Raw genomic sequence first — 72,089 nt, 5'->3', positions numbered from 1 at the left:
GAGAGGGGAAAAAGGGAAGAAGGGAAAGTAGATTCAGTTACTCACAACCCAGGTTATGAAGCAACAGGGAAAGGTAAACAGGGAGGGCAGCAAGGATGGAGGCATGGTTGTCAGAGGGAAGCCAAAGATATTCTACTGTAAGTACTGTGCCAGCTTCAAACCAAAGAGTATGCATACAGAAGTAAAGAGGTATATAGTATAAAGATAAACACAGCTATGTAGGATGAAAAAATGCGTGAATGGCTAAAGAGGAAAGGGAAAGAGGAGAAAACTGAAGAGTAAATGGGAGTGAGGTTGGTTAACGGGATGGCAGGATGAAAGGATGTGTTGGAGTGCAAGTTCCCATCTCCGCAGTTCTGAGGGACTGGTGTTGGGTGGGAGAAGCCAAATGGCACATACGGTGTAGCAGGCTCCTAGGTCTCTAGAATTATGCTGGAGGGCATGCTCTGCTACTGGGTATTGGACATCTCCTAGGTGGACAGTTCGTCTGTATCCGTTCATGCGCTCAGCCAGTTTCGTTGTCGTCATACCGATGAAAAAGGCTGTGCAGTGCAGGCATGTCAGCTGATAAATGACATGTGTTGTTTCACATGTGGCTCTGCCTTGAATTGTATATGTTTTACCAGTAGCGGGGCTGGAGTAGGTGGTTGTGGGGGTATGCATGGGGCAGGTTTTGCAGCGGGGTCGGTTACAGGGGTAGGAACCGCTGGGTAGAGAAGGTGGTCTGGGAATATTGTAGGGTTTAACAAGGATGTTACAGAGGTTACAGGGATGATGAAAGGCAACTCTGGGTGCTGTGGGAAGAATTTTGTCAAGGGATGATCTCATTTCAGTAACTGAGTCCACTTTCCCTTCTTCCCTTTTTTCCACTCTCTCCTGCCTGACGAAGGAACAAAGTTCTGAAAGCTAGGAACGTAAATTTTCTGTTCTGTTTTGTGTATCTATCGGCTGTACTGAGCTGAGGTAAGTACTGGCCAGCCCCTCTATCTCTTTGTTAGTAAATAACCTGAATTATCGCTTTTGCCTGCGAGAGCACAACATTGTAAATAACATTGCTTGCTTGTTAGTGTTTCGTGATTTTTAACAAACTTGTGTATTCCATGACTTAACTAATTAGTTTTTTTTCTGATAGTAGACTTGAGTAAGGAAGGACATATTTTCAAATGAGGTGTACTTCTACTGTTAAAAAAAGAAAGGACAACCACCATTGCTGTGAGATATCAGAAAATATTAATTTTTGTCAATATATGCTCTTGTAAGAAGCTGAATATATACTGTAATAGCTGAGCACTGAGAAGAATGTTTTTATGAAATAATAATTGTTATCTTCAAAGGTAAATTTTTTCTCATTCCTGAAGTGAATATTATGCTCATGTTTTCTCTCCTAGTAATTATGATACAAAGTGCAAGCAAGCAGAAGACTTAGGAGTTTGAATGTTAGGTAGTACTGTGTGATCCCTGTTTAATAACAAGGTCTTTAGGAATGAACAGATTCTCTTTTATGAAAAGCGAAAAATTTGTGGAACTTGCCCTACCAACACAGACTATCATAGTTATTCAGAATCGTATCTGTCTGACTTGCTGTTCAATAAAAGCATCAAGAATTTTTCAGAGCTACATTACAATGCAGATCTTGAAAAGTTGTTTCTTACGCTGGCTGCTAAGAAGAACTTTAACCTTGGGTGTGCTTGATTGCACTCCGGAGAGGCCACATATTACTGCAAAATTAATAATTTACTATTTTCAGCCAAGAAGACAGTAATTAAGATCCACAGCACTAAATATTTTATTTTTGATGAAAAAGTCAGTTTCAGTTTTCATATTCAAAAGTAACACCAAAGGACAGATTTATTTAAATCATTTAATACTAAAAAGGAAAGAGGACCTGCTAAGAGTAGGGAACAGTAGTTACAATCATATCTGCAGTGGAAATTTTTGCGGCTGCCTGTCTCTGTTTCTTTTTGCTCTTATCAGGAATGCTTAATAATTTTTCTAGTGGCCAAGGGAAGGTCATCAGAACAAATAAACTGGTTTACAAGGTGCTTGTTCGACCAATTCTTGAGAACTGTTCATCAATCTGGGACCATTATCCTGGGATGGATAGAAGAGACAGAGAAGGCCCAACAAGAGCAGTGTGTTTCATCATGGAATCATTTGGTTAGTGCAAAATCATTACAGAGATGTTCAATCAACTCCACTGGTAGACACTACAAGAGAAGCATTGTGCATCACGGAATGGTTTACTACTGAAATTTTGAGAGATTTATTGCTGGGAAGAGTCAAGCAATGTATCATTTCCCCTTAATAATTATATCATTAATAATTAATATATTAATTTTTCATCAATGTTAGGCCAGAATGTCTAACCAAAATTTTGTAATAGAGAGCACTAACCCTCATCCACAGAAAAGTGTGCTGAAACATCGCAAGTATGTTGAAAATTAATACAAACAGTTTTTCTGATAAGAAATTAAATGATTGTGTTCACCTCGTTCCTGTAATCTATTTTCGTCAGCTGAAGCTGAGGAGTTTGGATTATTAGGCTGGAGGAGGAGCAGAACATAGTGAAATCATCCACAAAAAGCTAACATTGAAATGGACTTCATACTGCGAATGATATTCTCTCAATAGCTACTGTGGATGCAGGTACACTTAATACAGTTTTGGAAAACCGATATTTTGTTCAAAATGATTAGTCAGAAAGTAACCAAACTGGTATTGTAAAGAAATGTTTGTACGGGAAAGACTATAAGAAAATAAGAATTCATCATCAGAAGTCCCCTTTGCAGAAGTGTCTTAGGATGATGCCTCTTCAATATGCATCATATGGTTTTACCTTGTCAAATAAAACAACTGTCAGGTGTTATCTGCATAGAGAAACATTTTATGTAGCTATTTCCAGTTAGATCACATTATTAACAATGGAATGGTATCTCTTGCACCCACACTGGCTGTGACTAACAATTGTATTGTTTTCAAGAACAACAGTTAGTCTATAGTTCACTATGTGACTTTGTGAAGAATCGGAATATTGTCCATTGTACCAAAGTATATAAAATTAATTGAGAAAGGCTTCCTCTATCCATCTGTTAATTCCCTACTTTGGCCCAAATAAAGAGGTATTCATCAGCATTCAGATTCTTCTTTCTTCTTGTAGACAAAGTAAATGGCTTGTCTGGAACCAATATACCATGGGGAACCGTAGCTAGTAGGCCTTTACTCTCCACTATACTCCATGTCTCCAAGCCAAAATGTTTGCATCAGTGAAAGCTTCAAGGCCACTATAATCTGCATGGTCCTGCACTCATAGGCAGCACGCCACACCTAGCACATGCGGCACTCGGGAACCCCAGCACAGCTATGACACCTGAGGATGGGCTTACAACAGTCTGAAACCTGTCGTGTGAAAATAAAATAACTTACAACTAATGCATTACTTTCATACTCTGCTATAATGCTCAGGTGTGGATGTTCTTCCAACGGGATTGTTTGTGTTAGTAAGGAATAATACCATTTACTATACCTGGTTGTTACCAATGGAAATTTCTAAGGCCACTGATAAAGCAGACTCAAACTTTCAAATGGAGAAAAGGGAGATTTATTATTCTTTGTTGTTGAAAACAAAATCTCTACAGCTCCTCCCTTTGGTGACAAAACACTGAGTCTTAGTTAGCTGTAGAAGCAGTGCTAGTGTAACACTCAGCCGTGGCTCTAGCAATGTCTCCAAAAGTTGTTAGGGGTTTACCATTAATAATATACGTTGGAAACTTCCTTGGATATTGAAAATTCTGATAATGGTTTCCCATATCAGGAACTTCAGTTGCGATCTTTCACTCTCTCTTATTATACATGTAACTTTTACCATTCAAACACTTATGTGGTTCTTTGCAATTGGTCAACATTTGTACTGCTACAAAACTGCACACCTGTTCCTGATTGAGAAGCAGCGCTTCTCACTCCACCAGAGAACGGCTGGTCTTCTTAGGTGGAATGAAGGCTTTGAAATAGATTATCAGCAATGTTGTGACCCACATTTTAATGTGAGCCATTCATTTTTAGATGCTGTCACAATCTTAAAAAAAGACAATTAACTCTTCTGAGTCCACTCAGTTCTGCGGCTTCCTTTTGGATACTAATCAATCTGTCAAGTGCATCTAGATAGGAAAGAGATCAGCTGTGTGGCAATTATTGATTACTTCCCACCTAGTACCATCTTTGAGGCCATAGTGAAAGATCAGTGGTTCCTCCTCATGATCCTGAACCTATTAATGATCTTCTGTTGTACAGGAGTCACACCAGCAATCATGTTTACCTGTGTGTATTCCCCTTTCTCAATGGCAAAAGTGGATAGCCCTCCATAGTGTACATGCACAAGGAATTTTCTGTTGTCTTAATCAAATATTCATCTCTCTGCTAAGTATATTGTCATGCATGTATCTGTGTGTGTTCAAATGCTCCACGTCCCATAGTTTAGTTTGTATGGCAAGTTTGTTCCATTCACGGGATTCTGTTCTCTGGTAGTTACTGAGTAATCATCGACCTGTGAAGTACCCGCATCAATCCTGTTGAGTAGCAGCATCATCACGCCTCCTTCAGATACTAAAGTGGCGACAAGGATGGGATGTTCCTACACGTGTGATGTCCTTATTTTTTCCTTTCCCATTTTCTTAGTCTTCATTTTAGCCTACCATGGATCTTGCATTTCCACAGTGTTGGCATGAATAGTTGTGCCTACAGAAGCATCACCAGCAGCTGCTGCAGCAGCAGCAGCAGCAACAGCAACAGGAGCAGATGCAGGTGCTGATGATCTTGCCTCACCGGCAGGGGGCCATCTACCCATGGGACAGTTTTCTTCTCTGTCTCCACTGTTTTTTGGCAGTTTTGATGAGTCTACGGAAAGATGGGAGAATTATCTGCTCAGGTTCTCCCTGCACTGTCAGGTAAGGCCTATCATCGACCCATTTGATAAGGTCATCATGTTGTTGTCCAGCAGCATGGGTTTATAGGAAGTTGTCCAAAATTTGAAGCCCTCCACTGAGCTCAAGAAGCTTCCCTTTGATGAGCTTTGTTTCTTGCTTACACAGTATTTCAACCGCCAATTGCAGTTTAACTAGCACCACAAGTGCCCTGGGCAGTCATATGCAGCCTGGATTGCCAATTTGCAAGGCCTCTTGCGCAAGGGTCATTTTGAGTTTCCCAAATGTGATACCGCTAATACAGACTCACTAATTTTGGATGTGATTGTCTGGTCAGGTCTTGATCCTGAGGTTGAGACTAGGGCATTGACCTTGTCCAACCCTTCTTTAGCAGATATTGCCTAAATTGCTGAGTCATATGAGGTTACGGCAGCTTGTGGCATCCTTTGTGATAATTGTCATGTGGCACAATTAGGCGTGCATGGTCAACAGCCCCCAGTGCCCTGCAGGGTAGCCCAAGCAGCCTTGCCTCCTGCCGAGTTACAGTGTGCTGTTGCCATTTATGATTCTGGTGCTCAGCATCTCGGCGCTGTCAGTCTTTGCCTGCACCCAGCTCGGGGGTTCACATCACTCACAGTATTGTAATCCCCCTCCCCCAGGCAATTTTTTAAAGTCCTGGAGATTGTTCTCCTTCCACTCATTTAGTAAGCCAGCAGTCCTACCCTGATTGTCATTTGTTGCATTGTCTGCCAAGACTGCTCACACATGGAGGCCATTTGTGGGATATGCTGTCAGATTGGATAACTGTTTGTGACAATTGGCGAGCCATGAGTCTGTCATCAGATGGCTCGGTGTTTTCCATGGACGCATATTTTGCTGACGCTGATTACAGATGGGTAGTCAGTCCAATTTTAAGAAGACCCAGGAGAGTCAGTCAGCCTCGTGAATTTGGATACATACAGGATCTTGGGATGCCCTGAGTTGCAATGGCACTCCATAAAGTTGTCTCTTACAGTAAACAGTGCATTATTTTGTGAGGTCAATTCCCCATCTTCATGCATTACAATGGAATGTGGAATGGCAATTTACATTGAAAGCGGTCAGCTCACCATTGGCGCAAAATATCTTTGAGCTCGACACCTACTGCAGTCCTACAGCCTGCTGATTGAGAATACCTTTGGCTGACGAGAAAATTTTGGGGAATGTTTCTCTTAAGGTGTCAGTGGTTCCTGAAATTTTATCACCTCTGTCCCATTCTCTTTGCCAGAGCATGATTTTTCGGGTGCGGATCCAGCATGGCATGCATTTTTTCTCCTACTTGCTCAACTCATTGTTATCTTGGTAGTTTGGTACAGAGGAGCAAGGAGCATTGCTGTCAAGTGGTTCGCCCCCCCCCCCCCCCCCCCCCCAGTGTTGCATCCCAGCATTATCCAGTTGCTGCATGTGTTGCACTGGGGTATGAATTGGATGAAGGCAAAGGTGTGACATCATGTCCACTAGCTGGTGATTGATTGTGACATCAGGCATCTGGTGCAGAGAACCATGCCAGTTCTCTCCTTGGCCAGTTCCAGTGCACCCTTAGGACAGAGTGCACGTTGATTTTGTGGGTCCATTTTAGGGCAGCAAATGGTTGTTGGTGGTCGGTGTGTTATTGAATTTCCTGTACGTAGCCAAGCTGTTGTTAATGTCATCAACAACCATTGTTTGCATGTTGTTGGTTTTTTTTTGCTATTGAGAGATCCTCCAGAACCCTAATGTCTGATAATGGTAGGCATTTTATGTTGCAGGAATTTGAAGACTTTTCCATCTGCAATGGTATTCAGCATGTGACTGCTGCCCCATTTCACCCAGCTTCTAGCTCGGTGGTGAAGCACTTTGTTCATACATTCAAGACCCGTATGAAGAAGTCCATATCTGCCCCTTTCTGCGATGACACATTGTCGATTTTTCTGACTAGGGAGCAGTAGCAGGCGATGCCAGTCAACATGTACAGTCCAGTAAAATGTTTGCATGGGCACCAGCCACGAGTTCTCTTAATTTTGAAGCACTGACTCACAAGCCTCATGCCCTGCTGGAATGTTGCCATTGCAGCCTTACAGTCAGCTGAGTGGCAGGATTCATTACGGTGTTGTTCCCAAAGTAGGCTCCTACTTGCAGCAGCGTGCCTTAACACTGCCACACTTTCCACTGTCCTCCAATTGCCTGCAGCCTCAGGCCCCAGTGCAGCTCGTGCCTCCACCTGCCACGGTGGAGCCCGTGGATTTTGAGCTGCCCCCTCCCTTTCCATCTCCTCTCCACCTTCATTGATGGGGTAGTCTTGTCCCCGCTGCCACCCGTGGACCTGCTGTTGCTGCAGCCTCTGAGTCCTTCCACTCTTCTGGTGGAGCTCACAGCATAACTGTTTCCTCTTTTGATAGGCAGTCTACTGTCAGGTTCTCCAGCACTCTCTTCGGTTCTGTGCCAGAGGTCACAGTCCAAGCCTGGTCATTTTTGGCCCTACATGGCCTTTCCACAGGGAGGAATTTAGTATCACCACCAGTGGATGTCATGATGGGAGCTGATGAGCTAGCTTGGGTAGAACAGCAGATTAGTTCAGAAACTTGACATGGAGGGTACATGCATCAAGTCATATGGGCAGACCTGCTGACAGAAGTTTACTTGAGAGGGGCAGTAAGTGGAGCACATCAGTGCTCCTGCAGAGTTAAACCACCTCAGACATAGCTATGCACTTTGTGCCGAGTTGTGCACTCAGCTGTTAGCCACCTGCTGCGTGTACTGTGGTGCGTGTATTTAAGTGAATGGGGCTCTGTCCCATGGTTGTTAGTGAGCCATCATTGGCCTGTGAAGTACCCGCGCCAACTGTGTTGTGTAGCGATCTTGTCACGCCTTCTGCACATACTAAATCTCCATAGATGAAATGGATGGTTATCACCTGATCCCTCTGGCAGAATCAATTTAACATGATATGGGACTCTACTGAAGGATGGATGGGACTGCTCAGTATTAATATTATTCACTTCTCCTTATTCCACAAATTTATTTCTGTGTTCTTGACTATCTTATATTCAAATGTGATTTGATTTACTGATGATGGAATTTAGTGACTCTGAAATTGCTGTGATAAGAGATAAATTTTGGGAATAAAGATAAGTAAACAATGTGTCTTGGTGTGATGGTTTTTGAGTATTTTTTGTTTTATTGATTTTTGTCTTAAGTTCGCATTTAGGGGGAGATGTAGGATTAATTACAGTGAAGTGTGAACTACTTACGTTTTCTTTGATCAACTCTGTAAATAGTACATTATTTTTTACAACATTCTGACCGACACTTTCATTTGATTACTTTACAGATGAGTTAATGTAAGAGTATCGTCTGAATATTTGTGCTTTGTTTTAAGTGAAAACTAGTTTTTAATACATCTCAATGTTTATGACATTGTGTCTCCTGTAGTGTGTCACACACAATGAAAATAATTTTGCAGTTATATTCATGGGTGTATGTGAATTCTATTTGCAAAATGAGTTGCAAACAGAGTTAGTGGTAAAGAACTAATAAATTAAAATATCATGCCTGACACTGAAGTTTTATTTGCAAGAACAATGAATACACAGTGTCTAACTGTAATGGTAGTCTTATTGTGTTAAACCATTAATGTAAGATTATGCCTCTTAATGAGTAGATTCTGAAAGCAATTTAAATTGGCCAATAATTATACAAAATACTGAATATCAAATCTTTCTTGTCGCTGGATGCTGTTAGGTAGACATTCTGCATGTGGAACAGTTCACCAAGAACAAAGATGGCCATTTAGCAATGTAGATGTCCCAGTGATGACAAGGTCATTAGGGACTGAGGTCAGTTTAGGAAAGGATACTGACCATGTCCCTTTCAAAGGAACCATCTCACTTAAATGGGTTAAGTAAAATCATGGAAAACCTAAATAAGGATGGCCGGACAGGAATTTGAACTGCTGCCCTTCCAAATGTGAGTGTAGTGCTTTACCACTGTACTGAGGCTTCTGGTGATCCATTGAAGATGCCCAGTTTGTAAGTGTTTTTCGTTTGCATGTACATATATAACTGCTGGCGCTCGTGTCAGCCTCATTTGCATGTGTTTCTTTTGAAGTTAGTTTTCCTTCACCCACAGTGAAAGAAATTGTGACAGTCAACAGCTGTTTTGCTTTGAAGGCTTAAACACATGGGAATCATCTATAATTCCTGTATTTTAAATGCTTCTAATTAAATATGGAACTTTTGACGTGTAACATGTCATTCGTAGAATGAGATGTTCCATATCCTTGATATCCACTGGCCGATGAAAGATGTTAATGGGTTAAGTTAGTCAATAAGCAGGGAACACCCATCTTTTGGAAGGTTTTTTATGGCTTGTGCAGATCAGAATTGTACCGATCCTGTGCTATTGGCAATGCAGATCATGAACTGGCACTTCTACCTGGTGGGTGGAGTTGTTTGCTCCACAGGACTGTGAGGGAAAGGCATGAAGCACATGTGACCTCCATGATATCAAAGAAATCATCATGGCATTGATGTTCCAATTTTATTGTACTATTGTTCTGAGTCTTGTGGGGAGATGGATGCATGACAACATCTAGTTGGAATGCAATGCATGTCATGGTTTAGGGATACTGAATAACAGGACCATTGCAGCATTGGTACTATACAGTGACCACAAGAAACCTAGCAAGATACGGAAGTTACGGATTGATTACTGGACTGTTTCAATGGCCTATTCCTAACACACCATTAACAAAATGAAGACCAAGGAAACATTCCATTTGGCTACACTGATGAAGGAAGTGAAGAGAAGGTGGAAAAAAAAGGTCATGAAAATACCCAAGAATACATGGCGTTGTCAGGACAGTGGGAGTCAACAAAGGAACATCTAACAGTAAACATGTTTTATAGCTGCATTTGAATTATCCATCTATTAAAGAAGAAGATATCTATGTGTGCCTGAGAGAGAAAAAGGAAGAAAATTTTGGAGAATTGGAGGATATAAATTGTGACTATCTTTATTAACGGAATCAACCAGTAATTATTGTGCTTGTTTATGAAAGTTGGACACAAGTCACGCACATATAATTCAACTTGCAACATGGAAGAGTTTACATTGGTCTCAGAGAAGAAGGTTAATGATGGCATAGCAGTTGACGGAAGTTACGGGAGTAATTCAACTCAACAAGAGGTTTAAAGTGTCATGCAGTTATGCATTACTGACCACAACATAGCAGTTCCAGCGGCAGCCTGCTACAGCTGAATGATGCAACATGTCCACAGTGAGCCAGCAGTCCGATCCCAGTTCACTGCAGCATGCAGTTAAGACATATGAGGAGCTGTGGGAGTTACAAATTTGCGACAAAACTCTGTGATTTGTATGTTCATGGTGGACATTGTTAAACAGTGACACAGATGAACTGCAGAGTTGTGGCAAACTCTGAATTACAATTTTAGTAACATCCCATGCCTGCAACCACTCCTGTGATGACAACTGAGGCACAGGAAGTGGATATAACAGCTTTATTGGCTAAATTTCAAGAGAATATGTTTAAAAAAATCCCAGGAAACTTTTAAAGCTCAAGGGATGATGTTATGGCAGAAGTAGCTAATATTAATACTGAACAAGAGGAAACTCTTGAGGCAGAACTAGTTAATGTTAATAGTGAACTAGAGGAAGCTCTTCAAACTGAAGGGAATAGAATAAATATGAAACAAGAAGAAGTACTACATGTAATATCAACACAGGAAATATAATTCCTGCCTTGGAAAATATAACCATTAATTTATCTCAGGTGTTATGAAAGAAATAAATGATCACTGCAATTTAGTTCACAATGAAGTTGATGAACATTTTAAAGGTATGCATAATATGTGTGTACAGTAAAAAAGGAAATCTGTAATACAAAAGAAAGGGTAGACACACTGGAGCACGGTATTGGCATTCAATGTAATTTTGAGTCATCATACCACCTTATCTGCCTTGTAGATACAACTGCAAGAGTTTGTAGAAAAAAATTTACGGAAATAACTGATTCCTTTTTTACACCTACTTCTAATGGCAAGTCAGCAAGAGTTGCACAAGATCTGGAAGACGAAACGAGGTAAGTCACTGTGGAGGCTATGTATCTTACAAACAGTAGAAAGAGATCTAATACAGTTTATCCACATTCTATGAGGTTTCAGGATTACAACCAGATGACGTTGGACACCTTGCCACAATATTTCAGCTGGACGATTGCCACCCGAATATTGCGGCAAGAAGTCAACATGATATGGTTTCAACCCCGAAACCTCATAGAATATGGTTTATCCATAAATGCTATGGCCATTATGGCATATGAAAATGTATACAACACATGTTGTTTTAAGAATACAAGTAGAAAAATTAGGGAAGTCCTACAATGCTGTGAATTGTGTCAGAGGGCGAAGGAAATAGCTATTTCTTAAGAAATTGTATCCCATAATGCCTAAAGCAGTACACGACTTAACTGCCACTGATTTTTTTGGTCAACTACCTCGTAGTCCTGGTGGTGTCATACATATCTTTGTGCTTATAGTGTGTCGGTCAAAATATGTTAAGCTTTATACAATTAAGCATGCCATTACACCCACTGTGATACAATGTATACAGGAATATTTTAAGGATGTAGGGGAACAGTGACAATTATTAAACTAGAGTAGCCCACAATTTATTAGTACTAATTTTAAAGAGAGTTTTGCTTGGGAAGGAGTGAGACATGTAGCTGTCTCAAGGTACCACTTGCAAACCAACCCTTATGACAGAGAAATGAAAGAATGAGACGATTATGAAGAACATACTGTTCAGAAAAACATACTAAGTAAGCACAATTGATTCCTGAGCTTCAGGTGATAATAAATGAGTTACGACACATGGCTACTGAATTATCTCCAGTAGAAATCATGGATAAAACCTTTGTGGGAGAACGGGTGCAGAAATTATTTACGTGGCCATCTACACCCACAGAAAATGTGGAAGACATACATACAACACGGATTACATATACATGCAGATATGAGGGTACACAAGTTTAGTAGGGAAGCATAGACTTCAATTTTCATTGTTGATGAATTTGGGCTTGTTCAAGATCATTGCCACAGTTCCCATACAAAGAACGAAAATAGTAACTTTTTCCTAATGTACTGTGGATCCTACAAGAATGTGGTATAACACACCCTAAATCTGTATATCTTACACCCCAAAACAAGCCTAGATAAAGGTCTATATAATATTGATATAATAAAATGACTTAAGTTCTCCGGGGAAACTGCATTCTAAGCAAGTTTGGCGGGGTGACGTCTATCAGGTCCAAAGTTAACTGTTCTTTTATTTACACTTCCATTTTCAGTAGAAAAGTTTCTTCACTCTTTTTCTATCCTATAATCTTTTGAAAGATATTATCTCTAACTATCATATCCTACAATTGGATATATGAAACAGCTAAGACAGACCAGAGTATATATGTGGTGTATGAGAATACACATAATCACTCCTAAAATGTTATATCATACATAAAGGAATAACATTTATGCTGGTTAAAACTTGCAAATCATTTCAAATCTTTTTTTTTTTTTACATATTTTGCATGAATACTATGTGTGTGTGTGTGTGTGTGTTTTACTTACATGTAGTAACTTAAGTATATTGAGAAGGTATATCAGCTAACGGTGAAATGTATGAAAGGTAGTGTGCTAAGCACCTTCAGATTTACCAATTAGCAGTTCAGTTTACTAACATTACAGAATATTGCTGACAGTGTGTTGGTAACGCATCGCACAAATAGGAGTGATTGTAATGAACACAAGACGGGGAGGGGGGATATAGACACATGGATAAGTGTCAACAATGAATTTCTGTTTAAGATTTTATATGGACGATTTGTGTTAACATTTGCTAATAAAATCTTACACAATGGTAGTGTTTATGAAGATTTTCCAGGGGAGGTATCAGTGTGGACACAGGACATCGATGATATATATTTTTTCACCATGTGGTGTTCATTTTTTCTCTATTTGCTTACAATCGGGGTTTGTTGGGATCACTTTTTAAAGTCTGCAACAGTGAAGTTGTGGCAAGACCATTCTGAAGGGAATGTCAACCAACCTTACAATGAAGGACTTTAGCAGAAGGGGTTTCCATGGGGTGTGGCATGGTATAGGACACAATGTTTTGGGGCTATCTTCTTTCTTTTTTCAATCTTAAAGAACTCATCTTTCTTTTCCTTTCTTACATCTTCAAAAGGAGGGCCAACTCTGTTGTTCCTGCTATTTCATATTCATGAGTTTCTATCACTGAAACCCTTCCTTCTTACAGATTGTCTTAGTACAGCTTGTCTTCACAGGTTAGCTGAGGAAAACGGCACACATGGGACACTATGATGATAACACTTCGACAAAATTTTATGACTAATAATTATGTGTCACTTGCTAGTCGCGTCACATGCTGTGAGAGAGACGATGTGCATAGCAAACTGGCGGGGAAGGAGATGGACAAACATGCACACATTGCACATCAATTATGATAATAATGGAGATATGGAAGAATTGCAACAGAATTCTCATGGTATAAAGGGAGTGTTCTGATGTGGAAATAAAGTCACAAATGTGGATAACTGAACGACATTTAGTAAAGGAAAAAAATTAAAAAATTAATTCACTTGAAAGTTGATGGGTAATCAAGTAAATATATTTTATAATATAAGTATTATAAAAAAGAGCAGATATTTACATTTACCACTTAGTATTTATCCCAATAATTACCTATAACATGTGAGATTACAAATAAGTTCACAATTAAGGTAACATATCAGCATAAAACTGTTAAGAGATGTAAGTATTAATGTAAGGTAAGACCTGAGGAGGGGGAGAATGACACAAGGTAATGATCACTAGAGTCAAACAAAGCAGGAATAGTCTTCTACTTATGAGAGAATAAGATGGGTAGGATACTTCATTCAGGAATTGAAAAGTGATGCTGTGGTATGCTTGAAGGCAGTACATTAGGAGGAAATGATGGCTTATGCCGTAGGTAACATGGAGGAACATTAGGAGGAAATGATGGCTTATGCCGTAGGTAACATGGATCCAAAAAAGGAAGGACCCATATTGCTTTTGTGGAGGGAGAGTTGAAAGGGCACTGGCATCTCAAATGGAAAGATAATTGAGAAGTATCGCGCACCGGGAGAATGCTGACATTATAGATGTATTCTCCAGACAAATGTAATGCAGTAGGGACCAAGTTGACCAAACTTCATAAATCTGAGTACATTTCTACCACAGTTTAAGGAAGCAAGTACCTGAGGATAGCAACAGTTAAATGGATTGTTGATTTCAATCCAGGATGTAACTCTTTGGAGAAATGAATGGATTAAATGAAGTAATTTAAAACTGTGAATAAGCATTACATAAATACCTCTGGCAAGACCTGGTGGTTAGAGAACATGACAGTAAACTAGTGTCACCTATGTACAGAAAAGAAAGCAAAATGATTAGTTATGTGTAATATCTTGAGAAACCTACAGAAACGTTTGTCCATGTCAGAATATGTGTAGCTAAGGGAAGCAGAGATCATGTAGCTCAGGTAATAAGGATGAAAGAAGAATTCTAAAGTTAATCGCAAGATTAAAATGTCAAAGTGATGGAATGGAGGTGAAATTATACTGCAACAAACAAAAACTGCAATGAAGAAGGAAACCGTAGGTGAGTCCCATAGGAACTGGATCTGAACATATCTTGGTGTTGGGTACAGTTCTGACAGGAAGTAATCACTGATATATGACCTGAGATAAGGGAAATGTTATGCAAAGTCCCAGAGGGAAATGAACTGCATACAATCTTAGTATTTTGTAAACTTATAAAATGACACAATTATTTGAAGACTTTTAGAATTAAGTTTATGAGAGTGACAACTTTCATCTCTGTGTGTGTTATTCCACTGGAACAAGAAAAGTATCTTTCAGCATCTTCAATGCAATGGATTAAAGTTAAGGGGGGAGAAGCTGTGTCACGGTTCAAGGGTACTGAGTAGCATGACACTTGCAGCATGGATACTGTATGACAACTGTGAGAAAAAGTAAGAGAAGCAAGAAACCTAGCAAGATGTAAAAGTTATGAATTGACTACTGGACTGTTTCAACAGCCTGTTCCTAACACCCCATTAGGAAAATAAGGTCCAAGGAAGCATTCAACTTGGCCGGTTCACACAGTTGCCTAGTGATGAACACTGTACCTCTCACATGTGACTTCTGACAACATTTGCCACAAACTGGTTTGTCATGGGATATTTGTAACTGAAAAATGTGTCATAAGAACAGTATGTATCATGAACTGCTTCATATAGGCTGAAAATATTTTTGTGGTAAGTTCCTATAAGGTACAGAGTCCTCACAGCTATGTACTTCCCTTCACGGTAATGTATGTCTGATTTGTAAAGCCTTTTTAAAATTAAAGAGTTATTAATTGGACAAAGTAGTAGTACTGCTGTATCATCAAACTTCTGTAAATTTTCTGAGTGCAGTTGATTCCAGTAGCCCCATGTAACCAGAATGATGAGCTAAACAATAAATAAATAAATAACATGGATCAATTTGAAAAGTTCAAAATAGCTCTATTCTTTCCTACTTCATAATATAACATGCAGAATTTCATTACCCCTTGGATGAGGAAATATATTCATGTTTGTCTGACAAGCTTGGAAATTAACATTTTTGTCTAATACTATACAAAAATACCTACACGACTAAAGTGACATGTACTTCAGCCATCCATTTTTTTCTATTCCAGTTGTAATGCATAAAGCCACAGAAAAAATTATTTTACTTTTTAATGGGGTAGACCAAAGCAGAAATTTTTAATGAGCCTAATTTTTTATTGGCTTAAAATGTTCCTTAAAGAGTGCCATCAATGTTAAAATTGCGGTTTACTGCAGGGGGTCTGGCGCATCCAGACACTCGATTGTAACCATTCAAATACTATGATAGTTACTAATTGAATAGGGGTCCTGTTAGTTTTGGATACTATCACAGAGGGCATTAGTACCAATTAAAATACTATTCTCAACAAGAGTCCTCTCCATAACATGATTTGTTTATGATAAACAGTTTGAAAGCACATGCTTGGTTAGTGACTGTTTAACTTGTCATTTCACTAGTTTTTGTATGGAATAAAACCTGAGTGCTTGAAAATGACAAACATATTTATATGCACAGAAAAGGTTCAAAAAGCAATCCTAGTTATGTAAAAAACACTTTGATTGGTAAGCAGAAGCCAGTTAATCAATATAATTTTGTCAAAATGAGCGAGAAAAAGGCCAACTGTATGGTGCCGACATTGCTGAGTAAAAATTTGTTCAATTTCAATGTCAAAAAACACAAGTTGAAACTTTAAAAGCTTTTTTCCGCTTCAAAACAACAATTTTTCAAGTTTGTGGGAGCTATATCTCTGAAGTATGCATCCAATTACGTTATATATTTTGTAACTTGTGAGTCAGCATTTATTCCACTATAATGAGTTTTTTGTCAAAAAATTGACTTTTATTTCAGAGTGCCGCCATGTTGTCAAAAACCATTTTCCTTTTTTTAAATATTGTTAGACAATATCATCAGTTGCAATCCAGTTTTTGAAATTTTGTTCTAAGTTGAAACTGCGGTGTTCAGAGCTCCCAACAACTGCCCCAGCACTTCACAAAGGCCTTTCATCAATGTCATCTAGAATCATCTGGGTGAAAATTTTGTACTTTTTTTTTTTTTTAAAAAAAAAAAGAGTATTGGTTCCAAAATTGAGTGTCACCCTGATCTACGTCGTTTCAGGTCTACTATGTCTTGAGTGACTCTTTCTGCTTTGTTGATCCTAAAAAATTATCATGCTGTAAATATATCTTTATTTCAGGTTTCCTTACAATATGTGGTTTCTCTCAGCATACCTGGGCTTTGGAGGAAATATTGTATTAAAGGGGTTGGACTTAATCTGGTTATCTTTCTAGAATAATTGGATAACTTTAACCCGCTATTCTGTGTAAAACTGAAACTGACTCTAGTGGGTGTAAGTTAAATCACTATTTATAACACACAAAACTTTAAAGAAGCAATCCAAGGAGGCTGGAGTAATTTTACTCCATTATTTTCAGTCACATGATAACTCTGTATTGTTAATTATGGGCATCAACCATTAATGATCCTCCTGTCTACTACGTGAAAGTCTCTCAAACCTGCTTGAAATGATTTCAGGTCACACATTATACCAAAACTATTCTAACAATGCCTGTAAAATTAATAGGTGATTACTCTTGTAATTCAACGAAGCTTAGAATAGAGAAAGAATATCTAAACTTAACATTGTCAGGTATAAGCTAAGCAGTGAATTCTTTAACATTTAAATACAAAATAAAAACTTCTTGAACACACTTGGTTTAGCAACATGTGCACTAACTCTTTATGAGAATATTCACATAATAGTTAAATACACACAAGCTCAGGTACAGAACATACATATATTTGCAACTACCTATAGTACAAGATTTTTTTTACAATCTTCCTTATAACTGAGACACACAACAATAAATAACAAGCTTTGGAGCCACTTATGTTAAAATGTCTGCTCTGTCAGACTTCAGTCATCATGCAACACTACCTTGCTATTCTTCTCTTTTTCAGTGAGCACTTACTGTATCCAGACTGTAAGGGAAGTAATAAATTTCAAACGGCACCACAGTAAAATTTCAAAAAATACAGCAACAAAAGTATTTCAATTAAATTCAAGAAGCTAAATTTGCATTTCAGATGGCTTTCTGCACTAATCAGCATGAGACTACACAGGTTTCAAGTAACAATAAAACACAGCATGGTCAGAAATAAAATAAGGTCAACAGCGATGTTTTATAGTAACTTGCATCGATTAATTTGCCATATTTGTCACTTAAGCTTTGTATAATCATGAAAATCAATCATTATTATGACATTTCCTACTTGGTACTACTGCAGTTTTTTATTCTTGTATTCAAGAAAGTTCTATTTCAACTAATTATTTTATTTTGTAATTCATTTACCACATAATTATTTCCTGATGCAAAGTTAATAAGATAAAAATTTAGTCATTCCACTTGTGATAAGTACTAAATATTTAACACAAACAATGTTACAGCTTCCTTTCTATAAATGTGCAAATCTGACTGATGCATAACAAGATCAACTTCTACTGCTGATAAAAATATTTTATGACAGTAATAAATTTAAGAACATTGCCTTCCTTTAGGGAATAAACTAGAATAAATGTTTTCTGACACTACAGGATCATTTTACACATTAGTAAAAACGTGAAACTTAATTTATAATGTGTTTTATAACTAGCATTTGTAATGATTTTGTTGTTTAAATTTTGACATGTTATATGTTTTGAAAAAACACACACATTAATTGTAAGTTAATAACAATTAAGCTATAAGGTCCAGTTCTTGAAATGTAATTTGATTAAATAAAAGTAATCAATGATTAGTCTCATGGAAAGGCTACAAACAGGAGTTCTAATACCAAAAGATATATAATCTCTTCAAAAATCAACAGTATATACAGAAAAGTAAGCATTAAGCTTAAATTTTGAGCTAGTATTCCATCTGGTATCCAAATACTTCCTCAATTTAGGTGACATATGTTTCCTGTGTCAAGCAGGCATTTCAACTGATGTACGACAAGAATAGGGCAGAAAGTGTTCGTGGTGCTAAATTTTACAGTTTTATTTATGTCTGAAACAGCTGTCGCCCTGAAAACATTCAGTTTCCATTACTTTGATTACTGAAGTGCAGTTGTCCTGCCATATTGTTTCATAAAGAGGTCTAGATAGTAAGGTGTGCTATGCAGTCTTAGCAAAAGTAATTACTTGTAGTCACAGCACAAGAAGAAGGTGTGTACCTGCATGGTTTACTGTCAGTCAGCCAATGACAGATTTCAAACAGTATGAACTACTGTGATGGCACAAGGGGAAAACACCACCATTATCTCACTTTTCTTCCAAGAACTTACGTCTAAAGCTGCAGCAGCAGTATGTCTATTATTTGCATTGTGGCTGAAGAGTCACCTGCAGCACTTGTTACTAAATGAAATGAAAGCCAGTACGAAGATCTAAGATCAGTCCAGCACTAATGTACTACTGTATACCTCACACGTGTTCTTTCTTGACAGCAAAATTTCTCACAATCACAAAACTCTAGTTCATTCTTCAATACAGATCAACTCAATATACTTATGATCATTTATTAAAGAAAGGTATTGTTTCAGAATTAATCTGAAAAATCAATAAATTTAAATGATCACTATTACATTATCTGAAGACAATAGTGTATTGCTTTGAATTGTGCGAATCTTTCCCCTATGCTCAACTTCGATGGATGCCAATTAACAGCACACACAAAATCATCTCCTGTTACTTAATCTCTTATATGGTCTTGTGTCATGTCGTCCTCTGCCCTTGTTGTGCGTGTTATTTTGCTGCAAGAGTGAGGCCCGTGTTGTAGGTGCACTGCCACAAGGACTGTTGTTGATCTTAAATTCATCAGAATTATTATGTTCCATCATCTTCAGCTTTGCTTCAATGGCCTGTATTGTTATTTCACGGCTAAAACAAAAGCAAAAATGATATTATTTATCCCAAAGCACCAGTACACATCAATTATACTAATCTTGTTACCACTACTATATAGGCATTGAAGAGAGAATAGAGTTACCTCAATTTTTTCTCACTCTTGGCTCCGGCGAGTGCTGGTATTTCCAGTTTAGGCTTTGGTTTATCCATATCTTCCTACAAAAGACATGGTTGGAATTTATAAGCAATACACAAACTGCAGAAGGAAAAGCAATTAGTATGTGATAGAAAATACTGCAAACTACTGAGTATTTGGCCAATTACACTTAGAATTGCTAGACACCACATTGAAAACAGGAAGATTAAAAGGGTATACTGATAATTCGGTTCACAGCAGGGAGAAAACTCTCAGGCCCTAAAGCATACATAAAAAATCTTGTAGACAAGAGCCCAAACTGAATGACACTATGTATAGAGAGCTTACTGAAAATTTAGAAAAACCTACAAAAAGGCAAACTGACATTACTCATTAAACTTGCCTGTGATAAGCACACAACAGGGCTCCCAAAAAATGCAAAGTATCATGGAATACTATGAAATAAGAAAATCCCCACACCCACATACAAGGCATAATTCTGGACCTAATAGAAGTGAATAATTACTTTTTAACCTCAGTGAGTGAGCTGAAAAACAAAATCAAATAAAACTGACCATGTGCATCAGACCCGCCAGGTGCTGAGCTACGAGGATGGATGCTTTGCGCTGGATATTATCACCTCCAAGGATATTATAAGAACTGTGTTGAAGTTTTCTAACTCCAGAAGCATGAACTGTTAATGGTTATCAAATTGTGTAATTAAAAAAAATTTATCTGACAACGATTTAATTTCACGTATAACACATGATCAGGACCTTGAGCTTTCCCTGATGTGCTCAAAGGTGCTAAAACTATACTGATCTTCAGAAAGCAGGATAAGTAATTGCCCCAAAACTACCAACCATTTTCACTATTTCAGTTTATCCTAATTTTTGGACTGTCTTGTGTACAACCAGCTAAAAAAACTATTTCAAGAAGTATGATTTCCTCTCCGACAGACAGTATGGATTCCTACAAGATAAAAAAAAAGCTAATGCTGTCAATATAGTTGTTAACCAGGAGATAACTTCATTTTAAAATATGGATCTGATATCTGTTATACTTTGTGATCACTATAAAGCTTTTGATTGTAAACCCTGTAACACCTTTCTTTCAAACCTGAAATTTTGTAGCATAAACAATCTGTATTTAGCTGTAATCAAGTCCTATCTAAGTAAATGGAGAAAATTTGTCTCAATTAAAAATAGATGCTCTTCAGATAAGGAAGTTTGGACTGGTGTGCTGCACGGCTTGGTCCTTGATTCATTTCTTTTCAACAATGCAGTTAATGATTTACTTTATATATCTAAAAAGAAAGATGATGAAACTTACCAGACAAAAGCGCTGGCAGGTCGATAGACACACAAACAAACACAAACATACACACAAAATTCTAGCTTTCGCAACCAATGGTTGCCTCGTCAGGAAAGAGGGAAGGAGAAGGAAAGACAAAAGGATATGGGTTTTAAGGGAGAGGGTAAGGAGTCATTCCAATCCCGGGAGCGGAAAGACTTACCTTAGGGGGAAAAAAGGACAGGTATACACTCGCACACACACACATATCCATCCACACATACACAGACATAAGCAGACATTTGTAAAGGCAAAGAGTTTGGGCAGAGATGTCAGTCGGGGCGGATGTACAGAGGCAAAGATGAAGTTGAAAGACAGGTGAGGTATGAGCGGCGGCAAATTGAAATTAGAAATTAGCGGAGATTGAGGCCTGGCGGATAGCGAGAAGAAAGGATATGCTGAAGGGCAAGTTCCCATCTCCGGAGTTCTGACAGGTTGGTGTTAGTGGGAAGTATCCAGATAACCCGGACGGTGTAACACTGTGCCAAGATGTGCTGGCTGTGCACCAAGGCATGTTTAGCCACAGGGTGATCCTCATTACCAACAAACACTGTCTGCCTGTGTCCATTCATGCGAATGGACAGTTTGTTGCTGGTCATTCCCACATAGAACGCTTCACAGTGTAGGCAGGTCAGTTGGTAAATCACGTGGGTGCTTTCACACGTGGCTCTGCCTTTGATCTTGTACACCTTCCGGGTTACAGGACTGGAATAGGTGGTGGTGGGAGGGTGCATGGGACAGGTTTTACACCGGGGGCGGTTACAGGGGTAGGAGCCAGAGGGTAGGGAGGGTGGTTTGGGGATTTCATAGGGATGAACTAAGAGGTTGCGAAGGTTAGGTGGACGGCGGAAAGACACTCTTGGTGGAGTGGGGAGGATTTCATGAAGGATGGATCTCATTTCAGGGCAGGATTTGAGGAAGTCGTATCCCTGCTGGAGAGCCACATTCAGAATCTGATCCAGTCCCGGAAAGTATCCTGTCACAAGTGGGGCACTTTTGGGGTTCTTCTGTGGAAGGTTCCGGGTTTGAGGAGATGAGGATGTGGCTCTGGTTATTTGCTTCTGTACCAGGTCGGGAGGGTAGTTACGGGATGCAAAAGCTGTTTTCAGGTTGTTGGTGTAATGGTTCAAGGATTCCGGACTGGAGCAGATTCGTTTGCCACGAAGACCTAGGCTGTAGGGAAGGGACCGTTTGATGTGGAATGGGTGGCAGCTGTCATAATGGAGGTACTGTTGCTTGTTGGTGGGTTTAATGTGGACGGACGTGTGAAGCTGGCCATTGGACAGGTGGAGGTCAACGTCAAGGAAAGTGGCATGGGATTTGGAGTAGGACCAGGTGAATCTGATGGAACCAAAGGAGTTGAGGTTGGAGAGGAAATTCTGGAGTTCTTCTTCACTGTGAGTCCAGATCACGAAAATGTCATCAATAAATCTGTACCAAACTTCGGGTTGGCAGGCCTGGGTAACCAGGAAGGCTTCCTCTAAGCGACCCATGAATAGGTTGGCATACGAGGGGGCCATCCTGGTACCCATGGCTGTTCCCTTTAATTGTTGGTATGTCTGGCCTTCAAAAGTGAAGAAGTTGTGGGTCAGGATGAAGCTGGCTAAGGTAATGAGGAAAGAGGTTTTAGGTAGGGCGGCAGGTGATCGGCGTGTAAGGAAGTGCTCCATCGCAGCGAGGCCCTGGACATGCGGAATATTTGTGTATAAGGAAGTGGCATCAATGGTTACAAGGATGGTTTCCGGGGGTAACAGACTGGGTAGGGATTCCAGGCGTTTGAGAAAGTGGTTGGTGTCTTTGATGAAGGATGGGAGACTGCATGTAATGGGTTGAAGGTGTTGATCTACGTAGGCAGAGATGCATTCGGTGGGGGCTTGGTAACCAGCTACAATGGGACGGCCGGGATGATTGGGTTTGTGAATTTTGGGAAGAAGGTAGAAGGTAGGGGTGCGGGGTGTTGGTGGGGTCAGGAGGTTGATGGAGTCGGGTGAAAGGTTTTGTAGGGGGCCTAAGGTTCTGAGGATTCCTTGAAGCTCCGCCTGGACATCAGGAATGGGATTGCCTTGGCAAACTTTGTAAGTAGTGTTGTCTGAAAGCTGACGCAGTCCCTCAGCCACATAGGAAGCCTTCCTGGTTACCCAGGCCTGCCAACCCGAAGTTTGGTACAGATTTATTGATGACATTTTCGTGATCTGGACTCACAGTGAAGAAGAACTCCAGAATTTCCTCTCCAACCTCAACTCCTTTGGTTCCATCAGATTCACCTGGTCCTACTCCAAATCCCATGCCACTTTCCTTGACGTTGACCTCCACCTGTCCAATGGCCAGCTTCACACATCCGTCCACATTAAACCCACCAACAAGCAACAGTACCTCCATTATGACAGCTGCCACCCATTCCACATCAAACGGTCCCTTCCCTACAGCCTAGGTCTTCGTGGCAAACGAATCTGCTCCAGTCCGGAATCCTTGAACCATTACACCAACAACCTGAAAACAGCTTTTGCATCCCGTAACTACCCTCCCGACCTGGTACAGAAGCAAATAACCAGAGCCACATCCTCATCTCCTCAAACCCGGAACCTTCCACAGAAGAACCCCAAAAGTGCCCCACTTGTGACAGGATACTTTCCGGGACTGGATCAGATTCTGAATGTGGCTCTCCAGCAGGGATACGACTTCCTCAAATCCTGCCCTGAAATGAGATCCATCCTTCATGAAATCCTCCCCACTCCACCAAGAGTGTCTTTCCGCCGTCCACCTAACCTTCGCAACCTCTTAGTTCATCCCTATGAAATCCCCAAACCACCCTCCCTACCCTCTGGCTCCTACCCCTGTAACCGCCCCCGGTGTAAAACCTGTCCCATGCACCCTCCCACCACCACCTATTCCAGTCCTGTAACCCGGAAGGTGTACACGATCAAAGGCAGAGCCACGTGTGAAAGCACCCACGTGATTTACCAACTGACCTGCCTACACTGTGAAGCGTTCTATGTGGGAATGACCAGCAACAAACTGTCCATTCGCATGAATGGACACAGGCAGACAGTGTTTGTTGGTAATGAGGATCACCCTGTGGCTAAACATGCCTTGGTGCACAGCCAGCACATCTTGGCACAGTGTTACACCGTCCGGGTTATCTGGATACTTCCCACTAACACCAACCTGTCAGAACTCCGGAGATGGAAACTTGCCCTTCAGCATATCCTTTCTTCTCGCTATCCGCCAGGCCTCAATCTCCGCTAATTTCTAATTTCAATTTGCCGCCGCTCATACCTCACCTGTCTTTCAACTTCATCTTTGCCTCTGTACATCCGCCCCGACTGACATCTCTGCCCAAACTCTTTGCCTTTACAAATGTCTGCTTATGTCTGTGTATGTGTGGATGGATATGTGTGTGTGTGCGAGTGTATACCTGTCCTTTTTTCCCCCTAAGGTAAGTCTTTCCGCTCCCGGGATTGGAATGACTCCTTACCCTCTCCCTTAAAACCCATATCCTTTTGTCTTTCCTTCTCCTTCCCTCTTTCCTGACGAGGCAACCATTGGTTGCGAAAGCTAGAATTTTGTGTGTATGTTTGTGTTTGTTTGTGTGTCTATCGACCTGCCAGCGCTTTTGTCTGGTAAGTTTCATCATCTTTCTTTTTAGATATATTTTTCCCACGTGGAATGTTTCTCTCTATTATATTCATAATGATTTACTTTCTTATGTAGGAGCTAATTTAGTGGTTGTTGTTGTTGTTGTTGTTGTGGTCTTCAGTCCTGAGACTGGTTTGATGCAGCTCTCCATGCTACTCTATCCTGTGCAATCTTTTTCATCTCCCAGTACCTACTGCAACCTACATCCTTCTGGATCTGCTTAGTGTATTCATCTCTTGGTCTCCCTCTACGATTTTTACCCTCCACGCTGCCCTCCAATACTAAATTGGTGATCCCTTGATGCCTCAGAACATGTCCTACCAGCCGATCCCTTCTTCTGGTCAAGTTGTGCCACAAACTTCTCTCCTCCCCAATCCTATTCAATACCTCCTCATTAGTTATGTGATCTACCCATCTAATCTTCAGCATTCTTCTGTAGCACCACATTTCAAAAGCTTCTATTCTCTTCTTGTCCAAACTATTTATCGTCCATGTTTCACTTCCATACATGGCTACACTCCATACGAATACTTTCATAAATGACTTCCTGACACTTAAATCAATACTGGATGTTAACAAATTTCTCTTCTTCAGAAACGCTTTCCTTGCCATTGCCAGCCTACATTTTATATCCTCTCTACTTCGACCATCATCAGTTATTTTGCTCCCCAAATAGCAAAACTCCTTTACTACTTTAAGTGTCTCATTTCCTAATCTAATTCCCTCAGCATCGCCCAACTTAATTCGACTACATTCCATTATCCTTGTTTTGCTTTTGTTGATGTTCATCTTATATCCTCCTTTCAAGACACTGTCCATTCCATTCAACTGCTCTTCCAAGTCCTTTGCTGTCTCTGACAGAATTACAATGTCATCGGCGAACCTCAAAGTTTTTATTTCTTCTCCATGAATTTTAATACCTACCCCGAATTTTTCTTTTGTTTCCTTTACTGCTTGCTCAATATACAGATTGAACAACATCGGGGAGAGGCTACAACCCTGTCTTACTCCCTTCCCAACCACTGCTTCCCTTTCATGTCCCTCGACTCTTATAACTGCCATCTGGTTTCTGTACAAATTGTAAATAGCCCTTCGCTCCCTGTATTTTACCCCTGCCACCTTTAGAATTTGAAAGAGAGTATTCCAGTCAACATTGTCAAAAGCTTTCTCTAAGTCTACAAATGCTAGAAACGTAGGTTTGCCTTTCCTTAATCTTTCTTCTAAGATAAGTCGTAAGGTCAGTATTGCCTCACGTGTTCCAGTGTTTCTACGGAATCCAAACTGATCTTCCCCGAGGTTGGCTTCTACTAGTTTTTCCATTCGTCTGTAAAGAATTCGTGTTAGTATTTGGCAGCTGTGACTTATTAAGCTGATAGTTCGGTAATTTTCACATCTGTCAACACCTGCTTTCTTTGGGATTGGAATTATTATATTCTTCTTGAAGTCTGAGGGTATTTCGCCTGTTTCATACATCTTGCTCACCAGATGGTAGAGTTTTGTCAGGACTGGCTCTCCCACGGCCGTCAGTAGTTCCAATGGAATATTGTCTACTCCAGGGGCCTTGTTTCGACTCAGGTCTTTCAGTGCTCTGTCAAACTCTTCACGCAGTATCATATCTCCCATTTCATCTTCATCTACATCCTCCTCCTTTTCCATAATATTGTCCTCAAGTACATCACCCTTGTATAGACCCTCTATATACTCCTTCCACCTTTCTGCTTTCCCTTCTTTGCTTAGAACTGGGTTTCCATCTGAGCTCTTGATATTCATACAAGTCGTTCTCTTATCTCCAAAGGTCTCTTTAATTTTCCTGTAGGCGGTATCTATCTTACCCCTAGTGAGATAGGCCTCTACATCCTAATTTAGTGGTATGTTATGCAAATGGCATGACATTATAGAACTGTATTAGGCAATTCAGGGAAAACTGGAACTAGTAGTGAATTAGTTTTCTTGTGAGAAGCTCCTTTGTATTCCCGATAAAACACAGTTACTAAGTCTAAGTAAATGAGTAAAACTATTAGGCTTTGAGGCACTGAGGTAGGTTTCACAATAAATGGGAAGAACATAACAGCCATATCTGCTAGCAAACAACTTGAATGAGTTAGCTTATGTAGAATCTGACAAATGCAATCACTAATGAGTATCTGAAGATGGCAGACCATGGACTTTTCCAGTTACATAGCTCCTACAGCATGTAGATATGGGGACATCCCTGCTGTATCTGTGAAACTGGAAAATTAAAACAAGTAAGCAGTGTAATGAGCAAAGGGAAGCCTTAGGAATACTGATGTCTCTTCCTTATCAAGCTGAAAGATATTGACTGCTGCAAATCTCCTGAAATACACTGATCAGCCAGAACATTGTAATCACTAACCTAATAGCTGGTATGTCCATCTTTAGCACAGATAACTGTGGTTATGTATTGTGGCATGGAAGCAATGAGGCCTCGGCAGGCTACTGGATGGAGCTGGCACCACATCTGCACACACAAGTCAACTAACTCCCGTAAATTCCGGGATTTTGGGAAGTGTTTGATCGAGTTCAGATCTGGTGAGTTGGAGGGGCCTGCACATCAATTGGAACTTGCTACTGTGTTCCTCACACCCCTCCATCACACTCCTGGCCTTGTGACAAGGCACATTTTCTTGCTGAAAAATGCAATTGCCATCGGGAAACATGATTGTCATTAAGGGGTTACGTAGTCTGCAACCAGAGTATGATATTCCTTGGCTATCCTGGTGTCTTGCAAGAGCTCCACTGGACCCATGGATGTTCTTCTGAATGTTCCCCAGAGCATAATAGAGCTGCCACCAGCTTGTTTCTGTCCCACAGTACAGGGTCAAGGAGCTCTTCCCTTGGAACTCGATGGGTTCGTGCTGTCCCAGTGGCATTATGAAGAAAGTATAAGGATTCATCAGACCATGCAATGCTCTGCCACTGTGCCAATGGTCACGTACACATTTCAGACGTAGTTGCCGAAGTCATGGCACATGAGTCATCAGCTGCAAAGGCCCATGCTTAGGAGTGTTCAGTGCACTGTGCATTCAGAGACACTTGTAACCTTCCCAGCACTAAAGTCTGATGTTAGATTTGCCACAGTTCGCCGCCTTTTCTGTTTTGCCGGTTTGCCCAGCCTACAACATCTAACATCTGTAATGAGCAGTGGCCGCCCCACCCCATGACATCTGGATGTGGTTTCACCACGTGTTGAAGACACTCACCACACCACTGCTCGAACACCGGACAAGTTTTGCAGTTACTGAAACGCTCATGCTGAGTCTCAGGACAATCACAATGTGTCCTCGGTCAAACTAAGAGAGAGCACGCGCCTTCCCCATTCTACACACAGACAGCACTCTCACTCATACTACTAGCATCGTGCGTATGTGACTAGTAGTCATTCCTCGCCAGGTGATGCTGCTACTGCCTGGACTGGTTTACATCAATAGTAGGTCTGCGGTCATAATGTTCTGACTGGTCAGTGTATATCTACATATCATTACTTTATATTAAAAGCAACTTCAGTGAATTTGGCACTAGAGAGACCATAACCACCACAAATCTACGAGCAAACTGGACTTCGACATATTGATACATAAACTGGCAAAGACCAGAAACTCACTCAAAATAACATCTTTAATTTTTTGCAATAAAGTTTGAAAATGTACTCATTCCTTGCCCTACATATTTTTCAAGTTACAATTTATGATTGATTGCTGACAATCTCATTCAACAAGATAACATAACCTTCCAAAGCAAACAGTATCAACATTATTTTTAAGAATGTCGATAAAGAAGTGGAATTAAACTGTACGAACGTTTCTATAAAAATACCTGTGTTGTCAACTGTATATTTAACGGCTAAAACTATTCCACTGAAAGTGATCAATGGTACATGAAAAACTGTATAATTCAGACACTTTCTGTAGATTTAATATTGAAATCAAAGATCTGATATAAATTAAATGCTCAATTAGTGCCATAGTACAGATTCAATAACACTTTACAAGTGGTCACAATTATAAAACTGCCTGTAACAATATTCAAAACTATGGCAGTATTTATTTAGAAAATTGTGTGATCATATAGTCTCCCAAAGGATTCTTTTGACACTGACTCCAGCTGTGAACGCTTATGTTTTCCTAGTACAGAAATATAAGGGAACTGACATATACAGAGCCACGGAAAGAGCACTAGGACCCCAGCAAGGCTGCTGCAGGTTGATGTTCCTGCCAGTACAACAGCTCAGCAAAAGCAGCTGTTTCTGTGTCATCAGACTTCTGCATGTCAACAGCCTGGGATGTCGGGGAGCTTGTGCAGTTCAACACACTGCCATGTGAAAATAGAAGAATACTGGTCACCAACCCTGTCCCAGACATTTCTGTGGTGACACAAAAATGCAATCCCTTCTGGGAAGTCAGTGCTGAGCAGCTGCATTCAAACCCCAGCCCAACCAATTATGGCACGACCAGTGCAGCAGGGCCATTCCTGGTGCTTGCCGTGTGTCAGTTTTTGCTGTGAATTCTACTGAAACAGTGTCGGCATTTACTCTCACTGGGCCGCAATCCATGGACCACTGCCTGACTGCCAAAGCCCTGACAACCAACATACTGCCATCACCTCTACAGGACCACTCGGCATCATATCTGCCTCTGGAGTCCATCAGCTGCTTACCACTGCTCTTCAGACTTTGTTCCAGAGTTGGATCTGCGCAGTACTGAGAACAGCCGCAAGTGAGAAGAGGCCACTGACTTTTCCCAGTGCTGCAGCAGGGCCATACCTACTGCTTAGTTGCCCTGCTGACTCAGCTCCCCAAGTGCAGGCTATGTCAACTCAGTATACCTCCTTCTCAGCCTTGCGTGCACATCGCACACTGCACTGCCTCATCCGCCGAGCGCAACGGAAATATTACGAGCCTACTCCAAACCACAGTGGAGACGAGGGCGCACTCGAATGGCTGTCCAAGTTTAGTGAATTAATAAAGAACTGTTTATGGCCACCATTTGATTCTCTACAGCTGCACACATCTCCACTCCCATCTCCCAAGCCATGAAAAGGACCCAAGATACCAAAGGGGTCGATCCCATCCTAACTAATGAGAAGACGGCTCCCACTGCCCACTAGCAGTGATTCTCACCCAGAACCTACTACATTAAAGTTTTCAGGTTACACTGTTAGTTTAAATTTAATGTATTTAAATGTCTTCATTTTTAAACAAATAAGAGGATTTCTGCAGGCTCTTATTCATTTTTAAGAAGTACAACATTTTTAAGTGGCTAATAGCCTCTACTCTTCTGCAACCAAGTACTATACGAAGCGATATCAGCGCAGCTAATATTTTGGCTGGTAACCATGTAGCAATCTTGACATGAATTACAGAACTGGTGTTGTAGCCACTTGGTTTGGTTTAGTTTAGTTTAGTTACGTCATGTTCCATAGATCATTTTCATGATTATTTTATCGATATGATGTGGAACAAGTCAGATTACAAGATATATATAGACACATGTGAATAGTGCTAATATTAATATTACTAAAATTTTTAGTTCTACACATGCAACTACATTTAGCGGTACAATATTTTTTTGTGAAGTGATATGTTGCTGGCACCTTCAGAACTGACAAATGATGACTGCCATCATAAAAGCTTTTTTAAGTAATGAGCTAGTGCAGTATGTTGTTCAGAAGTTTTTTTCGTTACGAGCAAGTATTCTAGAGTAGATGTACGGAGTGTATCTGTGAACTGGGATGATGACAGCACTCTCACAATGTTTTGTGGTACCTGCTATTTGGGTGGTTTATTCCGTGTCATCAGCATATTGTCTTGGACATGTGGTGCATTCCACAGCAGAAAAGCCATCATTCACAGTGACATCATGGTAACATGAGAGAAACTGTTAAATGTCTAATTAAATCTCATTCTGTTATTCAGAACTGCTAGTTTTTGACATTGTCCATATTGATGTATTTGTGGTGTTCTAAGTAACGGTCATTGTAAACGGAGAATGGATTATACTCTTGCCTTCCAATGATAACTACAGCACTTTGAGAAACAAAGTCCAGGCAAAAAATATTGGCGAATGTGAAGAAATAACAATGTAAGCAAATCAATGACTGGGAATTGTAGCTCCTGAGCAAACTTTACATTGCCAACCAGTAACATTACAGAACACTGCAGTGTTTACTAATGTGTGTCATCATATTTATAGTGAAAAATGGTGTATGCATACATATCTAAGATTGTGTCAAATTTCACACCAATTGTGGTGTACCGTGCATTCACACAGGTGCCTGCTATTGAACTGCACTCTTGTGGATATGATGTGTCAATGGTTACAAATACTAATTAAAACCAGTAACAGAGCTCAACTAAGGATGGCTGATCAGTTGTCAGCTGTATTATTAATGCAAGACAGTGACATACTCCAACTGCAATCTTGAAACATCATAGAATAATCACTATACACATTAAAATTTGGCAGTAGTCAAAAATCACAGTCCTGCAAAGCCAAATTTCATGTCTTATTCCATTTTCATCCTATTTCACTACTGCTTTCCTTTTCTCTTTGAGTCTCATTCTTTACAAGCTTTTGCTTTTGTCTTTTATTTGCACACTTCCTTGATTTATTTGTTTTTTATTTATTTATTGAAATCTTTTATCTGTCTTTTTGCCAGGCTGCAATATCTGAAAAAATAGCATGATTTACGTTTTCTGTAATTCCTTAAATTACATCAGATGAATGCTGGGACGTTCTTTTGAACAAATTGCACTTAATTTCCTTCCACGTACCTGCCCAACTGAGTTAGTACTCCTGTTCTAATGACCTTGATGTTGACAAGATGTGGAGTTATAATCTACCTTCCTCTAATCCTTTACTGTGCTTGTTAATTTATTCCTTTATTTTTCATTTCTGTTTATATAATGTGGATTACTGCTGTGCTCTTGGTTTTAGGACTTGTAGCTGACCAACTGATCAGCTGCAGTTCATTGTAAATCTCACTTGGCATGTGAATCATACAGTGACAGCTCATACAAAATTTTACAAATGTGCTACAATGTGCTGGCCTACAGCCTTTTGACTTACAAGAGTAGTAATCATAACTAAATTGAATATATTAATGTTACATACATAAATTGATAAAACTGAAGAAACTGCAAAAAGGTGGGAAATTGAGGAGATGGGACCTGGATAAACTGAAAGAACCAGATGTTGTAGAGAGCTTCAGGGAGTGCATTAGAGAACGATTGACAAGAATGGGGGAAAGAAATACAGTAGAAGAAGAATGTATAGCTTTGAGAGACGAAATAGTGAAGGTAGCAGAGGATCAAGTAGATAAAAAGACGAGGGCTAATAGAAATCCTTGGGTAACAGAAGAGATATTGAATTTAATTGATGAAAGGAGAAAATACAAAAATGCAATAAATGAAGGAGGCAAAAAGGAATACAAACGTCTCAAAAATGAGATCGACAGGAAGTGCAAAATGGCTAAGCAGGGATGGCTAGAAGACAAATATAAGGATGAAGGGGCGCATATCACTAGGGGTAACATAGGTGGTGCCTACAGGAAAATTAATGAGAACTTTGGAGAAAAGAGAAAGACTTGCACGAATATCAAGAGCTCAGATGGAAATCCAGTACTAAGCAAAGAAGGGAAAGCAGAAAAGTGGAAGGAGTATATAGAGGGTCTATACGAGGGCGATGTTCTTGACGACAATGTCGTAAAAACGGAAGAGAATGTAGATGAAGATGAAGTAGCAGATATGATACTGCGTGAAGAGTTTGAAAGAGCACTGAAAGACCTAACTTGAAACAAGGCCCTGGGAGTAGACAACATCCCATTAGAACTACTGATAGCCTTGGGAGAACCAGGCCTAACAAAACTCTACCATCTAGTGAGCAAGATGTATGAGACAGATGAAATACCCTCAGACTTCACGAAAAATATCATAATTCCAATCCCAAAGCAAGCAGGCGTTGACAGATGTGAAAATTAACAAACCATTAGTTTAATAAGCCACAGCTGCAAAATACTAACACAAATTCTTTACAGATGAATGTAAAAACTGGTAGAAGCCGGTCTCAGGGAAGATCAGTTTGGATTCCATAGAAATATTGGAACATGTGAGGCAATATTGACCATATGACTTATCTTAGAAAATAGATTAAGGAAAGACAAACCTAAGTTTCTAGCATTTGTAGACTTAGAGAAAGCTTTTGACAATGTTGACTGGAATACTCTCTTTCAAATTCTGAGGGTGGCAGAGGTAAAATACAGGGAGTGAAAGGCTATTTACAATATGTACAGAAACCAGATGGAAGTTATAAGAGTCGAGGGGCATGAAAGGGAAGCAGTGGTTGGGAAGGGAGTGAGACAGGGTTGTAGCCTGTCCCCGATGTTATTCAATCTGTATATTGAGCAAGCAGTAAAGGAAACAAAAGAAAAATTCAAAGTAGGAAATAAAATCCATGGAGGAAAAATAAAAACTTTGAGGTTCGCCGACGACATTGTAATTCTGTCAGAGACAGCAAAGGTCCTGGAAGAGCAGTTGAATGGAATGGACAGTGTCTTGAAAGTAGGATATAAGATGAACATCAACAAAAGCAAAACGAGGATAATGGAATGTAGTTGAATTAAATGCGGAATTAAATTAGGAAATGAGACACTTGAAGTAGTAAAGGAGTTTTGCTATTTGGGGAGCAAAATAACTGATGATGGTCGAAGTAGAGAGGATAAAAAATGTTGACTGGCAATGGCAAGGAAAGCGTTTCTGAAGAAGAGAAATTTCTTAACAACGAGTATAGATTTAAGAGTCAGGAAGTCGTTTCTGAAAGTATTTGTATGGAGTGTAGCCATGTATGGAAGTGAAATGTGGACGAAAAATAGTTTACACAAGAAGAGAATAGAAGCTTTCGAAATGTGGTGCTACAGAAGAATGCTGAAGATTAGATGGGTAGATCACATAACTAATGAAGAGGTATTGAATAGAATTGGAGAGAAGAGAAATTTGTGGGACAACTTGACTAGAAGAAGGGATCAGCTGGTAGGGCATATTTTGAGGCAACAAGGGATCACCAATTTAGTACTGGAGGGCGGCGTGGAGGGTAAAAATCGTAGAGGGAGACCAAGAGATGAATACACTAAACAGATTTAGAGGAATGTAGGTTGCGGTACATACTGGGAGATGAAGAAGCTTGCACAGCATGGAGAGCTGCATCAAACCAGTCTCTGGACTGAAGACCACAACAACAACAACATAAATTGATCTATTTATAATAGTTTAACATTTTGACGGCATGGGGGGGAAATAGCAGCAGGAGTCGAACCTGAGCCGATCAACTGCCAGTCAGTGCACTTTATTACTGCGCCACAGAACCATTACGTCAACTGCTCCTCAAAAATTCCTCATAGCCTATGCTTGCACAATACATTCACACATTAGCAATGTAGCACTGTAGTGCTAGAAGCAATGATGTCATATCAGAGCATGTGCAGTCATAAACAGACAGGTGTATCTCTTCTTTGAGGTAATCTAGCTCGGGTCAGTATCATTTTAATACTCGACACTGGTTTCTAGTTTTCGTGGTGAGTGTGCTACAAAACACATTTTAGTCTGTTTTATTTGCATACGAGCAAACACATTCAAAGTGAAACAATGTGATTTTTGGCTCGTATTCGAAGAGAAATGACGTAATTTTAGTGCGACTTCCGGCTCGCATTCAAAGAGAAATGGTTTAATTTTAGTGCGATATTTACAGTGTGCTGTAGCACATTAGCATATAACTAGACTTCACTGGAATCACAGCAATAGTTTTCCCCAATTCTATTACTACTGGAGATGGGCACTCTGCTCCTGAACTAGTTCAAAGAGCCAGGTCTTTCTAAAGAGTGGATAATGGATGATTCAGAAAAAAATGAATGGTAGCTCATTTGATTTCAAAATGCGTTTCTGGTGGCTGTAATGAGTGGGAAGAAAATTTTGCGCTAGGTTCCTGCAATGGCGCCCCACATCACATCCTTAAGAAAACATTTCCTGAACTACAAAAAATGTGTTACAGACCATGTGCACATGTTGATTTGCAAACCTTATTAGTACATGAAGCTTTTCTCATCCATTTTTTTCCAGTTTATTGGTTGTCGGGCAGTATCCATTCAGCCATTTCAATAATGGTGCTAATTATGACAATATGAAAATAAGTACAACACAGCACAAAGTCTGTGAGTGGAAAAAAAAAAACATTTCGACTTTGCTGGGAATCAAACCTGGGAACCCTCACTTTGCAATCTGCCGTGCTGACCATGCAGCTACTGAGACAAACGAAAGTCAACATCTTCAGAATGATACAGTAATGCAGAAAACACTTCCAGCATGTTTCCGTTCTTGATTTCAAAAGAATATCTCAAATTTCAGAAGCTCGATAAATGTTTACATGCTTTTGAGCGAGTAGTTACATTTTATCCTTTGACTTAGCATCACATTCGTAATGTGTTGCCAGTTATCATAAAGGCTGCAGTCTTGGGCCACCACACATCGGAGCACATGGCAATGCGATCCAGGCATCACTTCCCTCCCAATAGCTCAGTACTCTCCACCACTCTCACTGAATGGACCACAGGCTCTCACTATCTCACTGTTCCCCACCACTCTTGAGGATTGGATTGCAAACTAACTCACTGCTCCCCACGAGGGCAACTAGCTCTCGTGCACAAAATCACACAGAGCAGACCACATGACGACTTGAGGCGTCACTCTGTTCTCTGCTCTCTCGGCACAGCGAAACAGCTTGCATTTCGGTTTCATGACTGAGCACGTCTCCATCTGAGTTCAGCTCTTTATTCTTTGTATACTTAGTTGATCTTTTCTAATTGTCATCTTCTTGTGTCGTTGCTCTTCTGTTTTCATGTTGTGTGAGTGTTCTTGATAGGTGTACTATTATGCCTTCTTCTATAGTTGTACCAGTTATAGTTGCTTTCGTTGGTGTGTCGGTAGCCTTTATGCAGGTTTTAATTACTTTGGGCAGATAGGATACTAAATGGAACGGTTATTTTAACATACATGATAGTCCATGCGTACAGATTGTCTTAGGAGGAATGGTCAATATTCAGTGATATGACAGGAATTATCATTTGAAGCGAAAGCTAAATATGGACATGTGCCCTATTCCTAATGGCTTCTGAGACAAAACATATTTAAAGTTACTATTGTATGTTTTTCTTGAATAACACGATATCTGCGGCCTCTAGCGAAAACTTGTTGCATTACAACATTAAACGACATTAAATTTCCTTTAAAAGGATCCTATTCATTTTTTCTCAAGGACTTTAAGATTGTATGAAGAGAGCGAGAGAATATGGAAATTCTTGCGCAACGCGCATCCATAGAGGTGTGGGTACGTCAGTTTGAGGTAGTTTCTCGACTTGATAGACCACATGTCCCATATCACATTATTCATCTTGAATTTGTCTACACTACTGTGGTACATTGTAAACAATGACAATGTACTGAATAATAAAGAAAATAAGTAACAATGTAGGCCTAATATTGAATAAGTTCTATATTGAAAACCATTCAGAAGCGTGCAGATGTCCACATGAAGTTTTTTGATTCAAATAATCATTCCTGTCATATCCCTGAATACTGACCATTCATCCTGGGACGACCTGTATATTATGTTTCATTTTTTATGTATCCATTTAACCTGAACAGATGAATGCCCTCAGGAGTCCTCTTACATCAGACCAGAGTTTTATATGTAATTACAATCATGGTTACTTAGAAAAACATATTATTTTTAATATAATATCTCTTCTTCTCTCTGCATGTAATAGGCATTTGCCTGTTACATCCTCTTGGGTGAAATTGTTAATTTTCCTCAGGCTTCCTAAATGTCTTCTCCCCACCAGGTAATAATTATCACCAATTTTGGTAATCTGTCATCTTCCATTCTTCTGACATAATCCATCCAGTTGTTTCTGTATTCTTTAATTTGCTCATTTATGTTTTTCACTCTCAGTTCTTTTCTGATGCCTAAATTCACTCTCCCCACAGACAGAATGTACCCAACTACTCTTCTTAGCAATCGGATCTCTAGTGCTTGTATTCTGATGGGAATGCGTGTTGCTACTGTGTTGTCCAGGAAAGATCTTCAAGGTGTAGGGAGCAGTAGTTATTATGAGCAGTAGTGGATCAACAAGAAGCTTGAGTATCTGGACTGCGATGCCATCCTGTACAGTAAATGCTGAGCTGAAGGATTTTTCAACAGCGTTGTCAACTAAAGAAAGAATTTTTCATAACTACTGTCATTTACTTCTGTGAAGTAATCAGTAAGTCTATGTTTTGTTTACAGTTCAATGAAGGTTATTGCTAAAGTCAAATACTGGTTTAGTTCCTTGGTTTCAACAATGGGACCAGCTGCAGCTTTCACTTTGCCTACTTTTCCCTAGATCACACAAGCTTTTCCATAGAGCATCTGGTCTTTATGTCTTAGTTATCGTTTCTCTCAGTTTGATTGATTCTGTTTGCTTTCTGCGTGTAATCAGTTTTATTTTCAAGGGTAGGAGGTCGTCTGTGAGTCTGCTGTGCAATGTCTCTGACATTCACTGACTGTTTTAGCTCTTCCGTTAGCCAAGGTACAGTTTTTCCCTTCAGGTTTCCAGTCTTTGGGGGAGCATATTTATTATGTAACAGAGTTAGTTAGGTAATGATGTTGTGAGCTGATATTCCAGGTATGAATTTTTTTGCTTGTGGATTTCGTGACAAATATGTGCATGGGGGCCTGACTATAGGCTATATTATGGATAGATGCAAGCTGAAATATTGTTGCATTTGAAGAAGGAACTACACACTTGAATTTCACAGTGAAGGGGCTAGCATTATATGTATGATCCTAAGTCAAATCAAATTTTAAAAGGTCAGTTTTGAAACAGGCAATCCTACCTACTTTCAAAGGTCTGTAGAAGATGTTTTGCTACTACTGCACCTCCTCATCTATTACTTCAGTGACACCGTAGGACAGTGGAGCCTATATTTAGGTAAATGGAGAGCATGCTTGGCTTGAGCAAAGTGTCCATGTTCGTTAGAAGAAAGACATGGATGTCGATATTCTGAAATATATGTCGGAGTTCATTGAAATGAGTTGAACGTGATGGCCAACTATGTTCTACCGCAAACATGCTGGTAGAAATAGTGGCTGCATGAGTAGACAAGTTCGTAGCTCCTAAAGCACAGACTTTAGAGTTCATTTGCACTGATTTTTTCCAGCCTTTATCTGCACCATTATCCTGTAGTCTCTTGTTCACATGCTATCTAGCCCAAATGAAGATATCACATCATTCAAAATTTTTATCTTTGGAAGTGAAATCCTCGCATATTGTCAGGCTTGGCTTCGTGAGTTTCTTAATCACTATGACTGTTTCATACCTTTTCGTATATGATACAAATTTCATGATTGTGGCTCTAGGTTTCACAGATCACAACTTCCTACATTCTACTCTATAACTACTGACTATGGAATGTGCTGCAAGTACATCTGTTCTCACTTTAAGCTTTTAAATGTAAAATGGCTATGTTAATAGCAAATGTTTTAATTTTACCAGTGTACTTTCAGTGCTGCACAACAATATGTTATCCACATTGCCTTCGCCTAGAAGAATTACAAGTGATGTTCGGTATCATTTTACCAAAATGGAATAAAAAGGAAAATGTTGCTACTGTCAGCAGATAATCCTCATGGCTTCTGGCTCATCATCAAACCTGAAGAGACATCTAAAATCGAAGCATCCTACAGTATCTCTGGAACAATATGGGCCAGGAAGCTGATCAAGACTGCCATCAACTGATGCAGAAATTCGAGAAATAGAAATCACATTTCTCGTGAACTGTCCTCACCGACATCTGCTTCCACCTCCGGTGAAGGTATCCTCTAAAAAAGGCAAATTGAGTCTCAAGCATTATCCAGCCCACCAGTGTCACCTGGTTCTGGACCATGTCCTGATTTATCTCCTTTGTGGTGCCCTCAGCTGCTTTTCATTTACAACACTCAATAAGTAATCTTTTTAATACTATACAGCAGTTCACATTATGTAAATGTATGCTATAGATGTACAGCTTTTAAAAATGATTTGCAGTAAAAATTAAACATTTTTCACCCACGGAAAAGGCAGTCTGCCATATGTCTAATGCTTGGGTGTGTATAAGTAACATTAGTTTGAGAAGAGTGAACTAAAGTCATATCTTTTAGAGTGCTCGCCATTTGGAGACAGACAGATTGCAGAAAACATCTCAAACTGGGTAAAGACTGTTATCCCAAAAACAATGTCAATTTTAAATCACTTCCATAATAAAAGAAAATGCTGAAATAGATCTCTGGCACGGATGACCTCTGGTGGCACTTGTCCTGCTGTCTGTCATCCTTGTTGTGATTGACGCAGTCCAAGGAGGTAACACCTTGTACATATGCAACTTTGTGATGCTTTAGTGTCTAAGGAATTGCTGACCCCTTTGGGCAAACATTGGGTACATGGCAATCTAAAATGTACAGCATATTTATTTGTGCCACTAAGTATAGTCTCTATTTGGTGAAAAGTTTTTAAGTGTTAGGTGCTACTGCTAAGTGTGGAAACTTATTCACAGATTTACTTTGCTCTTCAATGCTTGGGAAAAAGGGGATGCTGGAAACATGTCCTTAATTTTTATTTTATGGAACTGTAAGTCTATTAAAAAAAATCACACTTCTTATCTATTTCAACACCTGCCTTTGCTCACAAACACACATGCACAAATATGAAGACAGGGAATGGGATAGAAGGTGTCTGCTGATATTTTAAACGGCTATAAAAGCTTTGTTGATCCATGTAGGCTATAAGCACTTGAAGAAAATTTAATGTGACAAAACTGTTAGGGCTTGTCAATAAACTTGGCTTCTGTCTCAGGTTTTTTGGCCGATGTTTGTTTAGCAATTTTATTTTTTATTTTATTTTATTTTATTTATTAATTTTTTTTCATTTCACTAGAATGAATGGCTGGCCTTGTCAAAGATTCACCCTCCATTCCTGATGGCAGACTGGAATCAACCTCATAGCTGTAGATTACATTTACTTGTAGCGTCTTTGTCTGAGGGCTTTTCCATGCTCATTACCACTTTTTTTCTCTCTTTGCTACCTGCAACAGTCATTTGCTGCAGCACTGGAATTTAGGACCTGTTCAACTTGAGGCTTTCCTTTTTCTTGTTGAAGCTATTGTCATGTTTGCGGTTTCCCTGAACAGGCGGGTATAGTAGCTCTTCTCTATAGGACGAATTTACATGTCGGCAAATTTTATGAGGTTGTTAGTCTCGCACAGTGCCTACTCTGCCAAGGTTGATTTCTCCACTGCCCTAACCTCCAATACCAAGTATGTTTGGTGATCTTGGTGTTGACTGATAGTCCAGTCACTCCAACATAGACTTTTCTACATGTAAAGGCACATGTGGAACATCACCAACATTGTAAATGGGTCCCTTTTGTGCTTTGCTGATGTGAAATGCTCAATGATCATCTTTTCTGGTTTGTAATTAGTCTGTATGCCATGTTTCCGCAATATATGGCTGGTTCTGTCCATCACCCTGGGGATGTATGTCAGAAAGACCACACCCAATATTTCTTCTCCTTAAATGTCACTTTGCCGAGTGTGAGATTTTGTGACACTTCTTATGTGACTGGTGGAGTAAACATTGCTCTTCAGAATGTTTTCCAGGTGTTGCATTTCATGTCTGAGGTGCTGTGGCTCACATATTTGTCTTGATTTGGCAATTTATCCAGGTATTGGTCTAAGATTGTTGGTTTTTGATACATGTTGTGTTCCAGGTTCCCACCGTCTCTCATAACCAGCACACCTAGAAAGTGTAGCTGTTGCCCTTTTTTAACCACTTAGTAAGTTTTATGTTGGCATGGAGACTGTTCAGATGTCTCAGTACGTTACTGAGCTATTCCTCACCATGGCTCTGTACAACAAAGGTGTTGTCGATATTTCTGTAGCACACCTTAGCTTTACACAGTGCCAATTAAAGTGTGTATGTTTCAAAATGTTCCATGAAGGTTGTCACCATTACTCTACCCATGACAATGCCTTCCAGCTATTTGTAGAATTCACCATACCGCATGAAATAGTCCATGGTATGACACAGATGAAAGAGCTTGGTGATGTCTTGTGGAAAATGGAACGGATATACTCCATTGAGAGGCTTTGGGTAAATAAAGAAACAACGTCAAAGCTGATCAGGATGCCGTTTTGCTCAAATTTTAGTTTCTTCAGCTTCTCAGTGAAATGCTCTGAGTCATTTTTGTATATGTCAAACCTCCTACATATGGATGACACATAGAGGCCGAGTGTTTTGCCAGACCAACGATGGAAGAAGAAGGCCCATGTTCTGTCTGGTCTCGCCTCCTTGTCGCAGTGCTGGGATGAAAGGGCCACACCAAAGTTCCTGAAAAATGTAAGTGCCTAATCACCACCATCCGAGCAAATCACATATACTACAGAACAGCATGAGTCTTTCTCTGTAAGCAAATTCATGGTGCATAGAGAGACTTGGCAAGAATAGATAAGCAAATTTTGGACATTTCTATCACCTAAATGACAGCATGCAAGATCCACAGCATCATTCACAGGAACATGCAGAATGAGCTCTAGCACTGGAATGAATGATAGACAATGCAAGATGAAATGAAATGTCATGTGACTAGGGCCTCCCGCAGGAGGCAGATCAACAAGTTGATTTCTGACATGTCACACACAGTAGTCAACCTCAGTGAATGATCACAGCCCTTCAAAAAGGGAGGATTACACTATCCCTAGAACTACAACTCTGGAGGAATCATTGTTAACATCAAAACTGCCATTTGGACCCTTCCTTGTTACAGAGCTGAGGAAATATGCAGTGAAACTGCCAAGATACTGCACTGAGCAAAACCACCAGCTTGCAGCCTGAAGAAGGACGAGTTACAAGATATAAAGAGAACTTAATGCCAACATGAGCACTGGAAGTGTCTATCAACAAGGGTAATGTGACCATTGCAATGAAGACTGCTATTTTTGAGAAGGAGATTTGGGACATATTAGATGCGACAAGGCACTAAAGGCTAAGCACTGATCTGACACAGCAGATCACAAATTGGGTAATCAAGGAATTTCCTCTCTTGGCAGACAAACAGAGGAACCTGCGCAATGCAAAACCACTACACTTTGGATGTATGGATTATCAATAATTCCATAAAGGTGATGTTCCACAAAAATCAATTGCAAGGGCTCCTGCCTTAATGACGTATAAGATGGCAAAACACTTGCCCTCTTTGCTTCAGCTGCATGTGGGAAAGATGCATAAATACATAAAGAACCCAGGACATTTCACTGAAGAGCTGAAGAAACTAAAACCTGGATGAAACAACATTCTGGTCATATTTGATAGTGTTTCTTTGTCTGTTTAGGTGACACTCAATGACCCTCTGGAGTATATCAATTCCTTTTCGCACATGAAATCACCAAGATCTTTAATGTATGTCTTACCATGAGCTGTTTCATGTGGAATGGTGACTTCTGCAAAAAGCTGGAAGGTGTCACCATGGGTAGTCACTTAGTCCAGTGGTAATCAACTTCTTCATGGAACATTTCGAAAGACAGGCACTCTGTTGACATGTTGTAAACCTGAAGAGGGATACAAGTATGTCTACAACACTTTTGTTGTGTGGAGCCATGGTGAGGAACAGCTTGGTGACTTCCTAAGAGACCCGAATGGTTTCCATGCCAACATAAAATTTACTAAGGAGGTACAAAAGCACCAACAGCTACACTTTCCAGATGTGTTGCTTACGAGGAATGGTGAGAACTTGGAACATAGCATGTATTGAAAACAAACACATACAGACCACGATCTGTACAAACTGTCAAATTGCCACCCTAGCCAGAAAAGAGGGATGATTAATATCCTCATAACACACACAAGATGAATATGAGAGACACAGCACCTCAGACATGAGGTACGCCACCTGGAAAGGGTTCTGAGGGGCAATGGGTGCTCCACCAGTTACATTATAAGTGTCATGAAATCTAACATTCACCACAATGACACGCTGGAAGAAGAAATAGTGGAATACAACCTTTCTGTCATACATCCCCATGGTGATGGACACAACTGGCTATATACTGCGAAAAAATGACTAAAAGACTATTTACAAACTGACAAATAAAATCAAAGAGTGTCTCACATTGGTAAAGGACAAGAGGGAACCATATGCTTTGTCGGGATTGTTCCACACACCCTGTATATGTGGAATGTCTGGATGTTCAATCAAAAACCAAACATGAATGGTATTGCAGGTTGGGATAGTGGAGAACTCACGAGACCACGAGACCAGCCACATCATAAAATTCACCAACATGGAGGTTCTCGCTGTGGAGAGGAGCTATCACGCTCACTTGTTCATGGAAGCAATATAAATCCACAAACATGACAATAGCTTCAACAAGAAGTATGAAAGCCTCAAGAAAGATTTAATGCTGGATTCCTGTGCTGCAGCATGACCACTGCATGTCGCAAGAGGAGAACCACAGCAGTAATGACCATGGAGAAGCCCTCGGACATTGACAAAACAGGCTTATACGATCTATGGCTGCAAGAAAGACTGGATTGGGGTATTTAAGAAGAGTAACTACAACTTGAGAACACTATTCATCTTCTTCTTTGGAGCTCATTGGAAAGTTTGTTATGAAGTACAAAAAGCAATCGGTGAAGACTAATGTCTGACATACCATCACATAATTAATCCTTGGGCCTGTGTGCAAGCACAGTCTTCACGATTCTGATGGACAAAAAGAGAGCATGCCACATATACTGATGAAAAGAAATGTCCTGGTTTGATCAGTATTACTTTTACAGTTAACAAAAATCTGGCTTTGTAAGTGCATGTTCTGACTACAATGCAAGACAGTAAAGAAGTGTTTGAAAGAGAGGACGCAAGTGACACAGTCTGAATATTTCAGCCTGTCAATATGAGAGATAGGTCACTGTGAAATGGCATAACAAATGAATTCTACCACAGAAAAGCTTTAAGACCCTAAAACTAGTTCCTTCATCACAGCAATGTTCCAGCAAATCACTCAAAACATTTTACTGAACATTTAATTGCAGTTGGTACCAAATTTATATAGCATGCTCTCTATACCTGGAACTTTCTGTGAAGAAAGAACTTCTGTGGATACAGGGCACTGAATGCGCTCGGTTAACTGACAACACTAGGAAATAATGGTTCTAAAAGATGACTAAATGCATTGAAAATTATTTTGAAAATGTGTTCAAAACTTTCCATGTATCCTTTTTACAAACAGCCATTTCCCCCACACTAGCCATTATCCATGGCTGCACTCGCATATCAGCAGTTTTGTTATGATGAGTGATAGTAAATAAGCTGCTGTACGTGCAATAATATCAGCTGCCCTCATGTGAAAGCATGTTCAGGTAAGCGTAGTTTATGATGTGCACCCTGCTCTCTACGCACCCGAGCTGTCCCAATGCAAGATGCATCAGCATGCACAGCTGTGCTGCTGAGCAGTGCATATAGAGAGGCATGGACAGGAGCGTGCATCTATGCATTGTGGTATTGGAGTAGCTTTACGTTATATAATGTGTACATTATGCAACAAATAGTGTGGAAGTATGGATTAAACACATTCAAGACAGTATAAGCATTGTATTCATTACTTTGAATCATATCACATAGCACTTATCAACCAATAAAAGCATTTTCACCAACGTGGTAAAGTTCAAAAATCAAAGAGTAAATAGCTTTTTTAGACAGCAAATATTTTTCCCAAATTCATGTCATATTCTTCAAATCAATAAGGATTTTGTACAACACACTTTCTAAAGTAGCTTAAGTTTTCCTGAGTGTTCAAGCTATCTCCACATCAAATTCAACGTAAATCAGTTGTGTGGGTTGGTTGTGAAAAGGTGCCTTTTCAGTTACATCTTGTATTAAGTGCTGAAGCTTGTAAAGATAAAAACTCTATTAAATCTCAGTACAGGAGGACAATAAATCAATCAAAAATTGAGAATTTTAGATGACTGCTCAAAGACATGAACTGGATAGATGTTTACGACACTTCTGACTCAAATGGAAGATATAAAGTATTCACTAACAAAATTTCTTCCTCTTTTGAAAATTGTTTTCCCCTAAAGGTAACTCAAATCACACAGAAGTCTAATAAACCATGGATTACACAAGGAATAAAGATATTGTGTGGGAAAATAAAGGAGACTGTATCTACTATCTAGGAACAGCTCTGCTGTTAGCATTATAATGCATTACAAAGAATATTGGAAAATATTGAAGCAAGTAAAACAGAAATCTAAGCAGTTTTATTACAAGAAAAAGATATTTACATCAGGCAACAAAATAAAAATTACATGGAATACAGTGAAGACAGAGGTTGGTGGGGCCAAGAAGGCAGAGGAACAGATAGCTCTAAAAATAAATGAGACATTGGTAACAAGTGTATGTAGTGTTGAAAACCTGTCAAACAAATACTTTGTTTCTGTTGTGGACAGCTTGCAGTTATCAACTTCAGTAAACGGTGCAATGGATATATGAGACCAGTGTTTACAAACAACTTCAGTAAAATGAAAATGAGACTCACATCTCTCAAACAAATAGATCCAGCATAAAATCCTTAAACTCTAAGTATGTATTCTGGTGGTTATGACAACATATCAACGAAGATAAATGAAGAGTGCTCATGCGAGTTGAGTTCTGACTTAAGTTATTTGGGAAACTAATCTCTTATCAGTGGAACATTTCGAGACTGGTTAAAATATGTATATCTTTACAAGATGGGTAATAAAAAGATACCACCAAACTATTGACCAATTTCACTTTTGTCAGCTTTTTCAAATATATTTGAAAAGGTTGTGTTCAACCATCTTCTTAAGCATCTGACTGAAAATAATAATATGTCCAAGTCACAGTTTGGGTTCCTTAAGGGTTCCAATATAGAGAAAGCTATTTACACGGACAGTGAGAATGTACTTAATTTACTAGATAACAAATCAGAGGCTACTGGGATTTTCTGCAACCTGTCAAAAGCCTTTGACTATATGAATCACAGCATTCTCTTAAGCAAATTTGAATATTATGGTGCTACCGGCAGTGCTGCAAAATGGTTTGTGTCTTACCAAATTAACAGGAAACAAAAGGTGTTGTTGCAAAATACATGTGCAGTAAGCAGTCAATCTTCATCTGATCGGGAATTAAGTACATGAGGTTTTCCTCAAGCTTCCATCTTGGATCCATTGCTTTATCTTGTGTACATTCTCGTCTGTTACATTGCCAGATGCTAACTACATTTTGCTTGCAGACGATATAAACATTGCAATACCTACCAAATCAAGTACAGACTTAGAAATAGCTGCTAATCAAATTTTACTGACATTAATAAATGGTTTAAAGGTAATTCACTGTCATTAAACCTTGAAAAGAACCACTATGCACTTCACAACCAGTAAGAGATTTTCTTCCAGCATGTGTATAACATACACTCCTGGAAATTGAAATAAGAACACCGTGAATTCATTGTCCCAGGAAGGGGAAACTTTATTGACACATTCCTGGGGTCAGATACATCACATGATCACACTGACAGAACCACAGGCACATAGACACAGGCAACAGAGCATTTACAATGTCGGCACTAGTACAGTGTATATCCACCTTTCGCAGCAATGCAGGCTGCTATTCTCCCATGGAGACGATCGTAGAGATGCTGGATGTAGTCCTGTGGAACGGCTTGCCATGCCATTTCCACCTGGCGCCTCAGTTGGACCAGCGTTCGTGCTGGACGTGCAGACCGCGTGAGACGACGCTTCATCCAGTCCCAAACATGCTCAATGGGGGACAGATCCGGAGATCTTGCTGGCCAGGGTAGTTGACTTACACCTTCTAGAGCACGTTGGGTGGCACGGGATACATGCGGACGTGCATTGTCCTGTTGGAACAGCAAGTTCCCTTGCCGGTCTAGGAATGGTAGAACGATGGGTTCGATGACGGTTTGGATGTACCGTGCACTATTCAGTGTCCCCTCGACGATCACCAGTGGTGTACGGCCAGTGTAGGAGATCGCTCCCCACACCATGATGCCGGGTGTTGGCCCTGTGTGCCTCGGTCGTATGCAGTCCTGATTGTGGCGCTCACCTGCACGGCGCCAAACACGCATACGACCATCATTGGCACCAAGGCAGAAGCGACTCTCATCGCTGAAGACGACACGTCTCCATTCGTCCCTCCATTCACGCCTGTCGCGACACCACTGGAGGCGGGCTGCACGATGTTGGGGCGTGAGCGGAAGACGGCCTAACGGTGTGCGGGACCGTAGCCCAACTTCATGGAGACGGTTGCGAATGGTCCTCGCCGATACCCCAGGACCAACAGTGTCCCTAATTTGCTGGGAAGTGGCGGTGCGGTCCCCTACGGCACTGCGTAGGATCCTACGGTCTTGGCGTGCATCCGTGCGTCGCTGCGGTCCGGTCCCAGGTCGACGGGCACGTGCACCTTCTGCCGACCACTGGCGACAACATCGATGTACTGTGGAGACCTCACGCCCCACGTGTTGAGCAATTCGGCGGTACGTCCACCCGGCCTCCCGCATGCCCACTATACGCCCTCGCTCAAAGTCCGTCAACTGCACATACGGTTCACGTCCACGCTGTCGCGGCATGCTACCAGTGTTAAAGACTGCGATGGAGCTCCGTATGCCACGGCAAACTGGCTGACACTGACGGCGGCGGTGCACAAATGCTGCGCAGCTAGCGCCATTCGACGGCCAACACCGCGGTTCCTGGTGTGTCCGCTGTGCCGTGCGTGTGATCATTGCTTGTACAGCCCTCTCGCAGTGTCCGGAGCAAGTATGGTGGGTCTGACACACCGGTGTCAATGTGTTCTTTTTTCCATTTCCAGGAGTGTATAAGACATGCAGATCAAAGAGGTTGACATTGTTAAATTTCTGGGATTACAACTCGACAATAATACATTCAATTGGGAAGAGCATATAGAATTGCTGAAGCACCTAAACAAGTCTGTATTTGCAATGAGAATGATGTTAGACATAGAAGAAATAAATATTAAAAAAACTTGCATACTTTGCTTAGTTTCATTCCATTAACAGGGTCATATTCTGGGGTAACTCGTCAAACCGAGCAAAAGCATGTAACAAGACTCATTTGTGATGTAAGTTCAAGAACAGCAAGTAAAAGCCTGTTCCAGGAACTTCGTATTCTGACCACTGCTTCTCAGTATATTTATTCCTTAATGAAAGTTGTTGTAAGTAATATATATCTACCAATAGCTCAATACATAGTATCAATAGTAGGAATAAGAACAATATACTTAAAGACCTAAAATCACTTACCTAGGTCCAAAAAGGGGTTCAATATTCAGAAACACACATTTTCAATAAATAGCCAGCAACCATTAAAAACTTTGTTTCAGATAAAGCACAGTATAAACAGAGCTTGAAAGACTTTTTGATAGGCAACTCCTTCTACTCTTAGAGGAATATCTTAACAGGGACTGTTAAGACTAGCTTTAGGAAAAAATGTCTGTCAGACTTCAGTTTTGACAGCACTTGGTCACAATTGTCAAGATTAGGTATTTTGTATATGATAAATTTATTAAAAGCGCATAACTATGTTTCATTCTGACAGTGTATTAATTCTGTAAATGATAATAGTTCCAGTTTACTGTAATGTATTCACCTATTTTGACAATCTCCTGGCAAATGATCAGGGTATTAAGTATTATATTCAAATGTTTTATGTTTTTTATGCTATACTCTTTGACTTATTCCACATCCATGAGAATCATCTTATTTTTGGGTCTATGAAACAAAAACTGAATCTAATCTAATCTAATTTATGTCTTTTTCCCACGATCTGATTAAGATGGCATAAAGCCTATACAGTGCCCCACGCTATGCTTAGGTTACCTGTGAAAAGCCCATGAAAATTGTCTGGTAGTTTTGGAGAAGCATTTTCAGACAGACAGATATGACATTTTTACAGTTTTATTATTATTATAGGTGAAATATGTTGTCTTAAGTGAGATCTTACAATTAATTCAGTCCAGTAGCCTAAAAAAATTAACTACATACTTTAGTGAAATAACTTACCTTGCTAACACTATTTGCCCATCGCACTGCAACTCTTTTGCAGCCCAACATCTTTCCATCAAGACTTTCTTTGGCCTTTTTGGCATCGACACACTCTTTGTATGTAACAAAGGCATATCCACGTGGTTGTCCTGCTAATGGCCCCGAACGGTGGAATAGCAGATCAAATCTCTCGAAATCTCCATATTTTTGCAGGATTTTGAGGAGGTGGTACCAGTAATAAAAAAAAGTAAGACAAATAAAATGTTAGCTCTATGGACAGGATAATAATATCCACACAAATGTGTAATCAAATTCGGTTTGGCTATGCATACAAGACAGTCATTGATTTAAATGATGCATTTAAAGCCTAAGAAGTATTACACTACCTGACCAAAGTATCTGAATAGATCACCAAATGTGCATCTGGCGTTACAATCCCATTCACTTGTATAAAAGCAAAAACTGTTCTCCCACTCAAAGTTGGTAGTGTGCAAGTACAGCCATTATATCAAGGGTGCTCACAAATCTAGCATAGGCTAATTAGTAGTTGTGTAATTTTTAATGTTGCTTTTCTCTCTTGCAATGTTTTTTTTTTCTCTTTTGTCAAACAAAGTAACCTCTACATCTACCTTGAATGCCAAGATTTTCATCACCTTGGGTTTTACTTATGCCTTCTCCCACACTGCAGGAAGAAGATGTTTTATACCTTACTGTTTTATACCTTATGGTTATTGTTTCATTTTGGAAATTACTGTCTGTAGGTTGTTATGATACCGGAAACACATCAACACTTCACACGTAGTGTGACTGTGAAACACATGTTGAGATACAGTGACAATAAAATTAGAAAGGGCCACTGAAGAAAGTACTTCACAGAATGTGGAAAGCTTAATGGGAAAGATGCTTGAATGTATCAGGTATTTTTTCTGTGCTTGCTAACCAGTCAAATAAGAGTCCCTGGATTTAATTTCCTACAAAATCAGATTATCTTGATACTGGCAGTAGACAACTACTTATGCAGAAATATGAATTTTGCCCTCATTACAAAGTACATTGACTTTGCTTTCCAGGAGGAATTGGTTCCTATTCTTCCACAGACACTCTAATTATGATTTCTCCGGCAGCGTTGTAAGTACTGTAGAACACTGTATGAGGGAATTTTATTACACCTTCAGACAATGTAATTGTCTGAAAACAGGACAGCTGATAATTACAATTACAAAAATGATTTTTTTTAAAATTTATTAACATGGAACACATGAAAAGGAAAGTTGTTACTCAGCATATAGTGGAGATGCTGCGTTGCAGATAGGCACAACAAAAAGACCGTCACAAGTAACGCTTTCGGCCAGTAAGGTCTTCGTCAAAAGTAGATGACAGACACACAAATACACACTTACACAAACACAACTCACACACACATGGCTGCAGTCTCAGGCAGCTGAGGCCACACTGCAAACAGCAATACCAGTGCATGATAGAAGTGGTGAGTGGGTGGGGGTAAGGAGGAGGCTGGGTTGGAGAGGGAGAGGGATAGTAAGGTAGGGGTGGCGGACAGTGGCATGCTGCTGGAGAGTGCGCAGGGATGAGATGGAGGGTAGGGCAGCTATGTGCATTCGCGAGGCTGGACGGAGGATAGCGGAGAGGTGGGGAGAAGGGGGGAAAGGAGTAATGCAAAAGGAGAGAAGTAAAAATACTGGGTGCAATGGTAGAATGAGGGCTTTGTAGTGCTGGAATGAGAACAGAGAAGGGGCTGGATGGGAGACGAAAATGGCTAAAAGAGGTTGAGGCCAGGAGGGATACGGAAACTTAGCATATACTGCAGGGAAAGTTCCCACCTGCGCAATTGAGAAAAGATGGGGTTGATAGGAAGGATCCGTATGGCACAGGCTGTGAAGCAGTCACTGAAATGAAGGAGGTCATGTTTGGCAGCTTGTTCAGCAACAGGGTGGTCCACTTGTTTCTTGGCCACAATTTGTCAATGGCCATTCACGTGGACAGACAGCATGTTTGTTGTCCTGCCCACATAGAATGCAGCACAGTGAATGCAGCTTAGCTTGTAGATCACATAACTGGTTTCACAGGTAGCCCTGCCTTTGATGGAGTAGGTGGTGGTGGGAGGATGTATGGGACAGGTCTTGCATCTAGGTCTACTACAGGGGTATGAGCCATGAGGTAACAGATTGGGAGCAGGGGTTGTGCAAGGATGGATGAGTATATTGTGTAGGTTTGGTAGACGGCGGAATACCACTGTAGGAGGTGTGGGAAGGATAGTGGGCAGGACGTTTCTCATTGCAGGGCACAATGAGAGGTAGTCAAGACCATGGCGGAGAATGTAATTCAGTTGCTCCAGTCCTGGGTGTTACTTTATGAGGGGAATGCTCCTTTGTGGCCAGATGGTGGGACTTTGGGAAGTGGTGGAAGCCTGGAAAGATAAGGCATGGGATATTTATTTTTGTACAAGGTCAGAAGGATAATTACGATCTGTGAAGGCTTCAGTGAGACCCTCAGTACGTTTCGAGAGGGATTGCTCGTTCCTGTAGATGCAATGACCACGGGTAATTAGGCTATATGGAAGGGACTTACTGGTATGGAATGCCTGGCAGCTGTCAAAGTGGAGGTATTGCTGGTGGTTAGAAGGTTTGATATGGATGGAGGTACTGATGTAGCCATCTGTGAGGTGGAGGTTAACATCAACGAAGATGGCTTGTTGGGTTGAGTACGACCAGGTAAAGCAATGGAACACTTTTGTCAATCTTCTCTGCAGCGCAGTGGGAACTTCATACTTTCAGAATCAAGAACATGTATCAAATAAAGTTATTTCATTCTGAGACTCACTCAGTGATCCTTGGATCAAGATTTCCTATCCATAATCTTCTGTCTTCTAACTTATTTTCTGGTAGTGGGTCTAGTGGTAGTGGATTTGTTATAGTCTGGAAAAAAATGCAAAAATCCGATAGTTATAAAATGACTAAGGAACTAATCAAAAAGCTACACTACTGGCCATTAAAACTACTACACCAAGAAGAAATGGAGATGATAAATGGGTATTCATTGGACAAATATATTATGCTAGAACTGACATGTGATTACATTTTCACACAATTTGGGTGCATAGATCCTGAGAAACCAGTACGCAGAACAACCACCTCTGGCCATAATAACGGCCTTGATACGCCTGGGCATTGAGTCAAACAGAGCTTGGATGGCGTGTACAGGTACAGCTGCCCGTGCAGCTTCAACACGATACCACAGTTCATCAAGAGTAGTGACTGGCGCATTGTGACGAGCCAGTTGTTCGGCCACGATTGACCAGATATTTTGAATTGGTGAGAGATCTGGAGAATGTGCTGGCCAGGGCAGCAGTCGAACATTTTCTGTCTCCAGAAAGGCCCATACATAACCTGCAACATGTGGTTGTGCATTATCCTGCTGAAATGTAGGGTTTCGCAGGGATCAAGTGAAGGGTAGAGCCACGGGTCGAAACACATCTGAAATGTAAGATCCACTGTTCAAAGTGCCGTCAATGCGAACAAGAGATGACTGAGACGTGTAACCAATGGCACCCCATACCATCACGCCAGGTAATACGCCAGTATGGCGATGATGAATACACACTTCCAATGTGCATTCACCGCGATGTTGCCAAACACGGATGCGACCATCATGATGCTGTAAACAGAACCTGGATTCATCCGAAAAAATGATGTTTTGTCATTCGTGTACCCAGGTTCGTCATTGAGTACACCATCGCAGGCGCTCCTGTCTGTGATGCAGCGTCAAGGGTAACCACAGCCATGGTCTCCGAGCTGATAGTCCAAGCTGCTGCAATCGTCGTCAAACTCTTCGTACAGATGGTTGTAGTCTTGCAAAGGTCCCCATCTGTTGACTCAGGGCTCGAGACACGGCTGCACGATCCATTACAGCCATGCGGATAAGATACCTGTCATCTCGACTGCTAGTGATACGAGGCTGTTGGGATCCAGCACGGCGTTCAGTATGACCCTCCTGAATCCATCGATTCCATATTCTGCTAACAGTCACTGGATCTCGACCAACACGAGCAGCAGTGTCGCAACTCGATAAACCGCAATCGCGATAGGCTACAATCCGACCTTTATCAAAGTTAGAAACGTGATGGTATGCATTTCTCCTCCTTACACGAGGCATCACAACAACGTTTCACCAGGCAACGCCGTTCAACTGCTGTTTGTGTATGAGAAATCGGTCGGGAACTTTCCTCATGTCAGCACGTTGTAGGTGTCGCCACCGGCGCCAACCTTGTGTGAATGCTCTGAAAAGCTAATCATTTGTTCATATCACAGCATCTTCTTTCTGTCGGTTAAATTTCGCGTCTGTAGCACGTCATCTTTGTGGTGTAGCAATTTTAATGGCCAGTAGTGTAGATAGAACAGTTAAAACTACATTTCACTTGTTTATACTTTATCAGAACATATGAAATATCAGAAAAGTGTACCACAAAATAAATATGTGCTACAAATGATCAATGGCCTTTATAATATGAGCAATAAAACCTTTACTTCACAATTACGTAGAATATGTTGCATGCCTATTCATTATCTGCAACAAACTTTAGAACCTCAACAAATACACTCCTGGAAATTGAAATAAGAACACCGTGAATTCGTTGTCCCAGGAAGGGGAAACTTTATTGACACATTCCTGGGGTCAGATACATCACATGATCACACTGACAGAACCACAGGCACATAGACACAGGCAACAGAGCATGCACAATGTCGGCACTAGTACAGTGTATATCCACCTTTCGCAGCAATGCACGCTGCTATTCTCCCATGGAGACGATCATAGAGATGCTGGATGTAGTCCTGTGGAACGGCTTGCCATGCCATTTCCACCTGGCGCCTCAGTTGGACCAGGATTCGTGCTGGACGTGCAGACCGCGTGAGACGACGCTTCATCCAGTCCCAAACATGCTCAATGGTGGACAGATCCGGAGATCTTGCTGGCCAGGGTAGTTGACTTACACCTTCTAGAGCACGTTGGGTGGCAAGGGATACATGCGGACGTGCATTGTCCTGTTGGAACAGCAAGTTCCCTTGCCGGTCTAGGAATGGTAGAACGATGGGTTCGATGACGGTTTGGATGTACCGTGCACTATTCAGTGTCCCCTCGACGATCACCAGTGGTGTACGGCCAGTGTAGGAGATCGCTCCCCACACCATGATGCCGGGTGTTGGCCCTGTGTGCCTCGGTCGTATGCAGTCCTGATTGTGGCGCTCACCTGCACGGCGCCAAACACGCATACGACCATCATTGGCACCAAGGCAGAAGCGACTCTCATCGCTGAAGACGACACGTCTCCATTCGTCCCTCCATTCACGCCTGTCGCGACACCACTGGAGGCGGGCTGCACGATGTTGGGGCGTGAGCGGAAGACGGCCTAACGGTGTGCGGGACCGTAGCCCAGCTTCATGGAGACGGTTGCGAATGGTCCTCGCCGATACCCCAGGAGCAACAGTGTCCCTAATTTGTTGCTGGGAAGTGGCGGTGCGGTCCCCTACGGCACTGCGTAGGATCCTACGGTCTTGGCGTGCATACGTGCGTCGCTGCGGTCCGGTCCCAGGTCTACGGGCACGTGCACCTTCCGCCGACCACTGGCGACAACATCGATGTACTGTGGAGACCTCACGCCCCACGTGTTGAGCAATTCGGCGGTACGTCCACCCGGCCTCCCGCATGTCCACTATACGCCCTTGCTCAAAGTCCGTCAACTGCACATACGGTTCACGTCCACGCTGTCGCGGCGTGCTACCAGTGTTAAAGACTGCGATGGAGCTCCGTATGCCACGGCAAACTGGCTGACACTGACGGCGGCGGTGCACAAATGCTGCGCAGCTAGCGCCATTCGACGGCCAACACCGCGGTTCCTGGTGTGTCCGCTGTGCCGTGCGTGTGATCATTGCTTGTACAGCCCTCTCGCAGTGTCCGGAGCAAGTATGGTGGGTCTGACACACCGGTGTCAATGTGTTCTTTTTTCCATTTCCAGGAGTGTATAATAAAATGGATTGCAGGAAGAAATAGTCTTGTTCTGTTATTTTTTCAAAAATTGATGCAATGGGGACATGTGAAAATACTGGTGGACCCTTCCTGAAAGCACGAACAGAAAAAATTAGATCCATTAAATACTAAAAATAAGAGAACCCTCTTTTTCTAATATCAGCCCTTGGTATAAGGCACCAATACATAAAGAAACTTCCAGCATTGTTGCAAACGACCAACATCATGTGGTCAGAATTATGTAAATGAAAAACTGAATGTGAACATGTCAGTTCTAAATTAGATACAACGCTATTTTTAATAAAAAAAAAGAGTGATAGCCAGTGATTATTGCCATTTTCACTGTCAGTAACAAATCATAGATTTTTACTGATCAAACCGGCCAAAATATCTTTGTTTTCCTTTTGGTTACCATTTGAACGTGACATACACGAATTCAATATATTATATGTGCATAGATTCTGAAATGAAAGGAGATGAAATACCTTAAAGAACACGTCAGAACACATGATATATTATTATCAGATGACCCCTGGCCAAATCCATACATATTACAAAAATGGATGTATGTACATGCGTATGTATGTTCCGCATCTCCTCCTAAACCAATGGACCAATTTCAACCAAACTTGGGGCATGTATCCAAGCAACTATCACAGTGAGGGTAAGAACCGTCGACCTATCACAGTTCTTGAGATATGATATCACAAAGAATGAGATGCGTGAAAACTGCCACATCATACATGACATTTAAAGTTATTACTTCTTTGCTACTTATTCTATTTGAAACATATTTTGCACAAAGTATCCACATATGACACTGAATGTATCTACACAAACATATCATTCTATGACACATAGTTCGAGAGATATTATGTCATAAACACTGAAATGTATGAAAAACTGCAGCATAATGCTTAAAGTTTTAATAAACTTATTCTTTACTTCGAAGACATTCCTACAGTTGAAACAACTTAAGGAAATCTTTGATGCCTGGCACCACTTTTGACAGCTTTTAATTGCGAAGCACAAATATGTGCAGTCGAAAATAATAGCTGTCTATAGAGACACATGAAGCAGCTGCTCTAGGCATACAAAAACTGTCCGGCATCATTTCACACTGCGTCTACAGCATAATTTCAAAGATGTTTTCACGAATACATGGAAATGAAATTTTTTCTGTAGTACATCACAAACACAGTAAATTTTTTTTGTTCCTTTCTAATAGAAAACTAGCAGAATTGATACCTGGGCAATGTCAGGTTTGTCAGCTAGTAAACAATAAAAATAAATAAATAAAGCATCTATTACAAATCCCTTCTGTGCACTACACTAATTACTAATCTGCACTGTTGACAGTTCTTATTTATGTGATACCAATCATTGGCATTTACTTTATTCTGGTTACACTCAAAATTCTGATGAAGGCTAGGTCCGCAGCCTTTACGGATAACTGAACAAAGCCATTCTGTTTACATGGTTGCTGACAGATATGGTTTAACTTTCTATCAATAATATGGTCATTAGGGAGGGAATATTAGCTGGATTGGAAAACGACTTCAGCCATGCCCTTTCAACAAAACTATACCAGCATCTGTATTACGAAAATTAGGGGATTTATGGAAAACCTAATTCTGGATGTGTTTGTACTTAGGATCTGAAATCTCAGAATCTAAATACTATATGGACAAAGTAGCTAACATGGCATGCAAGTTCTTCATTTAAGAATTGTCATAAATAACAATTTCCTGTTTTAAGTCAACACAATACTTCTCAAATATTTTGCATCAATACTATAATTCTGAACTGATGGATATAAAATAGATACATCACACCTTATGGAAGTTAAAAGTTGTCAACTATGCATTATGAGAAAAATGAATGGTCTCTATTTCCAGAATTCATCATTTATTTCTCATTAAGTGCACTTGGTTCAAGAATCATAAAAGAAGGTTGTATACATGGAAGAATCCTGGAGATACTAAAAGGTATCAGATAGATTATATAACGGTAAGACAGAGATTTAGGAACCAGGTTTTAAATTGTAAGACATTTCCAGGTGCAGATGTGGACTCTGACCACAATCTATTGCTTATGAGCTGTATATTAAAACTGAAGAAATTGCAAAAAGGTGGGACTTTAAGGAGATGGGACCTGGATAAACTGACTAAACCAGAGGTTGTACAGAGTTTCAGGGACAGCATAAGGGAACAATTGACAGGAATGGGGGAAAGAAATACAGTAGAAGAAGAATGGGTAGCTCTGAGGGATGAAGTAGTGAAGGCAGCAGAGGATCAAGTAGGTAAAAAGACGAGGGCTAGTAGAAATCCTTGGGTAACAGAAGAAATATTGAATTTAATTGATGAAAGGAGAAAATATAAAAACGCAGTAAATGAAGAAGGCAAAAGGGAATACAAACGTCTCAAAAATGAGATCGACAGGAAGTGCAAAATGGTTAAGCAGGGATGGCTAGAGGACAAATGTGAGGATGTAAACACTTCTCTCACTAGGTGCAAGATAGATACTGCCTACAGGAAAATTAGAGAGACCTTTGGAGAAAAGAGAAAGACTTGCATGAATATCAAGAGCTCAGATGGAAACCCAGTTCTAAGCAAAGAAGGGAAAGCAAAAAGGTAGAAGGAGTATATAGAGGGTCTATACAAAGGCGATGTACTTGAGGACAATATTATGGAAATGGAAGAGGATGTAGATGAAGATGAAATGGGAGATACGATACTGCGTGAAGAGTTTGACAGAGCACTGAAAGACCTGAGTCGAAACAAGGCCCCGGGAGTAGACAACATTCCATTGGAACTACTGACGGCCTTGGGAGAGCCAGTCCTGACAAAACTCTACCATCTGGTGAGCAAGATGTATGAGACAGGCGAAATACCCTCAGACTTCAAGAAGAATATAATAATTCCAATCCCAAAGAATGCAGGTATTGACAGATGTGAAAATTACCGAACTATCAGTTTAATAACCCACAGCTGCAAAATACTAACACGAATTCTTTACAGACGAATGGAAAAACTGGTAGAAGCCGACCTCGGCAAAGATCAGTTTGGATTCCGCAGAAATGTTGGAACACGTGAGGCAATACTGACCCTACGACTTATCTTAGAAAATAGATTAAGGAAAGGCAAACCTACATTTCTAGCATTTGTAGACTTAGAGGAAGCTTTTGACAATGTTGACTGGAATACTCTCTTTCAAATTCTAAAGATGGCAGGGGCAAAATAAAGGGAGCGAAAGGGTATTTACAATTTGTACAGAAATCAGATGGCAGTTATAAGAGTCGAGGGGGATGAAAGGGAAGCAGCGGTTGGGAAGGGAGTGAGACAGGGTTGTAGCCTGTCCCCGATGTTATTCAATCTGTATATTGAGCAAGCAGTAAAGGAAACAAAAGAAAAATTTGGAGTAGGTATTAAAGTCCATGGAGAAGAAATAAAAACGTTGACGTTCGCCAATGACATTGTAATTCTGTCAGAGACAGCAAAGGACTTGGAAGAGCAGCTGAACAGAATGGACAGTGTCTTGAAAGTAGGATATAAGATGAACATCAACAAAAGCAAAACAAGGATAATGGAATGTAGTCGAATTAAGTCGGGTGATGCTGAGGGAATTAGATTAGGAAATGAGACACTTAAAGTAATAAAGGAGTTTTGCTATTTGGGGAGCAAAATAACTGATGATGGTCGAAGTAGAGAGGATATAAAAGGTAGACTGGCAATGGCAAGGAACGCGTTTCTGAAGAAGAGAAATTTCTTAACATTGAGTATAGATTTAAGTGTCAGGAAGTCGTTTCTGAAACTATTTGTATGGAGTGCAACCATGTATGGAAGTGAAACATGGACGATAAATAGTTTGGACAAGAAGAGAATAGAAGCTTTTGAAATGTGGTGCTACAGAAGAATGCTGAAGATTAGATGGGTAGATCACATAACTAATGAGGAGGTATTGAACAGAATTGGGGAGGAGTTTGTGGCACAACTTGACAAGAAGAAGGGACCGGTTGGTAGGACATGTTCTGAGGCATCAAGGGATCACAAATTTAGCATTGGAGGGCAGCGCGGAGGGTAAAAATCGTAGAGGGAAACCAAGAGAGGAATACACTAAGCAGATTCAGAAGGATGTAGGTTGCAGTAAGTACTGGGAGATGATGAAGCTTGCACAGGATAGAGTAGCATGGAGAGCTGCATCAAGCCAGTCTCGGGACTGACGACAAGAATAACAAAGTGCATTCCAAAGTAATTTATATAATGAAGCTCTAATTTGAATTGCAAGGATGTTGAGAGCAATACAAAGGTGCAAATGATAAAAGGAAGCATATTTTTAAGTGATGACAATATAAAGATTTCTTCACTGCTGGGCAAGTCTACACACAACACCAACAGATATAAAAATCTAGTGAACAAATTTTGAGTTGGGCTATATGTGGTGAACTAGCATAAGAATACGGGAATTTTTGTACAATGTTAATAACATTGCATATATTGAGATTACCCACAAGAAAAAGTTGTGAACTACACTCAAAAGTTCCATTTACCAAAACACAGAAATGGAAAATATTTTTCTGCAGGACACTACGACAGGTTCAAGACTTTCTTTGTGACATTGTAATGCTTACAGTTTACGTTCTCAGGTGACGAAAACTAATGAAATTTAAAAATAAAGTCATCTAGACAATGAAATAACACATGGAAAATCAACAGATAGAATATTATAAACATAAAAACAGAAGAAGGCAGGAACAAAAAACCATTTAGAGGCCTAACAGCAGTATGCGTGAAGTGTTTCACAAAGTTGTAAAATGGTCACAAAAAACTCAAACTGCTTCCAAACAGACAGGCCTTCAGGGAAGAAAAGGTCAGTTATACAAGGTCTAGATATGTTAATGTGACCACAGCCTATGTTCGATGTCAATGTGCAATAATCACTCACACCACTTGCACTAGCAGCGGAGGAGATATAAAATGTGTTAGGGGATGCAGAAAGCAGTGCAGTCACTGTCAAATGCAAAAACAGAGTGATTTATCTGACTTCCAAAAGGCCATGATCAGCAGCGTATGAGCCTCCAAAACAGGTACCCGGTTTACGCATCCATGCTGACTATTGTTCATTGGCGACAAAGGCTGGCATTTGCATGCCAATACCACAACTGGATGTCCACTGAGAGGCAACAGGTGACCTTTTCAGATGAACCATGTTTTATGCTTCATTGGACAGAAGAAAGTTGGCATGTACAGTGTGAAATGTCTGAAAGAAAACACCATGTAACATTCGTTGGAAGGGTCCATGCCGGAGGAGGGAGCATTAATGTCTGAGGGATGTTTTTGTGGCATTCTCTGGGTTCTATCATCGTTCTGGAAGGCACAGTGGATCAACACAAGTGGGTATCTCTGCCTGGGGACCATGTCCACCACTACATGCAGTCTGTTTTTCCTCGGCACAACGGCATCTAGCAACAGGACACTGCAACGTGTCACACACCTTGCAGTGTACATGCATGGTTTGGAGAGCACCATACTGAGTTTATTGCACTCCCCTGGCCAACAAATTTCCCAAGTTTAAGCCTAATCCAGAATCTGTGGAACCACCTTGATCGGGCTGTATACACCATGGCTCCTCAAACGAGAAACCTAGCACAGCTGGCCAGTACTGGAGTCAGCATGACTTCACATCCCTGACTCTCTTCCACCTCGCAGCGGTCTGTACAGTAGAAGGTGGTTATTCAGACTTCTTGACAGGCGGTAACATTAATGTGACTGGACAGTGTATTAGGGTACACTAGGTAAAACTTTTCCACAATTTGAAAGGTGGTTGGAGACAACGTGTTAACAAGGGACATGTGGTTTATTGAATTTAAATTATACACATGACCTTTCCATACAAAGCCTTCAGTGCTCCAGTATCTAAGCCAAGAGCGGTCGATAGCAGCAGTTTCTGTTTCTACACAGGGTTTATTTTAGAGTTTTTATCACAAGCTTCTGTCAAAGAAAAGAATATGTGTGTGTTAATCTGAGGCAACTAGCATTAATTACATTTTATAAGTGACTGCATATTTTTTCAAGCATTAGCATTTGTGGGACTTGACTTTCTAGTGAACATTAACTGTTTATGTATGTCTACAACAGTGATATTTATTTCTGTTTTACGAGTTTGTGGATTTTGTGGTTTTTACTGTAGAGTGAGAACTTTCTGGAGCAGATTTTTAGTGCTAGGTTTTATGTTTCTTGTTTACACACAGTAATTTCACTAAGTGGGGACAAGCAGCAGGAAATGATCCCAGAGAGGATAAGGAGCAAACATGTCATATGGCCGGAAATGCATTATGTCTGTACCACAGGGTATCTATTAATTCATCATGTCTATACAGTTCAATGCAGTGTATGACATGCTGTGATGACACAACTGTTTGATTAGGCGTTTGAAGTTGTCTCCAAGAGCCTCTAAGCTTGTGTGAATATGACACACCAATGACTGATGCACACATTCAAATGTGAGGCAAAAAGGGGGCTAGAGTATGATATTAGACCCTCCACCATCCCATCTAAAATCTTCGCCATGGCGACAAATTGAACTGCAGCATGATGAAACCAATGAATGTGAGTGTCAGACAGACCTGTTGCATTGCCTACTGTTTATGTGTGGGCTGTATTTAAACACACCTTACTGAATTTAGAGCACTTTTCATCACAAAAACTACAACTTGAACGCAAATTCAGAAATTGCAAAATTGATAATGAACATGTCTCAGAGGAGTTCTATGACGCAAATTATGTATTTACATATATCATGGATTAACTAAAAAAATGGAGTGGTTACCAGTGCCAAACACTGCATAATGTGGCTTGCTGAGTATAGGTGCAGACGTTATTACCACTGTGGTTATGTTCGTCTTATACAAAACGTATTTCTGTAAATGAGCTGTTGTGGACAGACATGACAGATTAAATAACGCACTATTTATCGGTTCAAACAACAGCATTATACTCAACAACAAACGTGTAAACACAGGGTCCCAAAACAAGTGAATAGTCCTCTTGAAATCAGAGACAGGGGGGGGGGGGGGGGGGGAAGAGAGATGACTAGTACATTATAGTAACAATTTCACTCAACGCATGTGGCCATAGAGCACATGTCGTAATCAACGATTTTAGATTTTTGACTGGGCTATCGTCAATCTGTTACGGAACAGTGAAATTCATACTTCTGGTCGTTTCCTCAACTCACGAGGAAACCGATACCCCCGGCTGTGCAACAAATGAATCGGTCACTAGAAACAAGATATAGAAATCGGGGGGCTGGACTGATTTAAACTTGACTCGACATTGTACTCTTACGTATTTGTGCGATACGCTGTCCGTCTGCTCTTGAAAAACATTTTTGCCTGCTATTTCATTAATTAATATACTCCAGGCATATACACAAAACTACAGCACACAAGCACATACACATAGATTTTGTTATAAAATCTACACACCTCACATAAGCTCATTCCGACTCAGCTAAAGAAGCTGAACTATAAACAACAGCAAAAACAATAACATAAACAAAACAATACTGAAAGTGATTCCACACCGATAGAATATACACAGACAGTTTGGAACAAAGATAGCCAACCAAAGACATAAAATTCTCTATATTTTTGATGCAACCGCAACCAAAATCGGTGGATGAATTTGTTGGACGCTAAACAATGTTATCATCAGCGCCTTTTCACTAGTTCCTGATACTGATGAATGCATAGCATTCTCGTTAAAATGAAAAGCAAAGGCCATATAACGATAGTCACAGTAATAGAAATCGTCACTTACAATACCCACTAGAACTATTAATACTGTTGCTCAGCAGATCCAGCTCCAGGGTGCACATATAAATTTTTAAAGTTATTACTTGGTTCAGACGGTGGAGAATCAGATCCGACTCATACCGTGTGTCACAATCTGTGTCTGGGGCCATTTTTGAAGAAAGAAGGGTGCTGCCCATAATATATCTCGACGCTGAGCCGAAATGTAATCAAGAAGTGCAAATGGCGTAGCACGACAGCTCCCTATGCGCCGTTCTCCTAGTGTTGCAATATGAAACCATAACATTTAACGTCTAAGTTTGGGCACTCCACGGTGACCTACCACTGACAGGAGTGCGAAGGCAGTGGGAACTGATAATAATTGAGACACCATGGCGGGGACATGTCTGCTGACACCACTGGATAATGAGGATGAATCACAACATCGCTGGCTGTGATGACGTTATGTCCAGCTTAAATATGACAATTTTAGAAGCCTCAGTCTCAGTGCCTGGTGAAGGCCCACACCAATTACTGCAAACTACAACCTACAAAATACCTAAATACCACCCCCCCCAAGATGTACTTAGTGCCGTCTCTCGACAATACGATGCTATTTGGTTTGTGGGGTGCTCAACTGTATGGTTATCAGTGCCCAAACAAATTCCCAATCTTTTCACTGTCCAGTGTGTCCACTTACCTGAATGATGATGAAATAATGAGGACATCGCAAACACCCAGTTTCTCGGCGGAGAAAATCTCTGACCTGGCTGGGAATCGAACCCAGGACCCCATGATTCAGAGGTAGCAACATTAGCCACTAGACCATGAACTGTAAACTCCCAAATGATATTCAAGCAGAGCGTCTCTCTGTAAGTGCAAGCGTTCACTGTCTCTGCTAATAATTAGAGAACTTGGTGCAAATATTAGCTGTATTTAATCAAACCACTACACCTTGCACAAAGGCTGTTCCAGCCACATGTTACACTTGTTGGAATTGCAGTCATTCGACGTGAGACTGTAGTGAATCTAGATGGGCTATCATACGCCTTAATAAGTAGAGTAACACGTTGTGTAAGGTGTATTCTGTAGTGTGACTTGGAGTTCTTCCCTTTTGTGTTTTATGTTTCGTTAATGTTTGGACAGTAATAGAATATGCAAGATACTGGTAGAAACACAACTAGTAAGAGTATTTCTGTTGTAGCTCTGTTGGAGCAGATCTCTAAGTTACAAACAGCACTCGAACAGAAAGCTAGGGAATTAGAACATTGCAAGTACCAGGGAGGTGTAGTGCAAGCTGAGAACCAAGTGGACACAGCTTTAGAGGAAACAGAGAGGGGAGAGAAGGGATGGGATGCTTGTCGAATACAACACATGAGAGTAATGATTTAGCAAAAGTACAGGGTGTCACACGTAAAACAGGTAGGCTCCATGTACTGGTTAATCATCTCTAGTCGAATTGCTTGTGAAGTGGCAACACTGTCTCCAAAACTGGCTACACTGCATTTTGCCAGACTCCATGTACTGGTTAATCATCTCTAGTCGAATTGCTTGTGAAGTGGCAACACTGTCTCGAAAGCTGGCATTTTGCTGGAAAGTTGAGTGTAGCTGTGTGTTCATGCCTCAGTTGTGAGGAGCTCGTATGGTTGTGTTGTTACAGAAATGAGGCAGTTCGCATTAGAACAGTGGTTTGATATTGTGGAGTACTGCATAAAGGCAGGATCCTTCGAGGAATGTAAAGGAATGTTTAAAGCGAAGTATCCTGGTAGGAAACTCCTCACAACCACCACAATTCAAGATCTGAACAAGAAAAGGAGGGCTATAGGATCTGTTCAGAATGTGCAGAGAAATAGGTGACCAACAATGAGGACCCCTAAAACTGTAGACAGAATTCCCATTAAGAGAAGTCATCACAAGTCGGTAAGGAGATTATTGCAGCAGGTTGATGTATCTCGTACATCCTCCCATTGCATATGTAAAGATTTGAAATCAAAAGGCTGTCGTGTAAGTGTGGTGCAAGGATTGGAATTTTAGGATCAGGAAAATAGAGTTCCTTACTGTAACTGGCTATTAACAGCAATTGCTAATGCTTACTTGGACCTCTTGCTTAACTTCATGTCAGATGAGGCCTGATTTCATTTGTCTGGTTATGTAAACTCCCAGATTTGCAGACACAGGTCGCAGGACAACCCACGTATTCTGAATGAAGAACCTCACCCAGAGAAGATAGGTGTTTGGTGAGTGTTCTCTGGCATGTGCATTATTGGCCGCATATTTTTCATTTACTCCTTCAATAGTGCTAGATATCTACAGATTTTTGACTCTTTCTATACACAATTAACCGATGCAGGGAAGCTGTATCCAGTATTCCAACAATATGGAGCAACCAATCACACATCCAACCAAAGTATGACCCACATCACCAACATATCCATGCAGAGAGACCTGTCAGTAGAGCTCTCTGGCCCCCAAGGTCCCCAGATTTAATATTATGTGATTTTTATTTATGGGGTACACTAAAAATCAGTGTGTATGCTGGCAAACATCGCACAATAGACGGTCTTAAATGGAACATTGCTAGAGAAATTAACACCATGCCTGCAGAATTACAGCATGTTGACAGTAATGTCCTCACATGAAGTCAGCAATGCCTTCATGCCCATGGCCACCACTTCTACCATATTTTATAAGCAGGTAACTACATGCCTTTTAACGTTGCTGCTATCTATTCTTTGTTAGTTAACTTATTGTTGCTTAATCTCAGGCGTGAGGTATACCAGTTTTGTGTGGGACTTACTGTATACGGTATCACTGTGAAGAATTACGGTTCAAAAGAGGTTGTCTAAGACCAGCCAAGAAGAACAGGTGTCAGTAATCGAAGGGTGTGGAAGTTCCTGTAAGTTTACTTGATATGAGAAGTATTGGCGTTGTGGAAATAAAGGTGAATAGTGTACAAGTGTCTTCAGTACCTAGTGAAAATGCGGAGTCTGAAGTATCTGAAGTGCCAAACGAACAAAGTGCATGAGTAGAAATATGTGTGATATTGATTTATGTACTGTGGTATCTACGCCATTAGGTGACAGGGTTTGTTGTTTCGAGGCCTTGGTGCCTGGGGCAGATGCAGAGGGAAGTACATCTGCCGCTGATTTTAGCATCGTGTGGAGTGGATCTGGAGATGGAGACTGTAAGGTAAACTCTATTGAAAATGGACAGGAGAATACTGATGATGTTAGTTGTGTTGCGAATGTTTAGGATGATGAAGTAGTATAGACACACTTATTTTCGGAGGCTGCATATTTGTCGCCACCTTCTCCAAATGGGGGAGAGAGGAAGACAGGAAGGAGAAAAAAATGCTTGTGTGACTAAAGAGCAAGCTGACGAGCAGACAAAACTGAATCCTTTCAGGGATTGTAGTTGAGGATCAGGGTAAATTTGAGGATACTTGCAATGTTGTAGGTAATGAGTGTAAGAAAAGACCTTATGTAAATGTTCTTAAAAGCACAGTCAAATTTAGGGAGACATTGTTTCAGGCAAAGGATACGGTTGCAAATGGTACATAATTGCAAAGGTTTATTATCATGAATATAGTACCACCTAAACTGTGTGCAGCACCACTAAGAGTCAATGTGCATGACAAAGTGCAAAGTGCCAAAAAGGAAGTTGGTTGTAAAAAGGAAAGGTTTTAGAAAGCATGGCAGTGCAAGGCAGTGGCGGATGCAGAAAAACCTCAAGGAGGGAGCACTAAAGATATCTTGAACTACCTTTACTTTTACCATAATAAAAAATAATTAAGTCACATGCAAAGTTTAAGAAAGTTTTGTTTAAACTGATGATACGCATATAAAAGACAATGCCATTTTATGATAAAAGAAGTTACAATTGTGGTTGTCTTCCTTAAATGATGAATTCTGTGCGGCTATTGTTTCTGGCAAATGGTTAATTACATCGTTAAGTACGATGACGCGGACGCGCGCGCTACATAGAAAAGTACAACTACTCGATAACTCGATTCAGTCGAGTCGACAGACGAAAGGAACGAACGAATGACTGCAGGGGCTTCGCGGGTGGCAATGCGATCGGCCTCGCATGGGGAAAGGGGGGGGGGGACGCTGCCTGTGCGTTCAAGATATCTTTAGTGCTCCCTCCTTGAGGCTTTTCTGCATCCGCCACTGCCTTACAATGCCATGCTTTCTAAAACCTTTCCTTTTTACAACCAACTTCCTTTTCGGCACTTTATCATGCACATGCCTCCTTGCCATGTAGTAAATCTACAAGTAACTGTACTATAAGAGATGGAATCAGAGCTACAGATCAGTATATTGTATGTCCTAGCTCAGTGAGTAGATGTTGGGTAAGCATAGTTCCAGGGATGTGTTTTGAGAAAACATAAGGGAAACTTTCACTTCGGAGACACGTTCTGGATGATATGCCAAAACAGTGGATTAAAAAACCACCTGACAAAATAAGAAAAATTGTAAATTGGTGCAAAAACAAAAATGGAGATATCATAGCTGTGTCTCTTGTAGCAACTTGTACACGCTAAGTATGCTTGAGGCAAAAGGCTGACAGTCCTCTGGACCTATCTTTGCACCAGATCCCCATAGAAATGCTTGACGCTACAGCTACAAATTAGGTACTAAACCCTGTTCCACCAATAATTGTAATTGAATTATATCAAGCAGAACAAGAAAGATACCAACCGTATTAGAGAGTAAAACCTAGACTTAAGAGAAAGCAAGTAATGTAAGGCACTCTCATGAGCTACTGATCACGATTATACAGTACAAACCAATGTAAACGTGATCTATGAAGTTGTTGTAGGGTGGGACCAATGTCAACTTTGGGGCGAAATTTTGAAGAAGGGAGGACTGTCTGTAGCACATCAGGTCCAACTCCTGGATGTGCGTATAAATTTTTAAGATTATTGCTTGGCGCAGACTGTAGAGAATGAGATCCAGCTCATACCATGCGTCACAATCGGTATCTGGGGCACGCAAAGAGTGGCAGTGTTGCAGAAGGCAACCCAAGGGGTGACGACTACAATAGCGTTGTCACATGTTAATACAATTAATAAAACAGTGGAAGTCAGTAAGAAGGCTTGTTGATAGTGGAACTAATACAAGGAGCCAGCCTCTAAAAACTCATTAAATCTTACACCCTATTAATAGGGGCAGGAAAAATAGACAAAATAGCTACTTTTTCTTCATCGCCTAAAATTGAGGGTGTCGTTCAGTAGTCTTCAAGCCTATCACTATACAAAGCCCAGGACGTTAAAACATGATGCACAGTGACTGTGAGGCCGCAATTGTACTTTTGACAATAAGTGCAGGTGTGGTACAGAGTCAAATGCCTTTCGGAAATCAAGAAATACTGCATCTACCTGATTACCTTGGCCAAAGCTTTTATTAAGTCATGTGAGTTAAGTGCGAATTGTGTTTCATATGATCGATATTTTATGAAACCATGCTGGTTGGCATGGAGATAACGCATTGCCTTTGAGCTCAGAATAGCTCAGAAATAAATCTATGTCGAGGATACTGGATGGCAGTTTTGTAAATCACTTCTTGTAGACATGTGTTACCTATGCTTTTTTCTGAGAACTAACAACGATTGTTTGTATGAGGGATCTGGCCCTGGAGGTTTGTTCAACTTTAACAATTTGTGATACTAATACTTATTTCACTCACATTTTTACTGGAACGAAGATTAAATTGGAGAAATTCTCCTGGGTTTTCTTTGTAAAGGAACATTTGAGAATGGAGTTAAGCATTTCAGGTTTTGCTATGCTATCCTCAATTTCAGTTCCTGTCTAATTTGCTAGGAACTGAGCACTAGCTTTCGCCCCACAAACATCCTTTACATATGACCAGATTTGCTTAGGGTTTTATGAAAGACCATTTGACAATATACTGCTATGGTAGTCATTCAAGCTTCATGCATTATTCTCTTGACAGCCAAACATATTTCATTCAGCATCTATCTGTCTGCAGCCCTGGGTTTTGTTTTACACCCTTTATTCAGTAATCTCTTTTTATTTAGAAGTTTCTTTACAGTGATGAATACTATGGAGGGTCCGTCCCACTATGAACTGTCCTGTTGCGTGCCTATCTATCCACTACATGCTCAATTATTCCTTCAAATTTGATCCATGGTTCCTCCACAGGCTCCTGCTCTTAACAGCTGACCTGTCGTTAACAGACGTTCAGTTGTAATAAATCGTACCAAGAATAAGGTTTGTGATAACTTTTTGGCACGCCATTGTTTTGAAATGGCATACTGTCAGAACAAGCAAGTTATAATACTGAAGAAGAGAATCCACTGAAATCCAATATGGAGTGTCCGAAGTAACAATCGAGTGACGGCTTGTGATCTGACCTGAAATGCTATTGGTTATTCTTATTTCAGGTCAAGCTGTGCCTAACGATAAGTCGTGTTGTATGTCATCAAACTTCTGCAGTGAGCATTGTGTTCTCCGTATGTTGTCAGCATTAAATGGGGGTTGTTATGTGAACTTAGAATACCACTGTTTGCAAACACTTTCTGCAGAGTTCAAAACTTTACTATTAGACGTTTTTGTTGCGCTTTTACAATGTTTTTAATTCGTAATAGCAGTGATGAATTATTATTGTTACACCACATCCAAAGAGAAACACGTGAAAGGAGCAAACGTTTGCATTATATGATGACACTGATGTATTGTGCTATTTTGATTGCATATTGAATAAATGTTTAAAATCTGTTTTTATACACTCCTGGAAATTGAAATAAGAACACCGTGAATTCATTGTCCCAGGAAGGGGAAACTTTATTGACACATTCCTGGGGTCAGATACATCACATGATCACACTGACAGAACCACAGGCACATAGACACAGGCAACAGAGCATGCACAATGTCGGCACTAGTACAGTGTATATCCACCTTTCGCAGCAATGCAGGCTGCTATTCTCCCATGGAGACGATCGTAGAGATGCTGGATGTAGTCCTGTGGAACGGCTTGCCATGCCATTTCCACCTGGCGCCTCAGTTGGACCAGGATTCGTGCTGGACGTGCAGACCGCGTGAGACGACGCTTCATCCAGTCCCAAACATGCTCAATGGGGGACAGATCCGGAGATCTTGCTGGCCAGGGTAGTTGACTTACACCTTCTAGAGCACGTTGGGTGGCACGGGATACATGCGGACGTGCATTGTCCTGTTGGAACAGCAAGTTCCCTTGCCGGTCTAGGAATGGTAGAACGATGGGTTCGATGACGGTTTGGATGTACCGTACACTATTCAGTGTCCCCTCGACGATCACCAGTGGTGTATGGCCAGTGTAGGAGATCGCTCCCCACACCATGATGCCGGGTGTTGGCCCTGTGTGCCTCGGTCGTATGCAGTCGTGATTGTACCGCTCACCTGCACGGCGCCAAACACGCATACGACCATCATTGGCACCAAGGCAGAAGTGACTCTCATCGCTGAAGACGACACTTCTCCATTCGTCCCTCCATTCACGCCTGTCGCGACACCACTGGAGGCGGGCTGCACGATGTTGGGGCGTGAGCGGAAGACGGCCTAACGGTGTGCGGGACCGTAGCCCAGCTTCATGGAGACGGTTGCGAATGGTCCTCGCCGATACCCCAGGAGCAACAGTGTCCCTAATTTGCTGGGAAGTGGCGGTGCGTTCCCCTACGGCACTGCGTAGGATCCTACGGTCTTGGCGTGCATCCGTGCGTCGCTGCGGTCCGGTCCCAGGTCGACGGGCACGTGCACCTTCCGCCGACCACTGGCGACAACATCGATGTACTGTGGAGACCTCACGCCCCACGTGTTGAGCAATTCGGCGGTACTTCCACCCGGCCTGCCGCATGCCCACTATACGCCCTCGCTCAAAGTCCGTCAACTGCACATACGGTTCACGTCCACGTTGTCGCGGCATGCTACCAGTGTTAAAGACTGCGATGGAGCTCCGTATGCCACGGCAAACTGGCTGACACTGACGGCGGCGGTGCACAAATGCTGCGCAGCTAGCGCCATTCGACGGCCAACACCGCGGTTCCTGGTGTGTCCGCTGTGCCGTGCGTTGTGATCATTGCTTGTACAGCCCTCTCGCAGTGTCTGGAGCAAGTATGGTGGATCTGACACACCGGTGTCAATGTGTTATTTTTTCCATTTCCAGGAGTGTATATGAAAAATGCGTAGGGTTATTGAGCAAAGTCTTATGACATTTACGGCAGTTATTTCTAATAGTAAATTCCACCTTGGTTTTCACACACATAAAAGGCACTAGTAATCAACAGCTACATATGCCCATTTCTTTGGACAGTGAAACTCAAAAGAGACTGTGTAGGAATTACACTATTTCCTCTTGATTCATTTGTGATATATCATACCTACATTATTTAAGGTGAGTTTTCCTGTTTTAAACAGGAATTAATTTACCATGTAGTACTCTGTAACAAGATAAAGCATTTCTGAGTTTTATGTAATTTTCCACAATAGAAAAGAAAAATCGTTTGTGTGTGTGTGTGTGTGTGTGTGTGTGTGTGTGCTTGCGGGCGTGAAATGTGATGTCATGAACAGGGTGTTTCACAATTCGTGTTACACATTTCTAGAGGTTGTAGAGGGGACTTAGTAGATCAAGGAACCCATGTCGGGAAACGGTTCGTTACAAGGAAAACAAGAGGTACTCAGTTGTGCATTATGTGATTCCCTCTGCAGTTCGCCTCTTATGGAGGGCTACCTGCAGTCATGAATGGTACAATGACGCAATGTCACGTGATGTCCTCTAGTTTTAATCTGTCTTCTTTTCATGCTTCCAGGTAATGTGTCAGTTGACATTACAGTGACTAGGACTACATTAGTAGGATGCCTGAGTACACATTCGCAGAGTACACCAAAATGTTGTTAATTTATGGTGAAGCTCGTCTTAATGGAAGAGAAGCTATACGACTGTACCACTCATCCCATGTTTACCAAAGAAGAACAATGGCTGCAGGAAAGTGTGAAATTCACAAGCAATAAAGCAAAGTGTCGTATTGGAAGAGGAAGTGCTTATGAAGTCGAATAGAACTCATCGATGAGTACTCGAGCCATTGCACATCACTTGCATGTGTCTCACTCGTCTGTCTGGCGTTTTCTGCGTGAACAGCAGTTCCACCCCTATCATCCTCAGAAGGTACTCCTGGCGGATTTTGCGTAACGTGTCAATTTCTGGACTTGGATTTTACACCGATGTGTGGATTTTCCTCAGTTTTGAAGGCGAAATTTGTTCGCTGAGGCAGAGCATTTCGACAGACAAGGTGTTTTGAATGCTTGAAATAGCCAAATTTGGGATCAAGAAAACCCAAAAGCCACGAAGATTTCAGCACACCCTCGGCATCAATGTATGGGCAGGTATCTGTGGTGTTTGGTATCTATGCTGGCTGATAGTCTGACATAAAAAATAGA

The 72,089-nt window shown here is 40.8% G+C and overlaps 1 protein-coding gene across 1 annotated transcript; it reads right to left on the bottom strand.

Annotated features, from left to right (window-relative positions):
- Window positions 1-17,424: 17,424 nt before the first annotated feature.
- On the bottom strand, window positions 17,425-62,478 carry LOC124798004 (probable RNA-binding protein 18). The gene is made up of 5 exons (XM_047261191.1): window positions 62,348-62,478; window positions 51,658-51,752; window positions 48,838-49,051; window positions 19,665-19,738; window positions 17,425-19,555 (listed from the first exon to the last, which is right to left on the bottom strand). The coding sequence occupies exons 1-5, from the start codon at window positions 62,360-62,362 to the stop codon at window positions 19,354-19,356; spliced, it is 600 nt and encodes a 199-aa protein (XP_047117147.1). The 5' UTR covers window positions 62,363-62,478; the 3' UTR covers window positions 17,425-19,353.
- Window positions 62,479-72,089: the final 9,611 nt, after the last annotated feature.

This window comes from Schistocerca piceifrons, chromosome 5, assembly GCF_021461385.2.
Source record: "Schistocerca piceifrons isolate TAMUIC-IGC-003096 chromosome 5, iqSchPice1.1, whole genome shotgun sequence".
Lineage (NCBI taxonomy): Eukaryota > Metazoa > Arthropoda > Insecta > Orthoptera > Acrididae > Schistocerca > Schistocerca piceifrons.
This window is presented reverse-complemented; position numbering and strand designations above follow the sequence as displayed.

Coding starts and splice junctions, on each gene's coding strand:
- LOC124798004 (XM_047261191.1), bottom strand. Junction 49,052..51,657: donor CTTGATCCAAGGATCACTGA/GTGAGTCTCAGA, acceptor TTTTTATTACTG/GTACCACCTCCTCAAAATCC. Junction 19,739..48,837: donor GGGCAAATAGTGTTAGCAAG/GTAAGTTATTTC, acceptor TGTCTTTTGTAG/GAAGATATGGATAAACCAAA.